The sequence below is a fragment of the Rana temporaria genome, chromosome 3 (genome assembly GCF_905171775.1).
Source record: "Rana temporaria chromosome 3, aRanTem1.1, whole genome shotgun sequence".
NCBI classification, from domain to species: Eukaryota; Metazoa; Chordata; class Amphibia; order Anura; family Ranidae; genus Rana; species Rana temporaria.
The window spans coordinates 478,110,783-478,182,871 of NC_053491.1; the positions used below are offsets into that span (position 1 = coordinate 478,110,783).

At 44.7% G+C, this 72,089-nt stretch overlaps 2 protein-coding genes across 6 annotated transcripts; both read right to left on the bottom strand.

Moving 5' to 3' along the window:
• Window positions 1-7,392: 7,392 nt before the first annotated feature.
• Window positions 7,393-8,226, bottom strand: LOC120931013 (olfactory receptor 11L1-like). The gene has a single exon (XM_040342139.1). The coding sequence runs from the start codon at window positions 8,165-8,167 to the stop codon at window positions 7,394-7,396; it is 774 nt and encodes a 257-aa protein (XP_040198073.1). The 5' UTR covers window positions 8,168-8,226; the 3' UTR covers window position 7,393.
• A 13,112-nt stretch (window positions 8,227-21,338) lies between these two features.
• On the bottom strand, window positions 21,339-59,738 carry LOC120933640 (alpha-2,8-sialyltransferase 8F-like). Of its 5 annotated transcripts, none has more exons than XM_040346955.1 (7): window positions 59,541-59,738; window positions 52,570-52,650; window positions 46,009-46,095; window positions 37,796-37,937; window positions 28,033-28,142; window positions 27,842-27,928; window positions 21,339-22,122 (listed from the first exon to the last, which is right to left on the bottom strand). In XM_040346955.1, exons 2-7 carry the CDS (start codon window positions 52,575-52,577, stop codon window positions 21,663-21,665), a joined length of 894 nt encoding a protein of 297 aa, XP_040202889.1. In that variant the 5' UTR covers window positions 52,578-52,650; window positions 59,541-59,738; the 3' UTR covers window positions 21,339-21,662. The 5 variants fall into 5 exon arrangements, with proteins under 5 accessions (XP_040202889.1, XP_040202888.1, XP_040202887.1 ...); XM_040346954.1 differs by lacking the exon at window positions 59,541-59,738 and adding an exon at window positions 58,595-58,691; XM_040346953.1 differs by lacking the exon at window positions 59,541-59,738 and adding an exon at window positions 57,649-57,775.
• Between the last annotated feature and the right edge of the window lie 12,351 nt (window positions 59,739-72,089).

Genomic DNA, 72,089 nt, shown 5'->3' on the forward strand with positions numbered 1-72,089 from the left:
AAGTACAGGACTTGTATAACAGCAATATGTGTAGCAGATCTTCTTTTTTTTTTTTTATTCTTTATTTTAATGTTTTTTTTCTTTCACAAAGATATTCAAACTACAACTTTACAGGTAAAACATCTTATTTAACAATTCTGCATAATTAGCTCTTAATGCTTTTATTTTACCTTTAACTTAATCACTCTTTACCAACCCAAAGCTCCAATTTTTAACTGCTCCTATCCCAAATTTCTCCTTTATCACCTTCAAAACTCTATTTTGTTTTGGACTATTCTTATACTCTATCTTTGTCCTTACTATCCACCTAAGACCCAACCTAGTTACCCCTGTCCCTGATAGAGGGAAGAAAAACGGTGCAGTTTTTGATCCTAAAACAATAAAGAAATAAGAAATACAGGAAAGAAGGAGAAAGAAGAAATAATAATAAAAAAATATATGATTTTGGCCAATTATGGCTCAGGGGGTTTAGTACACGCCCCACACTATAAAAGGCCGCCTGTAGGGTGGCCTTGTTTAGTGTGTTGCGGCAGTTAACAGAGAGAGACAGAGAGTGTCATTTTTTGCAGGTAGATAGAGCAGGCAGGCAGGCAGGCTAGTCAGTTAATGTTACAGTGTGTAGAGGATATATATACATCCCAGGTGTTGTACATATATTTATACACTGTATAGTTTAGCTAGATCAGTTCTTCCTAATTTACTGGCAGGCAGGTGATTGTGCTATTTAAAGACGTTATCACAGGCATACTGTAGACACCCAGCTATATTTTTTTAATTTAAGCATCATTAAAATCACTGCTCCTGATGCAGGAGCAGTGATTTTAATGATGCTTAAATAAAAATAAAAAATAAATGAAAAATTCATTTAAATATTGTACCTGCTGGGTGTCTATAGTATGCCTGTGAAAACTTCTTTGAGAACCCGGGTCTTGCCCGAGGAAGCATGTATCAATGGAAAAAAAGTTTTAAAAACTTTTTTTCCAATGATACATGTTCCCTGGGGCAAGACCCGGTTTCTCAAAGACATTTTCACAGGCATACTATAGACACCCAGCAGGTACAATATTTAAAGGAACTTTTTATTTTTTTATTTATTTAAGCATCATTAAAATCACTGCTCCTGAAAAACGACTGTTTTTAAAACTTTTTTTCCATTGATACATGTTCCCTGGGGCAAGACCCGGGTTCTCAAAGACGTTTTACAACAATAACTTGTATATTAGGCTTTAAAATGAGCACTTTTGAATTCGAACGTTCAAGTCCCATGGACATCAATGGGGTTCCAAATGTTCGTGTGAACGTTCGGTCCGTTCGAAGGTTCTGGTGCGAACCGAACGGGGGGGGGGTGTTCGGCTCATCCCTACTGTGGGTATATTCGATTCAATACTTCTGGGGTTCTATACCACCTACTCAAGAACTTATAACTACCTTCTTGATATCTGGTTGCTATTGATGCCTTGTGTGTAAACCTGAAGATTTTGTTTTTTTGTAATTCGGAGAAAGTAACCCCTAACTCCCTCTCCCATGCCTGTATAAAGCCTAGATTTTGTGGGGCTTTCAATTCGGTCACCATGGTATATAGCAACGATATTGAATGTCTCACTGACTCTCTTCTTTTGTTCGCTTGGAGAGCGATCTAAGAAATGCATGTAGCTGCATTCTCCTAAATGGATCCAAGATTTCACCGAACCCATGATCAATCTCTTCCCCAGACATCACCTGATTGTCTACCGTAAAATGTATGAGTCTACATTCACCTTGTCGTCTTAAATTCCTAAACTTTTTATCTCTTAAACCAGGTTCAAACGCTGGGTTACCCACAATTGGAGCCATCGGGCTCAAAAGGGTCGACATTTTAACTTTTTTAAAAGTGTGGCCCCCACCATTGGATGTTGCTTCGCTGCCTGTGGTATAACGGTGTTCGTGAGCCAGTCTAACCCCTCCAAGGGTATCTCTGATATTGCTTGTTCCACGTGTACCCATGGTTTGTCTTTTTAAAAGGTACACCAGTCCAACACCCTTGTTAAATGTATTGCCTCGTAATAGCCCTCCAGGTCTGGAAATCCCACTCCTCCTTTTTCTTTTGGTAAAACCAGAATGTCTCTACTGATTCTGGCAGATTTTTCAGCCCATATAAACTTTTCGAAGCTTGCTCTCATATCTCTCAAATATCTCAAAGGGATTTTAATAGGTAGGGTCTGTAATAGGTATAGTAGTGTTGGCATTACATTCATTTTTATGATGTTTATTCTGCCAAACCACGTAAACGCTTCCTTGTCCCATTTCTGTAGATCTAATTTAATCTGTCGTGCCAAGGGGATAAAATTAAGTTCCAGTATCCTATTTGGTCTACTTGATATTTTTGTATACAGATACCCTTTATGGGAGTCTGTCCATCTGAACGCAAAAAAGGTGGATAGCTGCTGTTGCAAAGCGGTATTCATCTCCACCCTTATTGCTTCTGATTTATTATAATTCACATTAAAGTTGGACAGTCTCCCATACTTGCCCATCTCAGATAGTAATGGCGGAAGGGATAGTGCTGGGAGGGTTATGAAGAACATAAGATCATCCGCAAATGCGGCCAGTTTGTGCTCCTTTCCATTTAACTCAATACCCTTAATATCTGAGTTACTCCTTATAGTCCATAGAAATGGTTCCAGAGTCAGGATAAAGACAATAGGTGACAGTGGGCATCACTGTCTTGTTCCATTAAAAATAGAAAAAGGCTCTGATAGCACCTCGTTTACCCTGACTCTAGCTTTTGGATAGGAGTACAGGCTCATGATCCAGTTCTGCATCCCCCTTCTCAGCCCTATATGTTGCATAGTCGCCTTCAAAAATGTCCAGTCTACCCTATGAAATGCTTTTTCTGCATCTGTAGATATTAACACTAAGGGTTTGTGATAGTGTTGAGCGTAGTGTATAGCGCTTATGACCCTTTGCGTATTTTTCCTGCCTTCCGATTCTGGTGTAAACCCCACCTGATCCGCATGTATTAGGGTAGTTATATGCGGCAATAATCTGGTTGAGAGTATTTTCGTAAGGATCTTTAAGTCCACATTTAGTAATGAAAATGGACGTTAGCTCGAACATTGGACCGGATCTTTCCCCTCCTTGGGTATAACTGCTATGTGAGCCATGAAAGTTTCTACTGGTATCGCCTGCCCTTCACGTATCGAATTGAAAGTCTCCACAAACCTTGGGGCTAGTTTTTCAGCAAAAGTTTTGTAGTATAACAGTGTAAACCCATCTGGGCCAGGGGCTTTACCCGGCTTTAATATTTTAAGAGCATCTAAGAATTCCTAAACGGTAATTGGGCCATCTATGTCTTCTGCTTCTTTATCCGTTAATCTAGGCATTTCCGAGTCTGCTATGTATTCCCTAATCTCCTTTTCTTTACATATCCTGGGAGGTTGCCCTTGGGCCCCCAGTTGATATAGGCCTGTATAATAGTCTCAGAAAGCCTTTGCAATCTCCTGTGAGGAATTTACCAAAACATCTCCCTGCGTTTTAACCCGTTCAATATAGTTTTGTGTCCTTGTTTCTTTAAGTGCATTAGCCAACATCCTACTTGGTTTATTTCCATATTTGTAAAAGGCTCATCTCCATCGGGTCATTGATGCTTTAGCTTTATCCGTTAGCAAACCGTTCAGTTCCTCTCGCCAGCGCAATATTTCTTCCTCAATCTGATATATCTGTGATTTTTTATGGAACATCTCTAGCCTCCTAATCTCCTTAATCAGGGATTCTAATCGAGCCCCCTGTTGACATTTTCTACGTGTTCCTACTGATATCAATATACCTTTGACATAACATTTATGTGTTTCCCATATGCATGTTGGGGATACTTCCCCTGGTTTATTTATTGAAAAAAACATTTCTAATTCCTGTGCTATCCGTTGTTCACACTCTGGTTCTGTCAACAAGGTTTCATTAATCCTCCACTGCCACTCTCGGATAGTGGGTTCCCCCCATTCTACAGTACACTTAGATGGTGCATGGTCCGATAACGTAAATGATCCTATAGATATCTCCATTGTGCACTGCAAGATACTTTGAGAAACAGAAATATAGTCTATCCTAGAGTATGTTTTATGTTGGGCCGAGTAAAAGGTATAATCTCTATCATGCGTATGGAGAGTTCTCCAACTGTCTCTTACTTGCAGCTCCTGAAGTAGTCCTTTTGCTTTTCGCAATTTAACATACGACAAGTGGGATGATCCCTTTGAAACGTCTAAGGTTGGTTCTAATGTCATATTTAAATCTGTCCCCATCAGCAAAATGCCCTCCTTATTTTGATGTATAATCTTTGCATATGTCTCAAAGGCTGATACTTGACGCTCATTAGGCAAATATATGTTCACCAAGGTACATTTTTGCTCATATATTAAACCCTTAACAATTAACAATCGTCCCTCCTCGTCAATAACTGTATTTATTTCTTTCCATGGTATCTGACTTGATAGCATAATCGCTACCCCCTTTGCATTTGATGTTTGTGATGGACTATGATACACAGTAGGATATCTGAAATTATCCAACTTTGGGATTTTTTTTTTTTTTTTAAAGTGTGTCTCTTGGAGAAATATAATATGGGATTTGAGTCTCCCCAGTTCCATATACAGCTTACTACGTTTTTCAGGTGTATTCAGGCCATTCACATTATAAGATATCAAATTTATTTTAGTCATCTTATCACAAGAATAAACCCCTCCCCCAAAAAAAATCCCCACTAGGCTCTTGATGTCTAGGGGTCCTGTCGCCTACCCATATATATTTACAAAGAGGATTCTCTGTAACAGTCTATACAGATCTACTCCAAGGCAAGAAGGGGGAGGGGTTAGGGGGGAAGATAAGGAAGGGAAAAAAAAAAGAAACACAACAACAATTTTTTATCTGTGGTCCGGTTTCCCCTGTGACCACCAAGAGAAAGTTTATCCCGACGCAAATGTGATTCCCCCCCACTTACACGTACGGAATAAAGGAAAATAAAAATAATGCCTCTTACTTCCCTCTCCTTGGAGGAGAGGCGTATTGATTGGGGGAAGTGGTAGTGTGCAAGTGGAGAGTAGCAGCCTCTGTCTCATTGCACCATATTCTTTCTTATAGCCCCCCTTTTTTCCCTTTTTTCTTTTCCTCCCTTCCAAGTTCCTTCCCTTCTTCTACCCGAGCCCCTCGAGGTTCTCCCTATAATATCATTGGTGGATTTTACCCTTATATACCTTCATACCTTAATTAAATTATAATCCTCCTATACCCTACTCCTCTCTATCATACCCTTTCTTAACACGATTAACTCAGAGTTAAGCATTTGGTAGACATGACTAGGAGATATAAACAGTGGGGGGAAGGAGGATATTGATAGGGGTGTGGGGGCCGGGAATATAATATGTTGATATTACGTTTTTCTTTATTTATAATTACTTTATTTAAAATGATGCATGTAAGAGCAGATCTTCTTAAGGCACTACAAGTAACACAATGGGGCTGATTAACCAAGCCTTTGCTCCATGATTCATGGAGAAAAGGCTGGATCAACAGCCGTTTTGAGATTTACTAAAGAAATGCGCTGGCAATGTAGCTCAATTCCTTATTTACTATAATGCCGAGTGCGCCCAGGAGGGGGCGCATGGTGCGCCTCTATGGACCTGGTGCACGGCATTTAGAAATGTAAAATGAAGGTGTTTGTGAGAGAGTTCATTAGGGGGTATGTGGGGTGATGTGGGGAAGTGTAGTGACGTGTTTGTTTAACATTTACGTGCCGAATTGAAAGTGAAAGTGATTTTTGTGAAAACGAGCGGCTACGCCGGCAAGTACGTTTAAACCTCTGGGAGGTTTATTTGTGTACTGCGCATGCGCGATAGGAAAATTCGGCCACTTACACACGCCGCTCCACTACGCCGGCAAAATATTTGTAAATATCAAGCGGCGTAGCTGCCTTTGCGTGGCTTGAAGCGGTGAATGTGAATGACCGAATCGTTTTCAGCTTACGCTGAACATGAAGGGGAACTCTGCGCCAAATAAAAAAAATGGCGTGGGTTCCCCTCCAGGAGCACATCAGGCCCTTAGGTTTGGTATGGACCCCCAAGATCCATACCAAACCCTTATTCGAGAACGCCGCCTGGCCAGACAGAAATGGGGGTGGGGACGAGAGCGCCCCCCCCTCCTGAGCCGTACCAAGCCGCATTGCCTCAACATGGGAGAGTGTGTGCTTTGGGGCAGGGTGGCACTGTGCCCCCCACCCCAAGGCACTCTTGTCCCCATGTCGATGGGGACACAGGTCTCTTCTCGACAACCCTGGCCGTTGGTTGTCGGGGTCTGCAGGCGGGGGCTTATCGGAATCTGGGAGCCCCCATTAATAGGGTGGCCCCCAGATGCCGGTCCCCCACCCTATGTGTATGAGTATGGGGTACCCCTACCCATTCACCTGGGGGAAAAATGGCAAGTTAAAAAACCACACTACACAGATTTTTGAAGTAATTTATTAGTCAGCTGGGGGGGTATTCTGACAGCCCCCCCTTTCTTCTTTAAGCTCTTTTACAAAGGGGGTGTAGGCCCGGTCTTCTCCGCTGTCTTCTGCAGGGGGGGCGGCAGTGTTCTTCTCTGTTACCTCTTCTGCCGGGCTTGGTTTTCTCTGCTGTCTTCTGCCGGGGGAGGCGGCGGTCTTCTCTGCTCCCTCTTCTGCCGGGCCCAGTCTTCGCCGTTGTCTTCTGTGGGGGGGGCGGCGGTCTTCTCTGTTCCCTCTTCTGCTGGGCCTGGTCTTCTCCGCTGTCTTCTGCGGGGGGGGGGGGCAGCGGTCTTCTCTGTTCCCTCTTCTGCCGGGCCCGGGCTTCTCCGCTGTCCTCTCTGTTCCCTTTCTGCTGGGCTCCACCGTGGAGGCAGGGTCTTCTCCGCTGTCTTGTTCCGTCTTCTCTTCCGGCGATGTTGACACGACAAGCTCTCCCGCTGTAATGCCGTCTGAGCGTTACGCAACCACTTATATAGCCATCATGCCCCGGGAATGTGATGTAACAAAGGGTGGGGCCGCCGGGTGGCATCACCCGGTGACCACGCCCCATGCCTATATAAGTCGTGATTGGCATCCTTGGTGGTCATGGGTGGGCATCCTTGGTGGGCATCCCTGGTGGGCATGGCTGGTCATCCTGGGGGGGAGCTGTACTGATAATCAAAGTGTGACAGCGATAAAAGCTGAAAATTGGCCTGAGCAGGAAAGGGGTAAAAGTACCCAGTATTGAGGTAGTTATTTGATTCCCATTGGTGCAAGTCCTCCATGGCATTGTCCAGCTATACATGTCTTTTGTTTGACAATTCCATGACAAATTAGACAGTATTTAAGCTTTATGATGGGTTCAATGAACAGCCTTTGAATCAAGAACCCAGACTGGTCCACTCATCCCCACCTAGTATTTGCTTTTTTGACGTTCACTAATTTGGACAAAGCTAATTTAATCTCTTGGTTCCTGAAGCTATAAATAATAGGGTTTAACAATGGTGTGATCACAGTGTATAGCAATGAAAGAAGTTTGCTGATGTTTGATGGATGATCTTTAGAGAAGAATAGATAGACAATAATTAGAGTGCCATAATAGATGGACACAACTGTCAAGTGGGAACTACAAGTGTAGAAGGCTTTCTGCCTGCAGTTGGTGGTAGGTATTTTGAGAATTTTAGCAAAGATAGAAATATATGTAGCAGTAATGTACATTAAAGGGATAAAGGTTAATGGAAGACCTGCCACAAAGTCCTGAACCTCCAGAATGGTTGTGTCTGAACATGATAGCTGCAGAATAGGAGCCAGGTCACAAAAGAAATGGTCAATAACGTTGGGACCACAGAAATCTAGTCTACCTATTTGAATAGCCAAAGTCAGCATGACAATGATTGGTAAAAACCAGGACCAAAAAACCAGCTGGATGCATCTTCGAAGATCCATGATCGAAGAGTACCGCAATGGGTTGCATATGGCCACATAACGGTCAAAAGACATAACTGCCAGAAGAAGACATTCTGTCGTCGCCAGAACTCCAAACAAAAAAAACTGGCCAATACATCCAGAAACAGAAATAGATTTTTTGGCTGTCAATAGGATGTCCATCATCAAAGGGGCTACCACCGAGCTCAGGAGAAGATCACAAGATGACAAGTGGCTCAGGAAAAAGTACATAGGAGAGCTAAGACTTTGACTTTCTGCCACCAGGGAGATGATCAGGAGGTTGCCCGACACGGTGACCACATAAAGAAGAAGAAATCCTAGGAAGAGGAAACCTTTGGCATTATGACAATCCTGAAATCCCAGGAGTATGAAACTGGTGACCCCTGTTTGGTTCATTACCTAGATCAGAAAAGAAAACATATGTATAGAGGCAAACAATTATAATTTGTGTTAAAAAATAACAATACACTGTGCATGACAAGCTTTTACAAGTACACTAATACTCTATCTCCATCAAACCAAAGTAGCATTGGGGAATAAGTTAAACCTGAACATATAAAAGAAAAAAAAATTGATGGTTCACAGTCTACTAGGGATTAGGGATGAGCCAAACACCCCTCTGTTCGGTTTGTACCAGAACCTGCAAACAGACCAAAAGTTTGTGTGAACTTTAGAACCCTATTAAAGTCTATGGGACTCGAACGTTTGAAATCTAAAGTGCTAATTTTAAAGGCTAATATGCAAGTTATTGTCCTAAAAAGTGTTTGGGGATCCAGGTCGACTGCTCCTGGGGACATGTATTAGGCAAAAAAAAAGTTTTAAAAATGGCAGTTTTTTCGGGAGCAGTGAATTGAAATGACCTTTATCCTTCAGAAATTACACTTTGTGCAGGGACAGTTATAAGCACGGGAAACATGCACTGCTTTACAGGCATACTATAGACCCCCCCCCCCCCCCAGGTACGAAATTTAAAGGAATATTTTACTTTTATTGTTTCACTTTAAGCATTATTAAAATCACTGCTCCTGAAAAAACTGCATTTTTTTAAAACTTTTTTTGCATTGATACATGTCCCCTGGGGTAGGACCCAGGTCCCCAAACACTTTTTATGACAATAACTTGCATATTAGCCTTTAAAATTAGCACTTTCGATTTCTCCCATAGACTTTTCCAGGGTGTTCTGCGGCTTTTCGTACTTGCCGCGAACACCCAAAATAGTTCGCTGTTCGGCGAACAGGCAATGTTCGAGTCGAACATGAGTTCGACTCAATCTCGAAGCTCATCTCTACTAAGGATAAATGTTTTCTGCTTTTCTGGGAAAGCAAGGTAAGTCCTCCTAGGTTTCCCTTGTCTTGTGCCTGGTAGAAGAGCCTAGAAATATTGGATAAACCCTCTGCACACTGCTATATACACTTTTTAGCAAACATTTTTATTTTTTGCTAAACAAACTAAAAATGATTGCTCACAGCTGATCACGTGGTAAGAAGCCTCTGACAGAGGCTTCTTACCATGATCAAAGATGCGGGGTGTCAGACTGACATGCCGCACTCGCACTCACCGCGCTGCGCACCCCCGCCGGCATGATGCAGTTGGCCAGCTTAAATATGTATTGCAATATAGGTGAACTAAAAATCACAATTGTTTTATTGCTAAAAAGGGTTTATAGCAGTGTACAGAGGGCTTATCCAGTATTTCTAGTGTTAACATGTGGCCACATCCCTTTAGCACCTGATAGATTATTTACAGTACAAGCTATTGGGATCTAAGCACAGGTACTGTATATCTTGTTTCTTTGGTAGAAGATACTGACACGATGAGGAAGGCCTCTCTTACACCTCTGACTTGGGGCTCCTGATAGAGATGACAGGTGGCAGAGAAGTACAGAGTGACACGAGTGCCAGTTGGTCATACTAGCAGCAGGCAGTGGCGGCTGGTGCTCAATATTTTGGGGTTGGGGGAGCGCAAACAACCTGAAAAAAAAACATCACTTGCAACTACTGTGTCATCAAACGCAGCTAATGTGCCCATCAATTGCTGCCACTGTTCCCATCAAAAGCAGCCACTGTGCCCATCAAACGCAGCCACTGTGCCCATCAAATGCTGCCACTGTGCCAAATGCTGCCACTGTGCCAAATGCAGCCACTGTGCCCATCAAACACAGCCAGTCTACCCATAAATTGCTGACACCATGCCTATCAATTTCTGCCAGTGTGCCTATCAATTGCCGTTACTGTGCCCCATCAAATTATGCCAGTGTGCCCATCAATTGCCACTACTGTGCCCCATCAAATGCTGCCAGTGTTCCCCATCAGATGCTGCCAGTGTGCCCATCAATTGCCGCTACTGTGCCCCATCAGATGCTGCCAGTGTGCCCCATCAGATGCTGCCCATGTGCACCATCATTTGCTGCCAGTGTGCCCATCAATTGCCGCTACCGTGCCCCATCAGATGCTTCTGTGTGTGCCCCATCAGATGCTGCCAGTGTGCTCCATCAGATGCTTCCATGTGTGCCCCATCAGATGCTGTTACTGTGCCCCATCAAATGCTGCCAGTGTGCCCATCAATTGCCGCTAATGTGCCCCATCAGATGCTTCCGTGTGTGCCCCATCAGATGCTGTTACTGTGCCCCATCAAATGCTGCCAGTGTGCCCAGCAATTGCCGCTACTGTGCCCCATCAGATGCTGCCTGCACCTACCTGTCTCGGAGCAGGTCAGCAGCGGCCTCCTGCATGTATTGAATCCACGTCGGCCCTAATCAGGCGATTCCAAAAAACACCCCCGCTAGAGTATTTCAGGTGCCCGACACCGGAATAGGGGGGTCAGCAGTGACTATAGATAGATTCATGAATCTATCTATGGTAATAGAGCGGTGCAGGAGAGAGGCGGCAGCACTCCTGCGCCCTTTATGGATGCACCGCCGCTGGCAGCAGGGTTAGATGGACTCTCTGGATCAAGCAGGGCAAGACCTTCAGTAGACCACAGCAAAGCAGGAGTGCTGAATGTACACCAATGAGCAGGTGACATGACTAGTGTAGATCAGATAGCCCAACCTTTTCATGACCCCCTTTTACCCCTTCCATTACAAACCCCCCTTTTCTTTTTCCCATTAACGAGAGAAGTTGGAGTAAAATGGCCACAACAGCCTTTTTTATTTAAAACTCAAAAATTTAATATTTAAATACATTTTAATAATTCCAAATAATTCCAAAACTTTATTCATTAAATTTTAACCAAACAACTTTATTAAACACCAGTCTAATTGGTCTTTAACAGCAACCCCACATTAACCTTTCTTTCTTTCCACCACCACACTGCGGTACCATTACCATACCCGGCCTCCAGCTGACTTCAGCTCGGAGACACCCCTTTTACCCCGCAGTGCACCATAACCGTATCCCAGCGGACACCGTTCCACTGGAATAACCCCAGAAGGGGCCCATCCCACCGATGAGCCCCCACCATTTCCATTCCATCTGTTAACTGTCACCATCAAAGACCAAAGGACACTGTCTCAGCTGTCATAACAACCCCTTCCGCTGAACCTGAAAGAAAGAAAATAAACGCACAACACCAAACACACAACAAAGACCGGGAGGGTGGGTGGGAAAACCTGCCTCCCTGCGTTCAGTCTTTCCCCGCACTGTGGCCATGTGCAACCCAACCCCCTATATATAGGTCTCTTCCCCCCCGCCAAACATCTTCCTATGGTCACTCCCTGAACCGCCTCCTACCCCCAAGTTAACTGCTTGTTTCCCATCCTCCACTACTGCCTGCAACGAGCCTCTACCTATATTTCTCTGGCACCTGCTAACCACCTGTCTTCTACCAGCCTGAAACTGTCTGCTGTCACCAGTGCCAGCCTGCTCCAGCCCGGCCCTGCGTTATTCTTCCTTTTTGTCCTGTCACTCCGGGCCTCACTGGAGCAGGCTGGCACTGGTGACAGCAGACAGTTTCAGGCTGGTAGCAGACAGGTGGTTAGCAGGTGCCAGAGAAATATAGGTAGAGGCTTGTTGCAGGCAGTCCAGCAGCGATGGGGGCAGAGGCAAAGTCAGACGAACCGGGTCATACACAGGCAGATGGACCAGGTGCAGATGCGTAAGCAGGAGAAAAGTCAGGATACAGGCCGAGTCAGTGAAAGAACACTGGAGCAGCAGCAAGGGACACAGGCAGGCCGGGGTCAGAGTGCAGGTGGAGTTTAGGAGTAATCAGGAAAAGCTGGGTCAGTAACAGTAGGCAGATGCAGAGCAACAGGCTGTGGGTATGCACGGAAATGCTGTAGACAAGACAGCACTAAACATTATGCCTTTTCAACAGACCAAACTGGGACAGGGGCTTTTGGAGGAGACTGCACGGTAAGTGAGTGAGTAAGTGAGAAACTTGTATAACGCAACACATGCAAACTGAATCGCCTCTGGGCGCTTAGTATCCATTTCCTACGTATAATTAGCCTTCAGAATAGATGGGTTTTGAGTTTTTTCCTGAAGGCCTGGTGATCCACTTCCATGCGGATACACGGTAGCCTTTTGCATACTGGCTATGGGCCCTGGCTTTTGAGGGGGCCCTATTCTTTGGGGAGTGTGTGCCTGGGGCACCGTTGGAGTGTTTTTGTTTCAGATTCGGGTCCATGTCATCCATGTCTCCCCGAAAACACACAGACTCTGGGTACCTAGCCCTGGATACAGATTTGGGGTCTCTGTGTCCAAACCAGCATTGATTGCTGCAATCTGCTGCAACCTACCCCCCTCAACTCAGAGACTCCAAGCAGAAGAAAATATTCAGCTTCAAACTACCTAATGCTGATGTTTCCTGCTGGTATATGTAATTTGTTTATTAAGGTGTCTTTCTCTAATTGTGTGCCTTCTAGGTGTGGATTTCCATTGTTAATTGAGTCACCTATTGTTTCTGTCTGTCTGTTAGTGTTGTGGCCACTTCACCTTGTTATTAAATTATTGTGGGATGTTTATGTGTTTATGTTTATGTTCATTAGATGTACTGATGATATTACTGTTTACAGTTTGCATTGCTTATGCCGCGTACACACGGTCGTTTTTCGGCATAAAAAAAAACGACGTTTTTCAGCATGTCCAAAAAACAAAGTTTTTCCAACTTCATCATTAAAAACGATGTTGCCCACACACCATCGTTTTTGAAAAATGATGAACAAAGCGCGGTGACGTACAACACGTACGACGGCACTCTGAAGAGGAAGTTCTATTCGTCTTTGGGCTGCTTTTAGCTTATTCCTTGTTAGTAAAAGACGATTCACGCTTTTTTGATTGTTACAGCGTGATGAATGTGCTTACTCCATTATGAACGGTAGTTTTACCAGAACGAGCGCTCCCGCCTCATAACTCGCTTTTGGGCATGCGCGGGTTTAAACGACATTTAAAAAAACAACGTTAAAAAATGCAGCATGTTCAATTTTTTTTTGTCGTTTTTCAGAAGCCGAAAAACGATGTGAAGCCCACACACGATCATTTTAAATGACGTTTTTAAAAACGTTGTTTTTTTTCATGCCGAAAAACGACAATAGGATAATGTAATCAAGCTCTTATCTGATTTTGTGTGCTATATATTCTGTGTGAGTTTACAATAAAGTCAGTTCCAGTTTGCACCTAAGCTAGTGTCATCTAAATCTTGGGTGACTGGTTTCTGGTCCCAGAGTGAAGGAAGCTGTATCTTGATGAAGGCAACCAGGTTGGATGGCAGGCAGTCCGTCACAGCCTTTAAAATCATTTTAACACCACTGACACCAGTGCTGAAAGTTACTATTATTCCCAGTGACACCAATCCAGTTAAGCCATATGCCGTGAAGAGACACCCCCATTAGGGTGACCAAGTGTCCCGATTGCCTGGGACAGTCCTGCATTTTGCAGGTCTGTCACTGGCACCTTAATACCAGCACAATACAGTGTCCCAGAATAAAACTGACACAGCCACCCCCCAGAGGTGATCTGATGCCACCAAAAAGGCCACCACATTGCCGCTTTACTCACTGACAGTACTTTTCCTGGCCGGGAAAGCCTGGACACCCTGCTTGTGATTGGAGAAATCTAAAATCCCGCCTCTTGTGTCTAATCACTGTAGAACCACCCTTAGAACAAGGTAAAACGGGCCTTGGCTGGCCCAGAAAAGTACTGTCAGTGAGTAAAGTGGCGATGCCGTGTCCTTTTTTTGGGGGGGGGCCTGATCAGTGCTTCTGGGTAAAGCGTGCACCCGCTGCCCCATCTGTGCTTTGATTCGTTACAGCACAAGCTGATTTTTTAGGAAGGGGGGGTGTCCCTGAATGGCAGTTTCAAATGTGGTCACCCTAACCCCCATTGTTTGACTATGCATACTTTTGCCAACTACATACTCTCCTTGCCTTTGACATAAGCTACGGGAGTGTATTTATAGCTAACTGGCCAACGGTCGGTAAACAGGTTAAAGTGACCTGTACAGCTGCCCGGTCGTTTCCACAGACCCCTGGTAGTGTGCCTTCCCCACATGACCCATCCCTCCCCCCAATTGTAGGTGCTGCTGGGTAGAGGAGAGGTATACCAGCTCTCTGATCTCCACTACAGTGAATGAACACAGAAGCAATGAGCATTATACCCCTTTAGGTTTGTTTTTCCCAGCCGCTGTGAATTTTTTTGTGCTTGATAAACCATCGCAGTGTGACGTGAAAATTTGGAACCACCATCCTTTAATTCTTCAGGGTCTCTGGTTTTAAAAATATATTTTTTTTTTATTATGTTACAGGGGTTTTAACCAATCTGTTAAAAAAACACAGCTTTACTTTGCTTTACAATTGAGCATTTTTAAGCAATGGGCTCAATGGATCATAACATCATAACAAGCGTTCAGGCATGACCTGTATTCTTTCCAACTATCTCTTTTATTAAAGGAGATAAGTAAGCTGAAGACCTGAAAATCATAAATTATTTATATATATTATATAGAATATATCATATAAATGACCACTACATAAAGTATTTTTAAGTATTTTGCATCTCCCCCCTCCCCCCTGCTCTGTGGTCACTTACCTGCAACAGTGGAACCTCCTAGAAGTTTTTAATTGTTTGCTAGAAATCTTTTGAAAAATTCAGCAAATGCACAGAGCACATTTCACACCTCACAGCCGATTATAGAATAAAGAGCTGCTGATTTACTGTAGGATAATAATTTATAGGTTTTATTCATTGTTACGTCATGAAAGTGGAGTCCTACAGGGAGCTGAGCCACCAGAGCTTTGACTATCGCTTTGAGCCAATTACATTTATTAAAATGAGTTTTCAGAACAAAATAACAATTCGTATTTTCGAAAACATCAGATAAAACTTTTTTTTTACAGTTAACTATACAGTTATGCATTTTTGCATTAAAGCAGCATAAAGTAACCCATTAACACCAATACAGATGCATAGTCTAATAAAAGGTATAACCTAACTAACTTTGGATGCAATATTTAGATTTACTCCAGATATTTCCCCCATTTTACTTGGCACTCTGCCACTAGATGTTGTCAGTCTGATAGCCGTCATTACTCTACTCACTTCCTCTGAGCCCAGGTCATTTTGACCCCATCCACCCCCCCCCCCCATCCTGACTGTAATTAGGCAGTAGAATGAGAAGCAGAAATAGGATTAGCTCATCATTTAGTCATGCTGCTTTTTCTTCCTATCAACATGCTCCTAATCAGCACATGAACTGACTGGCTTCTTGAGTTACTTCTTCCTTTTCTTGTTTACCGTATTTGCCGGCGTATAAGACGACCCCCACATTTTCCAGCTAAAATGTTGGTTTTGGGATATACTCGCCGTATAAGACGACCCCCTTCATACTAGTCTGTCTGGAAGCTGAGGGGTAGCCAGAACAACCGCTGACAGGAACAACCGCTGACATAAACAGTTTTTTTTTAGATCTCACTGTGCCATTACATTACATGCCTCACTGGGCCATTACATGCCTCATGGTGCCATTGCCTACCTCACGGTGCCATTATACATGCCTCACTGTGCCATTAGGAACATGCCTCACTGTGCCATTAGCAACATGCCTCACTGTGCTATTAGGAACATGCCTCACTGTGCCATTAGCAACATGCCTCACTGTGCCATTAGGAACATGCCTCACTGTGCCATTAGGAACATACCTCACTGTGCTGCCTGTCTCCACCAGATTTTTGGGGGTACTCCACCGGAGACAGCCCGGCGAATGACGCAGCTTGAGCCAGTGACAGCTCTTATATAGGTGAGGCGGGGTGACCCGTCACGTGACCCCGCCCCCCTCTGACGCACCCTCTGACTACGTCACTGGGGAAGCCCAGGCTCTTCCTTTGCGTCAGAGGGGGCGGGGTCACGTGATGGGTGGCCCCGCCTCACCTATATAAGAGCTGTCACTGGCTCAACCGCATCATTCGCCGGGCTGTCTCCGGTGGAGTTCCCCCAAAAACCCGGTGGAGACAGGCGGCCGGAAATGCGTGCGCTCTGGATCCTGGACCTGGATGAAGAGATCTTCTCATCGCTGGACCGCGGCGGAGAGGAGATCACCCGTCGCAGGATACCGACAACGTTGGAGCGGGGTTTGAGAGTGGATTACCACCGCTGAAATTATTATTATTTTTTTTAATAAAGGACTTTTTCCACGGTGTGTGTGTGTTTTATTTTTACAATTCTTTACACTTTCTTAGTGAAATGGTAGGGGTAAAATTAGCACTTTAGATTTCTCCTATAGACTTTACCAGGGTGTTCCGCCGCAGATTTTTCGAATTTGCCGCAAACACCCCAAATTGTTCACTGTTCGCCGTACATGCGAACAGGCATGTGCGGGCATCCGAATGACACTATTTATAGCTGCGTCGACTACCGATGGCTCGTACGGCGGAATTATATGATCCCTCTCCATCTGACAGGTACAGCGGAAGCTTTTTCCTTGGCAGGCTCTTTGTGGTGATATTGGGTTATTTATCCCCATACGCACATTCATTTTATGCTGTTTTTCTTCCCTAGGCATAGATTGCGTATGTATCATTTTGTTCTATTTAAAGTAATGTATAGAAGGTAGGGCTCGAAAGTGCTCCAAGACCAGGGGTCCCCACCACCCTAAGTCCCGCCCTGCGTGTGGTCATGTCACGGGTGTCCTTGTCTTATTTCAGCACATTTTTTTATGAGACAGAGAAAAGGGAGGGGCTGTAGAGAGCTAAAATCACACACACAAGATGTAGAACTAAAGGTTACAGCATTCACACACATACACAAATATCTCTCTAAAATCGCTTACATTTTTTTCGACTATTGTACACAACCCATGCTTATCATTCTCTCAAGCCTCGTACACACGCACGGTTTTATCAGGCAGAAACAGCAAGAAAACTGCTGGCAGAGCTTTCTTGCCGAGTACACCGAGCGTGTGTACGAGGCTTTGAGGTTTCTCGTCGAGAAAACTGCCCAGAATCTCAACGAGAAAAATAGAGAACCTGCTCTTTATTTTCTCGTTGTGATTCTCGGCAGTGTTTTCCTGCCAGGAAACCCGAGCGTGTGTATACTTACCTGTCTCCATGGAAACCGCGCACGCTCGAAATGACTTGAGCGGTAGCTTCCAAGGCATAGGTAGGGTGAAGCAAGATGGCGGCGACGGCATTGAATGTGACGAGCGCATTCTCGTCGAAGTCGATGATGTCACCGCGTTCGCGCCATTCAAAAGAACATGTGTACACACGGCCGGCAAGAAAATCTTGCCAGGAATCTCATCAGGAAAAATTACGTTTTTTTCCTGACAAGAATCCCGGCCGTGTGTACAGGGCTTTACTCTCTTTACTATTTCCCACCCTAAATCCTGCTTTCCTTATTTTGTTCTGATATCCCTTGCATCCCACGTATTGTAATCGCATACTTCACATTCTCTAGCTTCTCTGATCAGACGGGCAGCCATAATGCTCATCCCATCTTCCCTCTCTGACAACATATAAAGGGCTAGATTCACGTAGTAGTAAATTTAAGCGTATTCTGGAAACCAGCTTTTTAAATGACAATTGCGCGGTCGTGCTACACTGTACCCAAACAACAATTTTTATCATTTTGTTCCCACAAATAGAGCTTTATTTTTGTGGTATTTGATTACCTCTGCGTTTTTTATTTTTTGCTAAACAATTTTTTTAAAAAAAATTGTTGTTTCTGTTATAACTTTTTGTAAATAAGTATGTTTTCTTCTTCACTAATGGGCACTGATAAAGCGGCACTGATGAGATGGCACTGATGGGCACTAATAGGCAGCACTGATATTAAGCACTGATGGGCATTGATAGGCGGCACTGATGGGCACTGATAGGCAACACTGATGGGCACTGAACGGCTGCACTGATGGGTACTTATGGGTGGCACTGATAGGCAGCACTGGCGGGCACTGAAAGGCGGCACTGATGACTTACACTGATGGCTTGCACTGATAGATTGCACTGATAGGCAACACTGATGGGCACTGAACAGCTGCATTGATGGGTATTTATGGGTGGCTACTGATAGGCTGCACTGCTGGGCACCGATGGCTTGCACTGATAGATTGCACTGATAGGCATCACTGGTGGCACTGGCACTAGCAGGCATTTTTCATGGGCACTAAGTGTCAGCTGCCTGGGCACTGATTGGCATTACACCTGTGTTCTAGGGTGGCATACTTGGTGGTCCTGTGTGGTGGCCATCCCTGGTGGTCCTGGTGGTGTTGTGTGGGCATCCACGGGAGGGGCTGTGCTAATAAACAATCAGCGCAGACCCCCCCATCAGGAGAGCCGCCGATAGGCTCTCCTCTACTCGCGTCTATGAGATGCGAGTGAGGAAAAGACAATAAACGCCTCTTCCTGTTTACATCGTGATCAGCCGTGATTTGACACGGCTGATCACTTGGTAAAGAGCCTTGGTCAGAGGCTTTTTACCGAGAACGGTGTAGCGGTGTGTCAGACTGACACACCGCACCACTGATCGCCGCACTGCGCGCCCCCGCGGGGGCACAAAGGCAGTTATTCTGCTGGACATCATATGACGCCCAGTCAGGATAACTGAACCACCGCTCGACCGTCATTCTGCTATAGGCCGGGCAGGAAGAGGTTAATCTGCATAATTCTTAGTCCATGTGGTCTTTGACAATCATTGTGGATCACTGTCCACTCTAATCATTTATCTAGGGGCTCAGTATAGGCGGAACTGCACCTTTGGTTAATATATTTTATAACGCTCCTCTTGCGCTGGGCATTTTTGAGGATCTCTTACCCTTCATTCCCTTACTTAATTTATTGTCCATAATGACTGGCCGGTCTTTTTCTCTTCTCTACTTGTGCCTATACCCTCTTGCCTCTAAATGACGTTATCTAGCAGATGCGTACTACATATACCTGTGAACATCACTATTCTTGCTTTTCTTTTCTATAACACTTTGATGGACAGCAGACAGTGGGGTAAAATAGGTACCCTTTTGTAATGGTCAGGGGTTAACACCGTTTACGATATTCCATTCCACAAACCCAAGACAGCTTATCCGACACTCCACAATCCAGCAGACACGATCCATATGGATTTTCCCAGAATAACAAGACACACACAGCTCTGTCTCTGGTTCCAAAACAAATGAATACTTTAATGGTAAACTCTCAGGTTTTTACACAGTTAGAATAGAATAACTCGAATATCGCGGCCAAAATTCGCTATTATTAATATTCGCATTTTTTTTAATTTATTTTTAAAACAGATCACATCCTAGTGATCTCCATCGACGTCTAAAAGCATTGCTGGTATGATTAGAGACCCTGGGCCGAGTAGCTAAGCTGAGGCGATCCTTTTATGTTGACGAATATTCGCTATCGCGAATATTCGTATTACGATTATTCGCGAATACTTTCTCCGCCCTTCTTTTGCATCAGAGCCAATCAGAGTTCTCCTACCACAGTTGTCATAGGAGAGAGTGGAGTGTTTCTGTGCATTTTTCCAGTGTATCACATCTTCAAAGAATTTTCCATCTTTTGTCCCGTGTCATCATTTGCATTTCACCTCTTTAATGAGAATAATAACTGTTTAACATAAAGACATTTAATAGATGTCAACGTAAACGGTTTACTTGGCTTTTTTTTAACTCAACAGAATCAGGGGCCCCAGTGTGCGTTTGATCTTTACCTAACTCAATACAGGTCAGTCTAGAGGAGAGATCTGTATTTTCCAAATCTATGGTTATTCAATATTTATTAAACTAATCAATATACAAATTGGCCAAAGTAAACCCTCAAATCTATATAATAATGTATTTATTTTATTAATACCTTGTTGTTAGTTGCAGGGTCCATTACTTAAAACCACACTTTTTCCAAAGGGCAGGTGAAATTTTTCCAAAGGGCAGGTGAAATTGAATGTTTCCGAATTTCGCAATCAATTTCGCATTCGCATTAGCGAAATTTCGCAAATTTTTTTTTTTGATAAAATATCACGAATATTCGATTTTAGCGAATATTTCACGAATATTCGTCTATATATTCGTGATATATCGCAAAATCGAATATGGCGTATTCCGCTCAACACTAGTGCTCAATACACATTCCGTTAGATAATGACATTCAGATAAGCTAATTACTAATCATTACCCAGACGTTCTGACTCTGCGATAAGTTATTCTCACCTGTTACATAAAACACATTCCTTTAGTAAACATAATTGACATGCTAATCCACTACACCAGACATCTGACCTTTCAGACTGCCAACACATATCTATCATCAATAGAACTTTCACACAATACAGTGTCATTAGCATCACACAATTAGAGGTCGTTCAGAAGCCAGACTTAATTAGCACAATAGACAATGAACTATCTTAGGAGCCAGGTAGACTTAATAAGCACCTCAACAGTCTATGTGTCCCCACATTAATGAATACTGTCCTATTGATCTGTTGGGGTCAGAATAAACCACTTGTAATATTTCAAGATATCCTGCAATACATGAATTATTATTACTGTCCCACCTCATGTAATTCATGATATCATTTCTTAGTCATCCTATTTCCCTATTGGACATAGGATGACCCTAGACCCAAGAGTCATTGGTGAAGCTGGCACAGGAGTACCCCGCATCCTTCAAAAGTCTCTGGGTATCACGGGCCATTCCGTTACTCCTTTGTCCTGAAAAATGCCTTACCGATCAAGGAAGTCTGATAACTCAAATGTAAGCAAAGGCTTAACTCAGTTGGCTGATTGTGAGAAATTCCGGAATCGTCTCAAGCTCCTTGTTTCGGATTCTCAGGGTCACCAGTAAATCCCCTCCTAGGCAAAGCTCGCCATCTGACATGGAATTTTATAGATAGGCAACTCCTATCCTCATATTGATTAGTAGTTCCAAATTAATAACTACTGCAGTAGGGAACAAACACAAAAAATACACTTCACATCGTTCAAATTACTTTTCTGCTTTATTATGACGCAGTTGAAGGTATTTATACACATGAATGATTACGTAGGCTTCACATTATTATTGCAATTGTACTTTTATGGTAACAAAGGGCGTAACAGGCAGGCTAATTCTAATCGGGACTCAAAAGAACGTAAACATGTAATGAAAACATTATTAGTGCCGCGTGCACAATGAGTGCAGTGTGCAATACATACAAAATAGAATACAATTATATACAGAACTTACAAATTTCCTTTACAAACCCAAATCTCTTCCTTAATTAATCAGTTTTTCCACTTTATAACAAAAAAAAATAAAAAATTAGCATTGCCCCAGTTTCAGACGCAGAGACCCTTGAGCATGCATTTGTAAGTACCAATAAAATTCATCAGACATTGAGTGAAATCCAGGTTTCGGAATAACATTGTCATAATAGTGATGGGAGATCCAAACTCCGTCCAGGTCCTCAGAGAAGGGCCAGAATCCATAAAGTGTCACCGTTTCACAAACTTCAGCCGCCACGCTCACCATCATGAGGCCAGAAGACAATCGCTGAAACTTAAGTCCCAAACTTTTAAAGTAGGCGCCCAAATTCCGGAGGTAGTCCGGGTTGAAGAAGACAACTCTGCTTTTCAAGTCAAAGTCTTTGATGGTATAGAGTGCCCGAAAGGAGACCTCAGTGTTCATTGAATATGAGAACGCTGGTAGTAGGATCATAGAGGAGCCATATTCCTTCACCATGGTGATAAATGGTTCCTTCTCCTTCCTGAGGCCCCTGAATCTATCGAAGGAGAAATAAACAACTCCACTTAAAAGGAATATTAACCTTTACCATACATTTTTAACTAGCTCAAATAGTTTGTCTAAATACTTTCCAGGTAGAAAAAAAATGTTATAGGAAACATCTAGAAGTTAAAGAACAGGGGGATCCCTCTAGAACAGGGACCTTGAATTAAAATTTATGGAGGTCCATTTACTAAAATATTTTTTGGGCAGAGGTCCAAATCTAATTTTTGGACTAAATCAGTGTCTTTAGCCAACCCTTCACACTGTAGCCCCCTTTACAATAAAAAAAAACCTTTAACATCAGTATCCTCAGTTCCCCTTCTCCTTACAGCCCCCCTTAACACTGGAATACCCCATTATTTGGTAGTGCCCTTCACATCACAGTGCCCTTTTACATCATAGTGTCCCTTTATAACACAGTGACCCTTATGCCACATTGCTCCTCCACATCAGAGTGCCCCTTATGCCACATTGCTCCTCCACATCAGAGTGCCCCTTATGCCACATTGCTCCTCCACATCAGAGTGCCCCTTTCAATGCAATCTCCTCTGCACTGTTCTACCTTTGGCAGGGTAGAGGCACTAATCAGATGTGGGTCCTCTCCCAAATCTCCTGCCCGGCCACCGCTGTCATCCTTACAGCAGGGTAAGGGGTGGGAGGAGCTACAGGTCTGGATGGAGGGCGGAAGCTGCAAAACTTACTATGTTAACAATCAGGTGGTTACCTGCTTATTAATTTGAAAAGACTCCCACTCTTAGTCCCGATCTGCAGCACCTCACGCCCCACTTGCTGTGAGGATGACAGTGGCGGCCGGGCAGGAGACTCGGGAAAGCTCACACATTTTACCATGTTTCGTTTTAGCAGGTTTTGATTATGTAGCAACAATGTACATTTTGCCCTAAAGAGGGGCAGTTGCTGAGGAATAGGGATGAGCTCAATTTTTAGTCTGAACACAAATTTTGATCAAACTTTGGCTGTTCATGTGTTCAAACCTGTTTGGTGTGAACTGAACATCATGTGTTATAGCAGTATTACTTCCTTAGTACTTACTAACACGGTCAGAATTTCCGACAACAAATGTTCGATGGGAGCTTTTTGTCGGAAAATACGACCGTGTGTAGGCTCCATCGTACATTTGCTGTCGGAATTTCTGACAACAAAAATTTGAGAGCTGGTTCTCAATTTTTCTGATAACAAAATCTGTTCTTGTAAATCCCGATCGTGTGTGGACAATTCCGATGAACAAAATTCCACGCATGCTTTGAATCAAGTACGAGATTGAAGCACTCGGTCTGGTAAAACTAGCGTTCATAAGGGGGATAGCACATTTGTCACGCTGTAACGGACTGAAAAGCATGAGGCTGAAAAGCGCGAATCGTCTCTCACCAAACTTCTACTATCACGACTGGTATTAAACTTCCCTTTAATAGTGCCGTCGTATGTCTTGTACATCACCGCGTTCTTGGCGTTCGGAATTTCCAACAACATTTGTGCGACCGTGTGTATACAAGACAAGTTTGAGCCAACATTCTTCGGAAAAAAAAACTGGTTTTGTTGTCGGAATTTCTGATCATCTGTACGCAGCATTACTTAGTTGTTAAATTATAGCTAAAGGCAAAACTTATTTTTTGGTCTTGGATAGAGTGGAGAGAGATTAGATCCCCCGTCAGGTTATTATTGCTGTATGTGCCCCCATTGGGAAAATTCCCCCTCTCTATTTGTCATGTTTACTGTTATCATTGAAAGTGAAAGCAAAAGAAAAGGAATAAATGGGGGAAACCTTCCAATGGAGACAACCAGGGATTCCCTCTCAATGATTACATTCAACAAAGCTGCGCTAGTTGGAAATGTGATATAAACAATCCAATAACCATTAATCCAATGGTGAAGTAATTACTGTAGTAAAAATATCAAAGTGTAGAAAGTCTAAGTGAAGCAAAATAGTGAAAAAGATCATCATCAGCAAAAATTATCTTTAAAGTTCTGACACCAACATAAATGGTAGCTCCTAAAGTGACACACATCAACCTCAGTTAACAGGGGTGCCTACCAGACCATATGGACCTTCTATTGCTAGTGTCATGATCACTTAGTGCCCCTGTTCCTCATTCCAGCACCCGGGTGTTGGCTGTTGCTTTTCCTCCCTGTCTGTGTTCATCTGTTGGCTGACTGATCTGGTCACTTGTGATAGAGACAGAGATCTGCATTGTTCTGATCAAGCCTTCCGTTCATCTGCACTACTTTTCTGTTAGATTTCCCTGTGTATGACCCAGATCGGATATCGGACCACTTCAGAACTCTGCCTGCCTTATTACCTAGACCATCTTAGAACCACACTATCTGCTAAATGCAAGTAATCTGTTGTTTTCTCTGTTCCCATCTGGTCGGCTGGCCAGACACTATAGCATTTTGTATAAGTTCTGGGGGCAACCAAGTACTGGTAGGCCTGCTTGCCTTAAGGGGAAGGGGGCTGCTATAGGTGTTTTGTATGCTGTATAGACTCTGACCAGGTTTCTTGGGCCGGAGCACGCCTCCCCCTCCTCATTACCTCTTATTAGTGGCCACCAGTGCATAGGAGGAACCCCTTAAGTTCTCCCACATAGAGGAGTTTGTCTCTCATGGTTGAGACACAGGTTCTTTCATTCAATTACTAGGGTAGAACCCACTTTGTCGCAGTAAGTGGGTTTAGCACTATATGACCATATAGTGTGACCAAACCCTGCATTTTGGAATATGTTCAGGTGTTTTTAACTAGCCTTGCAGGATAAATGTATTTTTTTTTGCATGTGTGCACTGTAATCTGTTTTGTCTTTGGTCTTATAGCAGCACCATCTTAGATGTAAAGCATTTTAGGGTGTGCCCCCAAAGCATGTTTTTGTATGCTATAGGTGAAGCACACAGTAGCCAGCTGCGTTGTGACCACCTGCGTTGGGCTACATGTGTCATCCGTGACAGCTAGAAAGGTCAAGTAACCCTTGATGGGAAGCTGTAAACAGAAATGCCCTCCTATGGGTTTAGACACTTACCTCCAGGCCAGCCATATTCACTCTCAATGTCCTATGGGATAGGAAGTAAAGAGAAGACCCTTCAATTGAGCACAGAGGGCAAAAAAGCCTGGCAGTGGTTATATTCATATTCACTTACATGGTAAGGAATCCATAGAAATGTAAGCAAAAGGGCTGGATAGTATAACACATGGCATGGGATTCCCCCCAATTCACAATTTCACACTAAGCCTTTTAGGTCTGGTATCCATTTCAAGAGGAACCCCATGCAAAAAACAAAATATGGTCTCCTGATTTTAAAGACACCTAATCTGAGCATGCAGGAGGTAGGTAAACAATACCATGTGGCATAAACAATTGCAATGATTGCCATTTTATCCCCTAGGGTTTTGTGGTATAATATATGTATATATATATATATATATATATATATATATATATATATATATATATATATATATATATATATATATATATATATATATATATATATATATATATATATATATTACGAGCAGCATAATCCGTTCCAGGAGAATGCTCGTAATCCAAAGTGTTCGCATATAAAAGCGAGTTTCCCCATTGGAGTAAAAAATAATTTGTTCCACATTGACTTCTATGGCATGCAATAGTCGGGGGGGTGCCAGAGAGCCTCGAAAACAGCCGGAAAGGCCCAAGGACAGTTCGGCTGACCTCGGCAAACCTCAGAAAGACTCAGTTTTCAAGCCTTTCCAAGGTTTGGCGAGGTCAGCCGAGCTGTCCTCATGCCTTTCCGTGCATTTAAAAAAAGGGGCAGAGCAGCTGCGATCGGCAGTGTTCGGCTCCGGCGCCCCCCACCCCAGGCCAAACGCGGTACTGCACACCACTTTGGCCTGAATCCTGCTCGTTTTGCGAGACAACACTCGCAAACTGAGTTCGAATTTTTAGAAATACAGTGCTCGTATTGAAAAACGCTCGTTAACTGCGTTACTCGCAATCCAAGGTTCCACTGTAACACTTTTGGGGGCAAGCTACTTATTTATTTACGATCCCTGAGGAAGTCACATGACTAGTGACGCAACGTGTCGAGTGGAGCCTTGTGACGTCAGTTCCGGTGGTGTTTTAACAGAAGTACGGTGAGGAGGCCTGTGTGTCACTACTTCCATTGCTTGGGTCATTGTTGGAGGTGAGCGGCCAATTCATAAATTTAACAGTCGATGTTTGGATTGGTGGGTTATCTGTTTTTTTCTTCTTTCAAGTTATCTCTATGAGATTTTTGCCTTTATATGAACTGACTCCTAGCATTGGGCCTTAGTTGGACTTTATTCACATTTATTTATTTATTTGTATGTTTGGATACTCATCATATTCCTTCTTTGAGTATATTACCTTATGGCACATTATTGAATGAGCGCACCATTCTCATCTTTTTATTTTATATTTATTTATTATTACTTTCCACTCAAAAACCATTTCCGAACCACATTTCTTCTTTTAACCACTTCATTCTTTTAACCACTTCAATATGATGTCCTCAGATGGGAGCTACCATCCTGGGTGGACATCATATGACGTCCTGGGCTTTGTGTGGGGATATCTGAATGATGCCTGCAGCTAGAGGCATCATTCAGATATCCTTCTCTTCTGCCGGCGATTCTGCTCATGATAAGAATGATCATAGCGGCAATTCTGCCGCTTGATCATTCTTATAGGCAGCCGGAGGGGACATCCCCCCTCCCGCTGCCATCCGGTGCTTCTCCGGGCTCTCCCGTGCCCTCGGGGGCCCAGAGAAAGAATCGTCCCGCGCCGGTGTCTTCTCACATGATGAGCATAGAGATGACTGGTGACCATATGGTCACCAGTCATCTCTATGACGGTCGGAGGCCCGGGCGGGATGTGATGACGTCACGCCCGGGTTCCCAGAAGTAAACAAAGCTGCGATTGCGGCTAGTAAGCATGAGATCGATGATTTTTTTCACGATCTCATGCTTTCCAGCCTGGAGGAGAGATGTGGGGTCTTATTGACCCCGCATCTCTCCATAAAGAGGACCCGTCACACACCATTCATATTACAAGGGATGTTTACATTCCTTGTAATAGGAATAAAAGTGATCAAAAAATAAATAAAAAATAAGTGTAAAAAAATAAATAAAATAATAATAAAAAAAAATTAAAACGCCCCTGTCCCCCGTAGCTCGCACTCAGAAGCAAACGCACACATAAGTCCTGCCCACATGTGTATAGCCGTTCTAACCACATATCTGAGGTATAGCCGTGCGTTTGAGCGAGAGCAACAATTCTAGCCCTAGACCTCCTCTGTAACTCTAAACTGGTAACCTGTAAAAAATTCAAAGCGTCGCCTATGGAGATTTTTAAGTTTGGCGCCATTACATGAGTGTGCGCAATTTTAAAGCGTGACATGTTAGGTATCTATTTACTCGGCGTAAAATCATCTTTCATATTTTACAAAAAAAATTTGCTAACTTTACTGTTTTGTTATTTTTAAATTCATGAAACCATTTTTTTACCTTCATTCTAATACATGAACAGGGTATATATACCCCTCCACTACAAATTAACAATTTCCTAGCACTAAGTTTATTAATTTGGCATCTTTTTTGCCTAAAATTATACTCATTTTAGAAACAGGAGCACATTTCCGCATGCTGGTAAGTCCCACCATTGTCTATACTTCAATGTGTTTCATATTAGGAAGACATTGGTGCATACTTATTAAGCAGGATGCTCGGGTTTGCGGTGACAAGATCGGTCTTTGTCCCCACATCATTCGTCCAATTCAGTGGAGGTAAATTTAACCTAAAAATAAAAAAAAAGGAAAGAGATAAGGACTGATTTGGGGAAGCAGTAAATCACTCAACTAGTAACAGTGTCTCTCGTTTTTTCCGCAACTATAGTCTTACCTGAACACAAAGTCAGCCCGGTCAATCTCATTGCCGCAAAAGCTGTTGTTTAAAATTCCACCATTACCCACCACCGCACAGCTTCTGATTTCTTTCTGGAAAGGAGACTTCTGCAATGAGAGAGACATTGTAATGTAATAGGAGCCATGTGCTGGGCTGCTTATCCTTCAGAGCTAACCATGTGGTGGGGGAGCACATGCACTCTGTATGTGGGGAGGTGCCGTGTGGTGCGGCGGCAGTAAACACACGAGTTCCGGTTGCAGAGAACAGAACTTGTAACAATGCAGAATCCAGTAATTCATAACAACCATGTGGGAAGGCCCGACCGGGAACACTTACAGCATATAACCGCGGTGCACAGCAGAGAAGGTCCCAGATGTGCCGACAGCATCTATTTTAAGGGGCGGACTGTGTCCAAATGGGGAGGTTTCCAGGAGGATCGTCTGGAACCTCGCCTTGCCACTAATCACTGTCCCTATCAGACAGGTGACCTGTCTCTATACTACCCACACATTAAATGCACGCCAAGCCTGGAAACCAGGGCCTTAAATAGGCTCTACCTGACCCAAAATGGCTGCTAGAGTCACATGGGGTACCAGCGTCCAATAAGACATCTGTCTCCTGTCATTGCAGGAAGTCATAGAGAACTAAGTTTCTCAAAACGTCCTTCCCCTTCTACACAAAACAAAAACCGTGCTAATGTCTCCCCACCCCTGACCCTAGGCAGCAGCTGGCGTGTGAATCACAAGGAAATATAAACAAAGAAAAAGCCGCGCCACAACAGACAGTCTATTAGTGTACACAATCTGTGAGAGTGTAGTAAGTCCGTATTAGATGGAATGATGCTTGTATAATGATAAAAAGGTCCGGATCAGTCCTGACTATGATGGCTCCTCCAATCCGCAACCCAGTGATGCTATACACAAAGTGACGATCCCTCGGAAAAGAAAAGGAAAGCCGCTTACCAGAAGGCAAGCAGTTAGGGCGGATGGCTATAACCCAGCCTAGGCCTTTAATCCTTGAGGTTTGCACCAGGAAGCCCTCCGTCCTCTGAGTATGTTGTTCTCAGCTCCACCGTATTTAAATGCAAACAAAAAAGAGAGCACACATAGCGTGATACTGGGACAAAAATCCTAGCAATAGTGCCTAAGGTCCACACCACCTAGTGACAACTTCGCATAAGTGACCCTCCACCAATTACAGAGGCCGCTTACCAGAAGGCAAACGGTTAAGGCGAAATGGCTATGACCCAGCCCAGGCCTTTCTCCTTGTAGTAGGGGGTCCTTCTTCCCCTCTGCGTGATGTCCTGGAAATGGTTAATACATGCAGTCCACACCACCCAGTGAACCTAATAATGAAGTGACCCTCCACCAACCAGAGAGGCCGCTTACCAGAAAAAGACCGTTTCAGGCAGATGGCTATGACCCAGCCTAGGTCTTTGGCTCCTTGCGGTGGGAAGTCCTCCGTCCCCTAAGCGTAAGGTTTTCAACTCCCCCGTTTGAGATGTTTAAATGAAGAGAAAAACGCACATAGCGTAACTCTGAGACAGTACTTTTAATTAAAAAAGGTAAAAGGTACTCACAATATGAGCGGATAAAACAGGTGTAACAAAATAATTGCCGGCCGGCATAACAGGAGCCCTACTCCTTGGCGTGGTGACGTCACTGCGTGATCCTACCAGACGCGTTTCGTCGCTATTGGACGTTGTCAAATGGGGGTAGGGCCATGCAGTAATTCACCTTCTATAAATAGACCAGCCGCCTATTGTGAACGGCTGGTATTGAGTCCAGGTACGCCATCTTTGATGTGGTAAACCCTGCCCATAATTGAACAGTAAAAAAACCCCTAGGAGGGACATTACATCTTGGATCCTAATCGTGACCTGGATGTTGCCCACCTCCATAGCGGGACTACGAAACCTCTTAAAGAAGACCGGTGACGGGGGGAGCTCATGGGAAAATCAGCGGGGAGGAAGTTATGTCTGGCACCGGACATTCCCTCCACTAATACTCCACGTGAGCTCACCACCTCCATCTAGTGTCCATTAATGAGATAACCCCATCTCATGCAAAGCATGAAAGTAAATTAAACAGCACCAAATATTCAAACGGACTTCATCCACCCCCTTATGGAGTCATTAGAAGCCTGTATTGTGTAGAATCTGGTTATCTGGAATAAATAACATAAAAAATACACTACTCACTAGCGTGAACCTACTCCAAAAAAAGGTGAGAGGACATATTATAGTCCTCAGAACTGTAATTTAAACAGTGTAATACTCAAAACTATATTAAGAAAAGAAACCCCATATTGTGGGACAATACAAATACATTTATTCCCTCTCGCTTCTATCCACTGTCGCCAGTGCAAATCTTACTCGTGACTTCATGTGAATCAAACTAATTAATTAATTAAATAAATATTTAGGTGTGTAAAGGGGCAAGGCCCACTATTATAAAAATTCAAAGTGACTAGACCTGTGATCTGTCCAGTGTTAATTAACCCCCAAAAAACTTTTATATTTTCTTTTTTTTAAAAAACCCAGAATGTAACTAGGTGAATAGCTCTATAAAATAACCAAAAAAGTCATAAATCCAGACTTGATGGCAGGGCTTCACTGAAGCCCTAAACTGCAGCAAAACATATTAGAAAAAAATGTTACTCCTGCCCTCATACAGCCGATCACATTAGGCTTAACATCAGGCATTGTTGATAAAAGCATTAAAATCTGTTTCTATGTTCAGGCCGAAGGGTGTATAAGTTTTAAGGCGAAAAATCCATCCCATTTCCATCTGTGAAATTTCACGTACCAAATTCCCTCCTCTCCAATGGGGTTTGTATTTATCAATCCCTAAGAACAGCGTGCTGGAGGGATCTTTTTTTATGTTTGAGTCTATAGTGGTTTGAAACGGAATGGTGCCTAAACCCAGACAATATGTTCGTGATATGCTCATTAACGTGTATTTGGAATGCCCGTTTGGTGCGGCCCACGTACTGGAGACCGCATGGACATTGTACCAAATAGACCACGCCTACAGAGGCACAGGTCACACATGGTTTGATTTTAAACTCCTTCCCCGTTGCCGTGGAGGTCTATTTGGTACAATGTCCATGCGGTCTCCAGTACGTGGGCCGCACCAAACGGGCATTCCAAATACACGTTAATGAGCATATCACGAACATATTGTCTGGGTTTAGGCACCATTCCGTTTCAAACCACTATAGACTCAAACATAAAAAAGATCCCTCCAGCACGCTGTTCTTAGGGATTGATAAATACAAACCCCATTGGAGAGGAGGGAATTTGGTACGTGAAATTTCACAGATGGAAATGGGATGGATTTTTCGCCTTAAAACTTATACACCCTTCGGCCTGAACATAGAAACAGATGTTAATGCTTTTATCAACAATGCCTGATGTTAAGCCTAATGTGATCGGCTGTATGAGGGCAGGAGTAACATTTTTTTCTAATATGTTTTGCTGCAGTTTAGGGCTTCAGTGAAGCCCTGCCATCAAGTCTGGATTTATGACTTTTTTGATAATTTTATAGAGCTATTCACCTAGTTACATTCTGGGTTTTTAAAAAAAAAGAAAATATAAAAGTTTTTTGGGGGTTAATTAACACTGGACAGATCACAGGTCTAGTCACTTTGAATTTTTATAATAGTGGGCCTTGCCCCTTTACACACCTAAATATTTATTTAATTAATTAATTAGTTTGATTCACATGAAGTCACGAGTAAGATTTGCACTGGCGACAGTGGATAGAAGCGAGAGGGAATAAATTTATTTGTATTGTCCCACAATATGGGGTTTCTTTTCTTAATATAGTTTTGAGTATTACACTGTTTAAATTACAGTTCTGAGGACTATAATATGTCCTCTCACCTTTTTTTGGAGTAGGTTCACGCTAGTGAGTAGTGTATTTTTTATGTTATTTATTCCAGATAACCAGATTCTACACAATACAGGCTTCTAATGACTCCATAAGGGGGTGGATGAAGTCCGTTTGAATATTTGGTGCTGTTTAATTTACTTTCATGCTTTGCATGAGATGGGGTTATCTCATTAATGGACACTAGATGGAGGTGGTGAGCTCACGTGGAGGGAATGTCCGGTGCCAGACATAACTTCCTCCCCGCTGATTTTCCCATGAGCTCCCCCCGTCACCGGTCTTCTTTAAGAGGTTTCGTAGTCCCGCTATGGAGGTGGGCAATATCCAGGTCACGATTAGGATCCAAGATGTAATGTCCCTCCTAGGGTTTTTTTACTGTTCAATTATGGGCAGGGTTTACCACATCAAAGATGGCGTACCTGGACTCAATACCAGCCGTTCACAATAGGTGGCTGGTCTATTTATAGAAGGTGAATTACTGCATGGCCCTACCCCCATTTGACAATGTCCAATAGCGACGAAACGCGTCTGGGAGGATCACGCAGTGACGTCACCACGCCAAGGAGTAGGGCTCCTGTTATGCCGGCTGGCAATTATTTTGTTACACCTGTTTTATCCGCTCATATTGTGAGTACCTTTTACCTTTTTTAATTAAAAGTACTGTCTCAGAGTTACGCTATGTGCGTTTTTCTCTTCATTTAAACATCTCAAACGGGGGAGTTGAAAACCTTACGCTTAGGGGACGGAGGACTTCCCACCGCAAGGAGCCAAAGACCTAGGCTGGGTCATAGCCATCTGCCTGAAACGGTCTTTTTCTGGTAAGCGGCCTCTCTGGTTGGTGGAGGCACACTTCATTATTAGGTTCACTGGGTGGTGTGGACTGCATGTATTAACCATTTCCAGGACATCACGCAGAGGGGAAGAAGGACCCCCTACTACAAGGAGAAAGGCCTGGGCTGGGTCATAGCCATTTCGCCTTAACCGTTTGCCTTCTGGTAAGCGGCCTCTGTAATTGGTGGAGGGTCACTTATGCGAAGTTGTCACTAGGTGGTGTGGACCTTAGGCACTATTGCTAGGATTTTTGTCCCAGTATCACGCTATTTGTGCTCTCTTTTTTGTTTGCATTTAAATACGGTGGAGCTGAGAACAACATACTCAGAGGACGGAGGGCTTCCTGGTGCAAACCTCAAGGATTAAAGGCCTAGGCTGGGTTATAGCCATCCGCCCTAACTGCTTGCCTTCTGGTAAGCGTCCTTCCCCTTCTGCATTGCCGCCTCAGTCGTGTGCCACCTACAGACTGCACTTAGTGACCCAGAAAACCATAGATTAACCACGTTTCTCTTGACCTCCTCTCTCCTTGCAATGCCGCTGTGGTTGAGTGCCCTCTGCAGTTTACCTTCTGGAAATTGTTATTAATGTATGCTGTCAGATGTCCCCCAGTGTCGGTTTTGCTGTAATGCGCTCATCAGAGCGTATTTTCACATACAGACGTTGGTGTAAAACCATGACCGTCGGGCACTAATGATCACTTGTGCCACAGTTATAACCAGAATCTGTGTGTGTAATCCCGGTTCTATTAGGGGAGAAATGACTGACCGTGTGTTCATACAATGTATGAACAGTGATCTGTCATTTTTGCTAGTAAGTCCAATCCCCCCTTCAGTTAGGACACACATTAGGGAACACATTTAACCCCTTGATCACCCCCTAGTGTTAACCCCTTCCCTGTCAGTGACATTTATACAGTAATCAGTGCATTTTTATAGCACTGATCGCTGTATAAATGACAATGGTCCCAAAAATGTGTCTGATGTGTCCGCCATAATATTGCAGTCCCGATAAAAATCGCAGATCGCCGCCATTACTACTAAAAAAAAAAATATTTTGTAGACGCTATAACTGTTGCGCAAACCAATCAATATACGCTTATTGCGATTTTTTTTTACCAAAAATATGTAGAAGAATACGTATCAGCCTAAACTGAGGAAAACATTTGTTTTTTTTAAAAAAAAAATGGGATATTTATTATAGCAAAAAGTAAAAGATATTGGGCCGGATTCAGAGAGACTTACGACGGCGTATAAGTAGATACGCCGTCGTAATATTCTGGAAACCAGATACGCCTGAATTTGGCCAAGATAAGACCGTCGTAAGTCTCCTACGCCGTAATATCTTCGCTGCCTATTTACGCTGGTCGCTAGGGGCGTGTACGTTGATTTACGTATGTAAATGAGCAAGATACGCCGATTCACGAACGTACGTACGCCCGTCGCAGTAAGCTACGCCGTTTACGTAAGACATACGTAAAGATAAAACACCTCTCTAGGTGGCGCAGCCCATGCAAGGTATGGACGACGGAACAGCCGTCGTATTTTACGTAGTTCGCGTAAGCGTACGTGAATGGGGCTGGGCGTAGGTTACGTTAACGTTGAAAGCATTGAGCCGACGTCGTTACGTAGGGAGTATTTGCAACGTGATTCTGAGCATGCGCGCGCATACACCGTACGAACGGCCCTCATTACATGGGGTCACGGTTAATTTAAATGTAGCCCGCCTATTACATGCCTACTTTGAATTAGGAGGGGTTACGCCGGCCCATTTGCCCTACGCCAACGTAACTTACGGAGCAAGTGCTTTATGAATACTGTACTTGCCTCACTATGTTACGTCGGCGTAGTGCAAATGGGATGCGCTACGCCGGCCAAAAGATACGCCATTGTATCTGAATCTGGCCCATTGTGTTTTTTTTTTTCAAAATTGTCGCTGTTCTTTTGTTTATAGCGCAAAAAATACCACGAAGGTGATCAAATACCACCAAAAGAAAGCTCTATTTGTGGGGAGGAAAAAGGATGCCAATTTTATTTGGGTGCAGCGTCGCACAACCGCGCAATTGTTAGTTAAAGCAACGCAGTGCCAATTTGTAAAAAGTGCTCTGCTCAGGAAGAGGGGTAAAAACCTTCCGGGGCTGAAGAGGTTAATAAATCCATGCAGTTTTACACTATGAGGCTTTTTCTTCTCTTATCTATATGATTTCCTGAAATTTGAAGTTCCTTTACATTGTTATGGATATAAAGATCTGGGGCCGGATTCAGAAAGATGAGCGCATCTTTCTGCGGGCGTAACGTTACGCAGAGGTAACTTTGGGCGCAAGTTCCGTATTCAGAAAGAACTTGCGCCCTTAGTTACGGCGGCGTAACGTATGTGTTGCGGCGTAAGCCCGCCTAATTCAAATGGAGATGTTGGGGGCATGTTTTATTTAAATTTGACTTGACCCCACGTATTTGACGTTTTTTTCTGAACGGCGCATTTGCCGTTCGTGAAAAAATCCCAGTGCGCATGCTCGAAATTACGCCGCAAAGCCCCATTGGTATCGATGTGAAAGTAACTTACGCAAAGCCCTATTCGCGAACGACTTACGCAAACGATGTACAATTTTCAAAACTCGGCGCGGGAACGACGCCCATACTTAACATTAGCTACGCCTCATATAGCAGGGGTAACTTTACGCCGAAAAAAGCCTAACGTAAACTACGTAAAAAAATGCGCCGGCGGGACGTACGTTTCTGAATCGGCGTAAATACCTATTTAGCATATTCCTTGCGTAACTATACGCAAGCGCCACCTAGCGGCCAGCGTGATAATGCAGCCTAAGATACGACGGTGTAAGACACTTACAACAGTCGGATCTTAGGGATATCTATGCGTAACTGATTCTCTGAATCAGGCGCATAGATACGACGGCCGGCACTATCTGAATCCGTCCCCCGGTATCTATACATCAGAGAAGCCCGGGGTGAGACACAGGCTAGGCGAGGGCTGGCATGACAGGGCAGCAGGGATGAAGCCGGCAAGGATAGGGGTTAAACCCAGGGGAGGATGGCTGACCAGGGTAGGGGGTGGCCTGTTTTGTCACTTCCTGGTGGTAGGAGGGGCCAGGGTCCGGTGGTCAGTCTCTTGTCACCGGACTATGGAACAGCTCCCACCCTCCCTCCCTATTTTGGTTATGTATATGCGTATTGTGCAATTTGGGGTTGGGGGTAGTGGTTGGGGATCTTCGGAGGCAGTACAAATTAAGATCATTATGGCTTAAGTGGGGACCCATCACGGTATGGGATCCTCGGTGGATGCTGTTAATCGAGGTTTAACTGGCATTGGGAGATGGGTATCAGTGTTGGAAGGTAGTCCTCGAAGTCGGCGTGCTGCGACCTGGTTTGGCCACGCTGACACGATAGAGAAAGTTTGGTCAGTGCCTTCGATGATCCTCAACATTAGTAGTGATGTATCTGGGTTAACCACTTAAGGACCTCCTACCGACGATATACTTCGGCAGAATGGCATGGCTGGGCACAGGTACGTCGTCTTTAAGAGCCCAGCCGTGGGTCACGCTCGTGCCGCCGGCGCGTGCACACGACCCAGTCCGATGCTCCGTGACCGCGCCCACGGGACCCGATTGCTGCCTGTGTCCCGCGATTGGTCACAGGAGCTGAAGAACGAGGAGAGGTGAGTGTAAACAAACCTCCCCCAATCTTCTGTGTGGCAGTGACACTGATCGTCTGTTACCTGATATAGGGAACGATGATCAGTAATGTCACGCCTACAGCCACGCCCCCCTACAGTAATAATCACTCCATTAGGGCACACTTAACCCCTCAGCGGCCCCTAGTGGTTAACCCCTTCACTGCCATTGTAATTTCCACAGTAATCAGTGCATTTTTATAGCACTTTTCACTGTGAAAATGACAATGGTCCCAAAAATGTGTCTAACGTGTCCGATGTGTCCACCATAATGTCGCAGTCACGAAAAAAATTGCAGATCGCCGCCATTACTAGAAAACAAACGTGTAAACGCTATAACTTTTGCGAAAACCAATCAATAAATGCTTACTGCGATTTTTTTTTTTTTACCAAAAATATGTAGAAGAATACGTATCGGCCTAAACTGAGGAAAACAAATGTTTTTTTATATATAGTATAGTATAGTATAGTATAGTATATCACAGCGCTGGAGATAATAAGGCCATAGATGGGGACAACGCCAGGAGATAAGGCTACAGATGGGGACAACACGGGCACAACGGCAGACGCCGATCAGGTACTTGAGAGTGAGGCTGAGGCATGCAGATGGACACAGTGAGGGAGGCTGAGGCATGCAGATGGACACAGTGAGGGAGGCTGAGGCATGCAGATGAACACAGTAAGAGAGCCTGAGGCATGCAGATGGACACAGTGAGGGAAGCTGAGGCATGCAGATGGACACAGTAAGGGAGGCTGAGGCATGCAGATGGACACAGTAAGGGAGGCTGAGGCATGCAGATGGACACAGTAAGGGAGCCTGAGGCATGCAGATGGACACAGTAAGGGAGGCTGAGGCATGCAGATGGACACAGTAAGGGAGGCTGAGGCATGCAGATGGACACAGTAAGGGAAGCTGAGGCATGCAGATGGACACAGTGACGGAGGCTGAGGCATGCAGATGGACACCGTGAGGCTGCAAATGGGCATTGTTGACCCTCTTTTCCACTTACAGTAGCTGTTGATTTCTCACCCTAGGCTTATACTCGAGTCAATACGTTTTCCCAGTTTTTTTGTGGTAAAATTAGGTGCCTCGGCTTATACTCAGGTCGGCTTATACTCGAGTATATATGGTAGTTGTGTCAAGCTGTTGGCATCTGCGTGAGATAAGCTGGACGCCCATGAAAGCAATCCAATTCCTTGGTCTTTGAATCACTTGAGTTCAAGTCTGGGAGTTGCATGGAAGCAAGACAACCAAGTGGAAGATATCCAGACAGGGGAATATACTCCTACAGCGAGTTTGATCTCTGTGTAAAATCAAATATACATTTATGAAATTTCCCTCCCACACTCACCTTTGGAAAGAGATTGTAAAGTTCCTCAGTGACATTTTTGGTTCGTTTTTCTACCTCGTATTGAATGGTTTGACCCATCTCAGTGTTCTCCTGTGTCACAATCATTGAGTAGGAGGTATTGCAACACGTCTGGAAGTTTCTCCTAAACAGAAAGTGAAAATAAGGTAATAAATCCTGGGAGATACAGTCATCAAACTTATAGGTTCCGCTCTCTCTTTTGTGAGTGTATATTTAAAAGTGAAGTTGTTGAAGCAGCCCAATGAGAGCGACCATATGTGTTCTGTCTCAAGGACATTCAGCTAAACCTTCTTATCCCATAAACTTCAGATACCATATTTCTTTGATCTCAGTTTATTAGAACAAGCTAGGTGAAACTACAAAATAATAGAAATAAACCTCAATAAGTACACTATTGCATACAATACAGCATACATAGCAGAAACAATGATATACAATACAAGATGTGATAGTAAAAACATGGGGCCAGATTCTCATAGAATCGGCGTTGGCGTAGTGTAAGCCATTTAAACCACGCCACCGCAACTTACTGGAGCAAGTGGCGTATTCTCCAAGCACTTGCTCCGTAATTTGCGGCGGCGTAGTGTAAATGGCCCGGCGTATGGCCGCGTAATTCAAAGGGGGCGGCTTGTATTCAAATTAGGCGCGCCCCCGCGCCGATCGAACTGCGCATGTGCCAGGCGGAAAAATAGCCCAGTGCGCATGCTCCAGCTCACGACGGAAAACGTCAATGACACTGACGTGAGCGTCATTGACGTAAAGTCGTATTCGCGAACGACTTAGTAAAACTACGTAACCGACGGAAAAAGACGACACTGACCCGACGCCATACTTAACATGGCATACGGCAGACTGGCGTAAGGTTACCCCTCATATAGCAGGGGTAACCTTATGCTTACGGAAACTATGTAAATGATGACGACGCGGCGCAAATTCGTTCGGGAATCGGCGTATCAGGCTCATTTGCATAGTCAAATGAGAACTGAACGTAAACGCCACCTAGCGGCCAGCGTTGCATTACATCTAAGATCCGACGGTGTAAGTGACTTACACCTGTCGGATCTACGCCGTATCTATGCGAAAATTATTCTAGGAATCACTCGCATAGATACCCGGGGCCAAAAACAGAGATACGACGGTGTTTCCTGAGATACACCGTCGTAACTCTTCTGAGAATCTGGCCCATACTTTTTAAATTCTCTAAGGGGTGATGGTGATAGGTTGAGCAAGACATGTCCTTCTCCCTGCAGTGTCTTCTCAAAGCATAGTGGTTGTTTTTCACTTCCTGTGATGATTCTACCCAGAATTCCCTGCTTACTAACAACTTTCTTAACTAAACACATACAGTAATTAACCACTTCCATACAGGGCACGTATACACCTTCCCGCCCAAGCCAATTTTCAGCACTGTCGCACTTTGAATGGCAATTGCGCGGTCATGCTACACTGTACCCAAACAAAACTGGCGTCCTTTTTTCCCCACAAATAGAGCTTTCTTTTGGTGGTATTTGATCACCTCTGCGATTTTTTTTTTGTGCGCAACAACTAAAAAAAGACTGAAAATTTTGAAAAAAAATATGTTTTTATTTTTTTCTGTTAATTTTTTTGTAAATAAGTACGTTTTCTTTCAATTACGGGCACTGATATGGCGGCACTGATGGGCACCGATGAGATGGCACTGATGGGCATCGATGAGGTAGTACTGACGGGCACAGATGAGGTGGCACTGATTGGCGGCGCTTGTATGCGGCACTGATGGGCACACATAGGCGGCACTGATGGGCACACATAGGCGGCACTGATGGGCACACATAGGCGGCACTGATGGGCACACATAGGCGGCACTGATGGGCACTCATGGGCGGCACTGATGGGCACTGATGGGCAGCACTGGGCACTCATAGGCGGCACAGATGGGCACTCATGGGTGGCACTTATGGGTGGCACTGATGGCTACTTATGGGTGGCACAGATGGGCACTGATAGCAGATCGGCTCTCCTCTACTCGCGTCTGTCAGACGCGAGTGAGGAAGAGCCGACAACGGCTTTTCCTGTTTACATCGTGAACAGCCGTGATTCGACACGGCTGATCACGTGGTAAAGAGTCTCCGTGAGAGACTCTTTACCGAGATCGGTGTTGCGGGGCGCAGCGGCTCAGAATCCTGAGGACGTCATATGACGTCCGGTCAGGATCAGACAACCACTTTGCCGCCGTCAATATGTCATTGGCGGGCGGCAAGTGGTTAAATAACAGTACTTAACCACTCAAGAGCCGGACCTTTAGGCAGCTAAAGGACCTGGCCAGTTTTTGCGATTCGGCACTGCGTCTCTTTAACTGACAATTGCGCGGTCGTGCGACGTGGCTCCCAAACAAAATTGGCGTCTTTTTTCCCCACAAATAGAGCTTTCTTTTGGTGGTATTGTTTTTATTTTTTGCGCTATATACAAAAATAGAGTGACAATTTTGAAAAAAATGCAATATTTTTTACTTTTTTCTATAATAAATATCCCCCAAAAATATATAAAAACATATGTTTTTCCTCAGTTTAGGCCGATACGTATTCTTCTACCTATTTTTGGTAAAAAAATCGCAATAAGCGTTTATCGATTGGTTTGCGCAAAATGTATAGCGTTTACAAAATAGGGGATAGTTTTATTGCATTTTTATTAAGATTTTTTTTTTTACTACTAATGGCGGCGATCAGTGATTTTTTTCGTGACTGCGACATTATGGCGGACACTTCGGACAATTTTGACACATTTTTGGGACCATTGTCATTTTCACAGCAAAAAATGCATTAAAAATGCACTGATTACTGTGAAAATGACAATTGCAGTTTGGGAGTTAACAACAAGGGGGCGCTGAAAGGGGTTATGTGTGACCTAATTTGTGTTTCTAACTGTAGGGGGGTGTGGCTGTAGGTGTGACGTCATCGATTGTGTTTCCCTATAAAAGGGAACACACGATCGATGACAGCGCCACAGTGAAGAACGGGGACCAATCGCGGGACTCCATTGGCGATCGGGTCCACGGGTCCCGCGCCCGCGGTCACGGAGCTTCGGACCGGGTCCCGTGCACACGCCCGCGACCCCACGGCTTGGCTTAAAGGGCAACGTACAGGTACGTTGATGTGCCCAGCCGTGCCATTCTGCCGACGTATATCGGCGTGAAGGGGTCCTTAAGTGGTTAAGCAATACCAAAAAAGAACACTAGACGGAGCCTGCACTCCACATATGATTGTCTTATGTAAATTACAAACTTTAAATGTTATTTCAACAACTCAGATACAGGTATTCAGAATATAAGTCTGATGGACAAAACAATATGCGCTGAGATGTTTTTCAAGAGAACAAGCTTCAGGATTGAAAATTTGAAGAAAAGCACTCCTATGGCCACATCCGTATGAAGAGAGGGCAAGGATAACCCAAGGTCGGACTTTAAGGGCAAAAATGAGCAGTGGTGAATATACAAACTTATCAGAATAATATTTATTAGATACAGTACATGGTACAAAAAGCATGGGGAGAGTTAAACTAGCACATATTAAACAAATACATGATAGGAAGTAAGCCCCTGTACATCAACTCGTTTCGCCATTAAGCTTCGTCAGGACACATTCAGGGATCGTTGGAAAAGGAAACAGGTCTCACATCAAAAGATGATGAGCATGTGTCTTCTCCCAGGGGGTTATACCATATGTTTCTGTTGAACACAATGGCCCAGATTCAAGAAGCACTTGCGCCCGCGCAACCATAGGTTACGCAGCGCAAGTGCTTACTTGCTCCGGTGTAACGAGTGCTCCTGATTCAGGAACCTCGTTACACCGACTGCAGGCTAAAATCTGCGCGGCATATGACCATATTTTAAAGCAATACTGCTTTGTTTGCTAGGAGCATACATGCTTTGCCTGCCCGGACAGGCCCATAAGACTTTAGCCAGCATTGTATAGTATTCATGTATTGTATTGGACATCCTGTTAGAGGGATGCCCTTAAATGGACATTTCCTGTGTGAAGGGGACATCCTGTGATGACCACTTCCATGGGGGAGGTGATTAGCTGATGCAGCCATCACTTCCTGTTTGTGAGATCTTTGGTGATAATAAAAACAGCCTGTGAGGGTGTCGGCGGGCAGTGATTGCTGGGATGCTGACCTGAGAATTTACAGAATGGTGATGTCTCTTGACTCGAATGAATGGGAATCGAATGAATGGTGAGTGAATTTTAGCTTAAAGCGGGAGTTCACCCATAAAAAATTTTTTACCCTTAGATTGATGCTCATTTTGTCTAGGGGAATCGGCTAGTTGTTTTAAAATCGAAGCTGTACTTACCGTTGTAGAGATACATCTTCTCCACCGCTTCCGGGTATGGGTCTTCGGGACTGGGCGTTCCAATTTTGATTGACAGTCTTCCGACAGGCTTCCGACGGTCACATCCATCGCGTCACGAGTAGCCGAAAGAAGCAGAACGTCGGTGCGGCTCTATACTGCGCCTGCGCACCGACGTTCGGCTACTTTCGGAAAATCGTGACGCGATGGATGCAACCGTCGGAAGACTGTCAATCAAAATAGAAACGCCCAGTCCCGCAGCCCATACCCGGAAGCGGCGGAGAAGATCGCTCTCTACAATGGTAAGTACAGCTTCGATTTTAAAACAACTAGCCGATTCCCCTAGACAAAATGAGCAGGAATCTAAGGGGAAAAAACGTTATTTCTGGGTGAACCTCCACTTTAAGAAGCATTAGTGCATTAACCACTTAAGGACCGCCTAACGCCAAGTTACGTCGGCAGAATGGCACGGCTGGACACAATCACGTATGGGTACGTCCTCTTTAAGTGGCCAGCCGTGGGTTGCGCGCGCCGCCAATGCTCCGTGACCGCGCCCGCGGGACCCGATCGCTGCCGGTGTCCCGCCAACCGTCCCAGGAGCTGAAGAACGGGGAGAGGTGTGTGTAAGGTGTGACAGTCCCCACCTGTTTACGTGGGGGCACTCAATGAAGCAGAGCAGCCAGGAGCACCAGTGGGGGGCCCCAGAAGAGGAGGATCGGGGCCACTCTGTGCAAAACCCTTGCACAGAGCAAGTAAGTATAACATGTTTGCTATTTTTAGGGGGAAAATAAACCTTTACAATCATTTTAAGGCTTACTGTTAATGAAAACCCAAAGTTCAGTATCTCAGAAAATTTGAATATTACAAAAGACCAGTAAAATAAAGGGTTTTTAATACACAAATGTTGGCTTACTGAAAAGTATGTCCATGTGCAGTATAGTATGCACTCAATACTTGGTCAGGGCTCCTTTGCATGTTACGTGGCATCGAGGCGATCAGCCTGTGGCACTGCTGAGGTGTTATGGAAACCCAGGTTGCTTTAATAGCGGCCTTCAGCTTGTCTGCATTGTTGGGTCTGGTGTTTCTCACCTTCCTCTTGACAATACCCCACAGATTCTCTATGGGGTTTAGGTCAGGCGAGTTTGCTGTCCAATCAAGCACAGTGATCCCATGATCATTAAACCAGGGATTGGTACTTTTGGCAATGTGGCAGGAGCCTGCTGGAAAATGAAATCGGCATCTTCATAAATCTGGTCAGCAGAGGGAAGCATGACGTGCTGTACATTTGCCTGGCAGAGGGCTGAGATGACTTTGGACTTCATAAAACAGTGGACCAACACCAGCAGATGACATGGCTCCCCAAATCATCACTTACTGTGGAAAATGCATTTAATTTGGAAATCAAGGTCCCAGAGTCTGGAGGAAGAGCGGGGCCATCTTAATGCAAGGGCACTTCTGGGCACTGCCCAGAGGCCCCAGGTACATGGGGGGGGGGCACAATAATCTTGCATTACATCATACTTGCCAACTGTCCCGGATTTGCTGGAACAGTCATGCTTTTTACTAAACTGTCCCGATAGGGTCTTGTCCCAGGAAGCACACCAGAATCTATACTGTGCCCTCCTGATCCTAGTGTTGTGCCCTCCAGACCCCTCACCCCATACTGTGTCATTCTGCATCCCCCATGTACTGTGCCCTTTGTGTTGACCAGTACTAATGAATAGATGTTTAATTCTATCAACTATTTATACTTTATTTCTTGAAAGTTGGTGTGGAAATTGGGGAAAGCTGGTAGAAGCCCCAGTGCATTACTTTGCCCAGAGGTCCATGACGTTATTAAAGCGGATGTGCCACTAAACAAATATATTAAAAGCCAGCAGCTACAGATACTGCAGCTGCTGACTTTTAATATAAGGACACTTACCTGTCCTGGAGTCCAGCGGTGATCGCAGCAGATGACGAGCCGATCGCTCGTCACCCTGCTGCTCCCCCCTCCATCCACGGTGAGGGAACCAGGAAGTGAAGCGCTCCGGCTTCACTGCCCGGTTCCCTACGGCGCATGCGCGAGTCGCGCTGCGCCCGCCGATTGGCTCCCGCTGTGTGCTGGGAGCCGAGTGTTCCCAGCACACAACGGGGGACGGACGGGAAGGGGAAAAAAAACCCGTCCTTTGCCCGTATCGTAGGGCCGGAAGTGGGTGCAGATACCTGTCTGTAGACAGGTGTCTGCACCCCCCTCCCCCCTGAAAGGTGTCAAATGTGACACCGGAGGGGGGGAGGGTGCCGATCAGCGGGACTCCACTTTAGAGTGGAGATCCGCTTTAAGACGGCCCTGAGGAAGAGCCGAGAGTGACAGAATACAAGTTGCATGAGGTCCAGTGTGACATTTCCAGGGGGGGTTGTCCCTTCCCGCCACCTGTAAAAACAATCAAGCTGCTGAACTGCCACTATCATTGTTTTTTACGGTGCAGGGAATTTCCGGCAGAAAAGAAAAGATATTTGTAACGGAACGTACCACACGCCTCTTGAGTGCTTCCGTCATACACCGCTTCCTATCAGTCTGGATATAGATATCAGATATTCCAGCTGCTTACAAGCACACAACGAGAGGAGACTTGTTTGTCTGCTGAACATGGAGGGCCAGATTCACGTACAGTGGCGTATCTTTGAGCGGGCGTAGCGCATCTCATATGCGCTACGCCGACGTAACATAGAGAGGCAAGACCATTATTCACAAAGCACATGCTCCCTAAGTTACGGCGGCGTAGCGTAAATGGGCCGGCGTAAGCCCGCCTAATTCAAATTAGGAAGGTAGTGGGTGTGTTGTATTAAAATTAACCGTGACCCCATGTAAATGAATGGCCGAACGAACGGCGCATGCTCAGTGTTACCTACGCCCAGCCCCATTCACGTATGACTTACGTAAACAACGTAAAATACGATGGCTGTTCCGACGTCCATATCCTAACATGACTTACCCCTGCTTTAGGTGGGATAACTTTACGCCGGACGTACGCCTTACGTAAACGGCGTTGCTTACTGCGACGGGCGCAAGTACATTCGTGATTTGGCGTATATAGGTCATTTACATATTTGACGCGTAAATCAATGGAAGCGCCCCTAACGGCCAGCGTAAATATGCACCCAAGATACGACGGCGTAGGAGACTTACGTCGGTCAAATCAAGCCAAAATTCAGGCGTATATTGTTTCAAGAATAAGGCGCATCCTAGAACTTACGCGGCGTACCAGAAGATACGCTGGCGTAAGTCGTACGTGAATCTGGGTCGGAGTGTTTAATAGAACTAAAAATACAATCTTATATACAGTTAAAGAGGAGGTAACCAGAACATAAATTAACATGAGCTAATTAACTAATCATTTTCTAGGTGACTCATAGATATGACCTTTCAGGGCAGACGTCACGTCTCCTCGCTCACCTACTATACAATACACATTATCATAAGTGTAAACACGCGACATCTTCACACAATAGCTGGGTCGATTAGCACAGAGAACAGACAGATGGCTGGAGGTGAGGGCATTAGCATCTCCTTACACTGTCCCAACAGTATGACTCAGTCACTCTAATATGGCATACAGAGGGGCCCCAGGCATACAGCTCACAAAGAGCACCGTTCCCCCAAATGCCAGGGCCCATGATCGCAAGGCAAGAGTCTAGCATTCAGTCCCCTCCAAAAGCCTCTGTCCCGGGTGAGTCTGTCACAATATCTGAATGATGTCTGTAGCTGCACCCATTATTCAGATATCTCCACTGAAAGCCCAGGACATCATATGGCGTTCAGCGGTAAGGAAGTGCTGCTTTTATTGATGTCTTAGGAGAACATGGTATCTGCGTCACACATACTTACTGCAGCAGCTTGTGCTCCTCTGGGTTCTCGATCCATGGACATCTTTGTAGCATCTTAACCACCTTAAAAAATTCTTCTTTTTTTAATCTACAGAAAATAAAAATATTGTAACAGTGCTGTGGTAAGTCGTGATATCAACTATCTATATTACTATTTGTCCAGAGATGAGAATAGAAGTTAGGAAACAGTAAGTAAACCTAATAATGAATGGAAGTGATTAATGCGCAACAGAAAGAAAAGGTAAAGCAGCTACACTAGTATGTGACAAAGATTCAAGGACAAGTGGAATTGTAGCGCGAAAATTATATACCAATGAAGTATACAGTGAAATATATAAAAAACACTAACAATATGAACCCAATAGGGTAGAAAAAACAGTGGTAAGACACCAAAATAATGGTGAATAAATATAAAAAAAATAAGTCCACAAATTAAATATATAAGGTAGCAGTGTTCATCACAAATGGATGAAGAATCTCATGGTGAAGATATCCAACATACAGCTAAAAAGTGATCACTATTAGATAAAAGCAATGTGGGGAGCGGTGTACCTGGCTCGACGCATTTCGTCCTACTAGGACGCTCCCCATATTGCTTTAATTTAGGGTTGTGGAAATTAAAGATTAATTCCTTGATTAATCGTAAATTTTTTTGATCGATCAAAATTCTTTTGATCGGTGCTAGTGGTGCAACGGATCGTAAATGATCCGTGGTCCGAACGGGTCACCATATGCGGATCGGCACACCACGTGATCCACTGCTGCCTCGGCTATAGGAAAGGCCACGGCTTTGGCCTAGCTCCCGTGGCGGTGGCCATCTTGGTGAGCCTAGAGCAGCACGCTGACGTCATCACCCCTCCTCAACTGCTCGTGTTTGGCCGGCTTCTCTGGTAAGACTAAGCAAGCACTAATCTTCTAATACAGTGAGGAGATGTCTGTGGATATTACAGTGGGGGAGATGTCTGTGGATATTACAGTGGGGGAGATGTCTGTGAATATTACAGTGGGGGGAGATGTCTGTGGATATTACAGTGGGGGAGATGTCTGTGGATATTACAGTGGGGAGATGTCTGTGGATATTACAGTGGGGGAGATGTCTGTGGATATTACAGTGAGGGAGATGTCTGTGGATATTACAGTGGGGAGATGTCTGTGAATATTACAGTGGGGAGATGTCTGTGAATATTACAGTGGGGAGATGTCTGTGGATATTACACTGGGGGAGATGTCTGTGGATATTACAGTGGGGAGATGTCTGTGGATATTACACTGGGGGAGATGTCTGTGGATATTAAAGTTGGGGAGATGTCTGTTGATATTTCAGTGGGGGGAGATGTCTGTGGATATTACAGTGGGGAAGATGTCTGTGGATATTACAGTGGGGAGATGTCTGTGAAAAATTACAGTGGGGGAGATGTCTGTGGATATTACAGTGGGGGAGATGTCTGTGGATATTACAGTGGGGGAGATGTCTGTGGATATTACAGTGGGGAGATGTCTGTGGATATTACAGTGGGGGAGATGTCTTTGGATATTACAGTGGGGAGATGTCTGTGGATATTACAGTGGGGAGATGTCTGTGAATATTACAGTGGGGAGATGTCTGTGAATATTACAGTGGGGAGATGTCTGTGGATATTACACTGGGGGAGATGTTTGTGGATATTACAGTGGGGAGATGTCTGTGGATATTACACTGGGGGAGATGTCTGTGGATATTAAAGTGGGGGAGATGTCTGTGGATATTACAGTGGGGGGAGATGTCTGTGGATATTACAGTGGGGGAGATGTCTGTGGATATTACAGTGGGGAGATGTCTGTGGATATTACAGTGGGGGGAGATGTCTGTGGATATTACAGTGGGGGGAGATGTCTGTGGATATTACAGTGGGGGAGATGTCTGTGGATATTACAGTGGGGAGATGTCTGTGAATATTACAGTGGGGAGATGTCTGTGGATATTACAGTGGGGAGAGATGTCTGTGGATTACAGTGGGAGAGATGTCTGTTGATATTACAGTGGGAGATGTCTGTGGATATTACAGTGGGGAGATGTCTGTGGATATTACAGTGTAGGAAGATGTCTGTGGATATTACAGTGGGGACTATATATGGTGGTGATCCGAGAAATGTATGTGCGTTATAATTAATCAAAATTAATCGAATAATTGATTAAAAACAATATTACAGTGGGGGGAGATGTCTGTGGATATTACAGTGGGGGGGATGTCTGTGGATATTACAGTGTTAGTGATGAACACTGCTACTATATATATTTAATTTGTGGACTTCGTTTTTCATATTTATTCGCCATTATTTTGGTGTCTTACCACTGTTTTTTCTACCCCATTGGGTTCATATTGTTATGCCTCGTACACACGACCGGTTTTCCCGAGTAAAAAACTGCCATTTTTTAGATTGGTCGGGAAAACGGGTCGTGTGTATGCTCCAACGAGAAAACTGCCCGTAAAAAAAATTCGAACCTGCTCTATTTTTTTTCCTGCCTTGTTTTTCCCGTAATGCCGCGTACACACGACCATTTTTCATGACTAGAAAAATGCCATTTTTTAAATTGTGTGTAGGCTCCAGAGCATTTTTCTTGACGAGAAAAATGGGCATTAAAAATTTAGAACCTGCTCTATTTTTTCTCGTTGCTTTTCTCGTCTTGAAAAACGGTTGTGTGTACCCTTAACCACTAGTCCACCGGACCTATTGTGGCACTTCTCCCCTTCATGTAAAGATCTAAATTGTTTTGCTAGAAAATTACTCAGGACCCCCAAACATTATATATATATTTTTTAGCAGACACCCTAGGGAATAAAATGGCGGTCATTGCAACTTTTATTCTCGCACGGTATTGGCACAATAATTTTTCAAACGCCTTTGAAATAACAAAACAGTAAAGTTACCTCAATTTTTTTGTATAATGTGAAAGATGATGTTACGCCGAGTAAATAGATACCTAACATGTCACGCTTTAAAATTGCGCACACTCATGGAATGGTGCCAAACTTTGGTACTTAAAAATCTCCATAGGTGACGCTTTAACATTTTTTACAGGTTACTATTTTCGGGTTACAGAGGAGGTCTAGTTCTAGAATTGTTGCACACGCTCTAACGCACGCGACGATACCTCACATGTGGGGTTTGAACGATGTTTACATATGTGGGCGGCACTTGCATGCGTGTTCGCTTCTGCGCGCGAGATAACGGGGACAGGAGCGTTTTGAAAAAAATGTATATTTTATTTCTATTTTACTTATTTTTTTTTATTTTTACACTTTTTTTTTATTTTTATTTTTTGATCACTTTTATTCCTATTACAAGGAATGTAAACATCTCTTGTAATAGGAATCAGTGTGACAGGTCCTCTTTATGGAGAGATGTGGGGTGGTCAATAAGACCCCACATCTCTCCTCCAGGCTTACAAGCATGAAATCGGTGAAAAAAAAATCACTGATCACATGCCGACAGCCACGATTGCGGCTTTGTTTACTTCCGGGTACCGGGCGCGACGTCATAACGTCGCGCCCGGGCTTCCGATGGTCATAGAGATGACTGGTGACCATCTGGTCACCAGTCATCTCTATGCTTTCCAGGCAGCACCGACCGATTCCCTCTCCTGGCCCCCGATGGCACGGGAGAGCCTGGAGAAGCACCGGATGGCGGCGGGAGGGGGGGGACGTCCCCTCCCGCTGGCTAAAGGAACGATCAAGCGTCGGAACCGCCACTTTGATCATTCTTATCGTGCACAGAATCGGCGGCTGAAGATGGCGATATCTGAATGATGCCTGTAGCTGCAGGCATCATTCAGATATTACTGCACAAAGTGGAGGACGTCATATGACGTCCTCCCGTGGACAAGTGGTTAACGAGGGGGGGGGGGAAGCGTGCATGCTCAGAAGCAAGTTATGAGACGGTAAATTAGCATAATCAGCCCAAAGGGTGGCGCCATTCGAATGGAACTTCCCCTTTATAGTGCCGTCTTACGTGTTGTACGTCACCGCGCTTTGGTCGAGCGGTTTTTTTGACTGAAGGTGTGTATGCAAGGCAGGCTTGAGAGGAATCACGTTTGGGGAAAACGTTGGGTTTTGGCATGTCAGGAAAACCGGTGTGTACAGGGCATAAGTGTTTTTTTATATATTTCGCTGTATACTCCATTGGTATATAATTTTAGCGCTACATTTCCACCCCCAACCTAATAATGAACTTCTCTTATTTGCTCCCTTTCGATCTGTTAGCCACTTCCAGCCCAGGCAAATCCTGGCACTCCTCTCCTACATGTAAAAAGCATCATTTTGTGTGCTAGAAAATTACTCAGAACCCCCCCCCCCCCCAAAAAAAAAAAGTTACAGTATATATTATATATATATTTTTTTTAGCAGAGACCCTAAAAAATCAAATGTTGCAATGTGTTATATCAAACGGTATTTTTCAAACGCACACTTAAATTCATTTTAACCACTTGCCTACCGGCACTTGAACCCCCTTCCTGCCCAGGCCATTTTCCAGCTTTCAGCGCTCTCACTCTTTGCATGACAATTGCGCGGTCATACAACATTGTACCCATATGACTAGAGTTGAGCGAACCCGAACTGTAAAGATATGGACTTTGGGTTTTTCCCGAATCCGGACCCGGAAAATTGCTGAAAGTTCGGGCCTGGGTTCGGAGTTCGGGAAAAAAAATGCGCGGAGGTCCCCCCAAATTCAATAACCAGACCCTTTAGGTCTGGTATGGATATTAAGGGGAACCCCGCCGTCAATTGTAAAAAAAAAAATGACGTGGGGTTCCCCCTAAATATCCATAACCAGACCCGTTATCCGAGCACGTTGACCTGGCCGGCCAAAGAAAAGAGGGGGGGACAGAGTGCGCCCCCCCTCTCCTGAACCACACCAGGCCACATGCCCTCAACATTGGGAGGGTGCTTTGGGGTGCCCCCCAAAGCACCTTGTCCCCATGTTGATGGGGACAAGGGTCTCATCCCCACAACCCTTGCCCGGTGGTTGTGGGGGTCTGTGGGTGGGGGGCTTATCAGAATCTGGAAGACCCCTTTAACAAAGGGGACCCCCAGATCCTGCCCCCCCCATTTGAATTGGTAATGGGGTACACTGTACCCCTACCATTTCACGGAGGAAGTGTAAATTCTTGTAAAAAAAAAAACACACAGACACCGTAGAAAAAAGTCCTTTATTATTAAAAAAAAGGAAAGAAACTCCAGCGGTGATAATCCACTCGTTCCCTGATCCAGCGACGGGTGTGGGTGATCTCCAGCGATGAGAAGATCCAGCGACGGGTGCGGGTGATCCAGCGACCGGTGCGGGTGATCTCCAGCGATGAGAAGATCCATCCATCCAGAGCGCAGCATCGCCGACCTCCTCTCACCGCTGGACACAGCCCAGCGAATGATGCGCTGAATCTGTGTGACATTTCTTATATAGGGGAGGCAGGGCCACCCGTCACGTGACCCCGCACCCTCTGATGCACCCTCTGCTACGTCACTGGGGAAGCCCAGGAAGGGGGAAGACTTATCACCGCTGGAGTTTTTTTCTTTTCTTTTATTAAATAAAGGACTTTATTCTACGGTGTGTGTGTGTGTTTTTTTTACAAGAATTTACACTTCCTTCGTGAAATGGTAGGGGTACAGTACAGTACCCCATTACCAATTCACATAGGGGGGGGCAGGATCTGCGGGTCCCCTTGTTAAAGTGGTCTTCCAGATTCTGATAAGCCCCCCCGCCCGCAGACCCCCACAACCACCGGGCAAGGGTTGTGGGGATGAGACCCTTGGGCATCCCAAAGCACCCTCCCAATGTTGAGGGCATGTGGCCTGGTGCGGTTCAGGAGAGGGGGGGCCGCACTCTGTCCCCCCCTCTTTTCTGCGGCCGGCCAGGTCAACGTGCTCGGATAACGGGTCTGGTGTGGATTTTAGGGGGAACTCCACGCCATTTTTTATTTTTATTTGGGGTGGAGTTCCCCTTAAAATCCACACCAGACCTGAAGAGTCTGGTTATGGATATTTAGGGGGAACCCCGCCGTAATTTTTTAAAACATTTTTTACGGCGGGGTTCCCCTTAATATCCATACCAGACCTAAAGGGTCTGGTTATTGAATTTGGGGGGACCTCCGCGCATTTTTTTTACTAAAAGTCCTTGTCCCATTGAATTAAAAAAAAACGAACATCCAGGTGTCCGCTCAACTCTACATATGACATATGTTGATTTTCATTGTTTATGGCTCTATCTATGCATTTGTAAGGCATGGTGCGATGTTGTTATCAGGAAGTCTGTGCTGAGCAATGATGAAGAGAGCGAGAGGCTGAAACAAGCCGGAGGAGGGGACAAAATCACAGATACAGGAAAAATATTCTAGGCAATATCCCCACCATTGTGCAAATGGAAAGACTATTACTTATAGAAAGGAGGTCCATCTCTACAGACACCAAATTTCCCACAAGTTCAGGCAATTCAAACTGCAAATCACACAGCAATACAGAGCGTAACTACGACCCCCTCCACCGACAATGTCCTCACCCCTTCATCATTTATATCACCTACAACTCACATCTTCATTGTAGAATGTAATAGAATGATGTTTACAAGGGAACATCCATCAGCTGATAGTGCCGCTCCTCCATTCCTGGACCTGAAGAAAACAACTGGATATTAGAATAGCCCATATTCTACCTCTACTCTCTTCTACCCAACCCTCCCCTCCCCTCCTCTCCTTTCATCTGCTCTCCTCTCCCCAACCCGACCCTCCCCTTCTCTACTCTCATCTGCTCTCCTCTCATCTTCTCTTCTCTCCTTTCTTCTCCTCTCTCCTTTCTTCTCCTCTCACCTTTCCTTTCCTCTCCTCCCCTCCTTTTCCCTCCCCTCCACTCTCCTGTTCCCTCAACTTCTCTTCTCTTCTCTTCTCGCCTCTCCTCGCCTCTCCTCGCCTCTCTTCCTTTCCCTTCCCTCCTCTCCCCTTTTCAGTTTCTTATCCTCTTCTCTCCTCTCCTCTCCTTTCCTCTTCTCTTCTCTCCTCTCATCTCCTGTCCTATCTCTCCTTTCCTTCCTCTCTTCTCTTATCCTCTGTTCTCTCCTTTCCTCTCCTCTGCCCTCCCCTTTTCCCTCCCTCCCCTCCTCTCTCCTTCCCTCTCTCATTTCCTTCCTCTCCGCCTCTCCTTCCCTCTCCTCTACTCTCTTTTCACCTTTTCCTCTCCTATCTGCTCCCCTGCTCTTTCATTCATTCTCTCCTTTCCTCTACTCTCTTCTCTTCCCCTCTCTCCTTTCATCTTCTCTCTTCTTCTCTCCTCTCTCCTTTCATCTCCTCTCTCTTTTCCTCTCCTCCCCCTTTCCTCTCCCCTTTCCTCTCTTCTCCTATTCTCTCCCCTTTCCCCTATTCTCCTCTGCTCTCTCCTTTCCTTTCTTTCCCTCTCCCCCTCTCCTCTCTTCTCCTCTCCTCGGTCCTCCCCTCTTATCTCCTTTTCTGTCCTATTCTTTCCTCTCTCCTTTTGTCTCCTATACCCTCTCTCCTCCCCTCTCCTCCCCTCTCCTCTCTTCTCCTCCCATCTCTCCTCTCCTTTCCTCTCCTATTCCCCCCTCTCTCTTTTTTCTCCTCCTCCCTTTGCTCTCCTCTTTCCCTTTTCCTTTCTTCTGCTCTCCCCTTTCCTCTATTCTGCCCTCCCCTTTCCTCTCCTCTGCCCTCCTCACTCCTCTCTTTTGCTCTCCCCTTTTCTCTCCTCTGCCCTCCTTTCTTCTTTCCTCAGCCCAGTCCCCCCTCCACTCTCCTCTTCTCTTCTGAACCCTCCCCTTTTCTCCTCTCCTCTGCCCTCCCCTTTCCTCACCTCTCCTCTCCTCTCTTCTCTCCCCACCCCTCCCTTTTCCTTTCCTCTTCTCTGCTCCCCCCTTTCCTTTCCTCTTCTCTGCTCTCCCCTTTTCTCTCCTCTCCCCTTCTCTGCTCTCCCCTTTCCTCTGCCCAGTCCTCTTCTTTCCTCTGCCCAGCCCTCCCCTCTCCTCTTCTCTTCTGAACCCTCCCCTCTTTATTTCTCCTCTCCTCTCACCTTTAATCTCCTCTTCTTCTCCTATCCCCTCTCTCCGTTCCTTCCTTTCCTCCTACCTCTCCTCTCTTCTCCTCTCCCCTGTCTCCTTTCCTTCCTGTCCTCCTACATCTCCTCTCTTCTCCTCTCCCCTCTTTCTTCTATCCTCTCCTCACCTCTCCTCTTTCCTCTCTCCTCTCCCCTTTCCTCTCTCCTTTCCTTTCCTCTCCGTTCCTCTACTCTCCCCTTTCCTCTCTCCTCTTCTCTCCTCTACCCTTTCCCTCCCCTTTTCACTCATCTCCCCTTTCTCCTTTCCTTTACCCTCTCCTTTCCCCTCCTCTCCCCTTTCCTCACCTCTCCTCTCCTCCCTCTCCTCTCTCCCCACCCTCCCCTTTCCTCTCCTCTGCCCTCCCCTCTCCTCTCCGCTTCTCTGCTCTCCCCTTTCCTTTCCTCTGTCCTCCCCTCTCCTCTTCTTTCTTCAGCCCAGCCCCCCCTCCTCTTCTCTTCTGACCCCTCCCCTCTTCTTTTCTCCTCTCCCTCCTCTCCCCTTTCCTTCCTTTCCTCCTACCTCTCCTCTCCCCTCTTTATTCTCTCCTCTCCTCTATCCTTCTTTTTCTCTCTCCTCGCTCCTCTCCCCTTTCCTCTCTCCTTTCCTTTCCTCTCCGCTCCTCTCCTTTACTCCCCCCTTTCCTCTCCTCTTCTCTCCTCTAGCCTTTCCCCTCTCCTTTTCACTCATCTCCCCTTTCCCTTCTCCTTTCCCCTCTCATTTCCGCTCCCCTTTCCTCTCCTCTCCCCTTTCCTCTCTTCTTCCCTTTCCTCTGTCCTCTACTCCTCCCTCTCCTCGCATGAAAATATTTTTGGGATTTTTTTTTTTAGTGTAATGTAATTAAAAAAAAATATATATACAGACCTATATGGAGGGTAGTATCCCATATGAGAACAATACCAACATCCCTAAAATAATATCTACACATTTATCTTGAATGGGACTTTAGCAGTACCAGAACACACATTTCCTCATAAAAGCATTTTTTTTTTAATTAGTTCCATACACAAATTGTTCCAATTATAATCAAACACAGCTGGTGTACATACATATTAGAAGCCCAACATTCACACAATACAACCCTCATGCTGCGTACACACGATCACATTTTCCATCGGAAAAACCTTGGATGTTTTTTCTGACGGAATTCCGCTCAAGCTTGGTTTGCATACACACAGTCACAAAAAAAGTTCTTTCGGCCGTCAAGAACGCGGTGATGTACAACCCTACGGTGAGCTGAGAAAATTAAGTTCAATGCTTACGAGCATGCGTCAAATTGTTTCCAAGCATGTGTCTGAATTTTGTGCGTCAGAATTGCTACAGACGATCGGATTTTCCGATAGGAATTTTTTCCATCTGAAAATTTGAAAACCAGCTCTCAATCTTTTGTTGGCAGAAATTCCGACAGCAAAAGTCCAATGGAGCCTATACACGGTCGGAATTTCCATTTAAAAGCTCACATCGGACTTTTCTTGTTGGAATTTCCGATCGTGTGTACGGGGCATTAATCTGTTTTCCTAGATGAAAATATTCCACAACCATATCTTTCCATGATAATCATAATACCGTAAACAGATATCTGCTCATGGCGTTTCGTGGTCTCCATATATCACTTCTTCTGGAGATAATGGAGGGTATGCAGGTTACGTTGTACCATCAAAGCAAATCAGCCTAAATTAAAGCAGAAACTGGACCATGCCTAGAAGGGATATGTGCCCATGGTGTTTCACCCCGTTTGCTAGACCATTATCACCAAAAAATCTCTGCATCTGGCTTGGTGCAGAGCTGGGTACACAAGATGTTTAATTGCCATTAAGGGGGCAATTCCATTAAGGGAAGTAAAAATCTAACATGGTCCTACTCACATGTCTGGGAAGTATATGTACCCATGGTGCTTCGACCCATTTAGTAGACCATTTTACACATAAACTTCTATTCCTGGCTTGGCGAAGAGCTAGACACGCAAGATGTTGCCTTGCCAGCGAGGGAGCAATTCCATTAAGGTAAGTGAAAACCCAACATGGTCCTTACTTCTTCTCTAATATCTCCCTGCCCTTCTCTCTATTCCTACACGTTTATACAAAGATTGGAGTCCAGCACACTTCAGTATTATCTAACCTCAAAGACTTACCGGTGGTATCCAGGTCCCGTATGGCTCTGCAGACTCTGGTAGAAGAGGTAACATACCAACCCAGTACTCAGGATCAGGAGGATCTTCCAAAGTCTCATCATTTTATGGTATAGCACAATGGTAATAGAGCAGATCGCGATGTCTCTGGATGTGAGTAATTACACTCTGGGCACGTAGAAGTGACCGTGGAAAGGTATGTCTTTATTACCATAGATAATAATGCAAAACATTATGTAAACTTCAAAAGATAATTCCATAGACTTTCTACCATGCTTATCACACATAAATCTCTATTCTGGAATGTTGACGAGTTGAACATGCAAAATGTTGCCTTGCCTTTTGTGGTGTTCCCAATCAGTGAAGGAGCAGTTCCATGAAGGAAAGTGAAAACAAGACATGGTCCTTACTCCTTCTCTAATGTCTTTCTTCCCCTCTCTCTACTCCTACACTCACATACTAAGGATGGAGACCGCCACACCTCTGCAGTATTATCAAATCTCAAAGACTTACTGGTGGTGTCCAGGTCCTGGCTGGCTCTACAGACGCTGGTAGAAGATGTAACATGCCAACCCAGTACTCTGGATCATGAGGACCTTCCAACACCTCACCATTATATGGTATAGCACAATGGTAATAGAGCAGATCGGGATATCTCAGGATGTGCAGTGAGTAATTACACTCTGGGCCGGTAGAAGTGACCATGGAAAGGTGTGTCATGAAAAATGTCACCTTGCCTTTGGTGGTGTTCCCAATCAGTCAATCAGTGAAGGAGCAGTTTCATGAAGGTAAGTGAAAACAAGACATGGTCCTTACTCCTTCTCTAATGTCTCTCTTCCCCTCTCTCTACCCCTACACTCACATACGAAGAATGGAGTCCACCACATTTCTGCAGTATTATCAAATCTCAAAGACTTACCGGTGGTGTCCAGGTCCTGGTTGACTCTGCAGACTCTGGTAGAAGAGGTAACATGCCAACCCAGTACTCAGGATCAGGAGGACCTTCCAACACCTCACCATTATATGGTATAGCACAATGGTAATAGAGCAGATTGGGATGTCTCGGGATGTGCCGTGAGTAATTACACTCTGGGCCGGTAGAAGTGACCATGGAAAGGTGTGTCTTTATTACCATAGATAATAATTCAACACCTTATGTAAACTTTAAAAGATACTTAAAAGATAATTCCATAGACTCTCTGTCATGCTTATCACACATAAATCTCTATTCCTGGCATGTTGCAGAGCTGGACATGCAAAATGTTGCTTTGCCTTTGGTGGCGTTCCCAATCAGTGAAGAAGCAGTTCCATGAAGGTAAGTGAAAACAAGACATGGTCCTTACTCCTTCTCTAATGTCTCTCTTCCCCTCTCTCTACCCCTACACTCACATACTAAGGATGGGGTCCACCACACCTCTGCAGTATTATCAAATCTCAAAGACTTACCAGTGGTGTCCAGGTCCCGGCTGGCTCTGCAGACTCTGGTAGAAGAGGTAACATGCCAACCCAGTACTCAGGATCAGGAGGATATTCCAACATCTTATCATTATATGGTATAGCACAATGGTAATAGAGCAGATCGTGATGTCTCGGGATGTGCAGTGAGTAATTGCACTCTGGTCACCATGGAAAGGTGTGTCTTTATTACCACAGATAATAATGCAAAACCTTATGTAAACTTTAATGCCGCGTACACACCATCACTTTATGTGATGAAAAAAAATGACGTTTTTAAAAACGTCACTTTAATTGACTGTGTGTGGGGGAAAACGTTGTTTTATGTCTTGTAAAAAACGACCAAAAAAAATTGAAGCATGCTTCAATTTTATGTGTCGTTTTTCAAAAGTGCACTTTTTACTTTACAGAAATTGACCGTGTGTAGCAAAAAACGTCGTTTTCTAAGACGTTTTTTCATCCACGCATGCCCAGAAGCTACTTATGAAGCAAGCTTCAATGGTAAAACGTGGTGGAACGTAACCTCACTTTGCAAGAACATTGTGAGAAAAACGATGGTGTGTAGGCAACTTCGTCTTTGAAAATTGAAGTTTCAAAAACGTCATTTTTTACTTCACAGAAAGTGTCGTTTTTTTTCATCACATAAAGTGATGGTGTGTATGCGGAATTAAAGATAATTCCATAGACTCTCTGTCATGCTTATCACGCATAAATCTCTATTCCTGGCATGTTGCAGAGCTGGACATGCAAAATGTTGACTTGCCTTTGGAGGTGTTCCCAATCAGTGAAGAAGCAGTTCCATGAAGGTAAGTGAAAACAAGACATGGTCCTTACTCCTTCTCTAATGTCTCTCTTCCCCTCTCTCTACCCCTACACTCACATACTAAGGATGGGGTCCACCACACCTCTGCAGTATTATCAAATCTCAAAGACTTACCGGTGGTGTCCAGGTCCCGACTGGCTCTACAGACGCTGGTAGAAGAGGTAACATGACAACCCAGTACTCAGGATCAGGAGGACATTCCAACATCTTATCATTATATGGTATAGCACAATGGTAATAGAGCAGATCGGGATGTCTCGGGATGTGCAGTGAGTAATTGCACTCTGGTCACCATGGAAAGGTGTGTCTTTATTACCACAGATAATAATGCAAAACCTTATGTAAACTTTAATGCCGCGTACACACCATCACTTTATGTGATGAAAAAAAATGACGTTTTTAAAAACGTCTCTTTAATTGACTGTGTGTGGGGGAAAACGTCGTTTTATGTCTTGTAAAAAACGACCAAAAAAAATTGAAGCATGCTTCAATTTTATGTGTCGTTTTTCAAAAGTGCACTTTTTACTTTACAGAAATTGACCGTGTGTAGCAAAAAACGTAGTTTTCTAAGACGTTTTTTCATCCACGCATGCCCAGAAGCTACTTATGAAGCAAGCTTCAATGGTAAAACGTGGTGGAACGTAACCTCACTTTGCAAGAACATTGTGAGAAAAACGATGGTGTGTAGGCAACTTCGTCTTTGAAAATTGAAGTTTCAAAAACGTCATTTTTTACTTCACAGAAAGTGTCGTTTTTTTTCATCACATAAAGTGATGGTGTGTATGCGGCATTAAAGATAATTCCATAGACTCTCTGTCATGCTTATCACGCATAAATCTCTATTCCTGGCATGTTGCAGAGCTGGACATGCAAAATGTTGACTTGCCTTTGGAGGTGTTCCCAATCAGTGAAGAAGCAGTTCCATGAAGGTAAGTGAAAACAAGACATGGTCCTTACTCCTTCTCTAATGTCTCTCTTGCCCTCTCTCTACCCCTACACTCACATACCAAGGATGGGGTCCACCACACCTCTGCAGTATTATCAAATCTCAAAGACTTACCGGTGGTGTCCAGGTCCCGGGTGGCTCTGCAGACTCTGGTAGAAGAGCTAATATGCCAACCCAGTACTCAGGATCAGGAGGACCTTCCAACGTCTCACCATTACAGTATATGGTATAACACAAAAGTGATAAAGCAGATCGGGATGTCTCAGGATGTGGAGTGAGTAATTACACTCTTGTCAGGTGGTAGTGCCCATGGAAAAGTGTGTCTTTATTAGCATAGATAATAATGCCTTATGTAAACTTTATAAGAACATTAAATAGAATCTCTACCATAAACCTTTTTTCCTGGCTTGGTGCACAGCGGCACATGCAAAACGTTGCCTTGCCTTTGGTGGTGTGCAACACCCTAAGTAAACTTTATAAGAAAATTCCACAGAATCTCGGCCATGCTGGCAAGTTTAAAGACTGACTTATCAAACGCCATGATTTCCCTACACTGCACTGATGATGGCAAAATAGCCTGAAACAGCTGTGTGTACTTTGGTATAAATGGTTCTATAATATTGGGCTATGTTTGCACTATACACCAGTGGTTCTGGATGTACAGCTGCCTAATGAGGCATAAAGCAATGATTTGAATGGCTCTACCCACTGTCCTGAAATGAGGAATACTCCTCTAATTTTGGGGATTTGTGATAAGGCACACAATCAGACTTTTTGACATCAAACCTCTGACGGACCTGTTTTTGCAGACAATCCGACCATCGGAGAAATGTTTTTGCTTTTTCATCAGGCAAATGTTCACTGTGAGAACAGACAAATTACATTTCTAAAGGAAAAAAAGTAATTTACAACTAATCGCGGCTGAGCCTGTAATGAATTGTCGGGTCCCGGGAATATAGATAAAAGTCATAAAAAAAAAAGCATGGGTTCCTTCCCCAGTCCATTACCAGGCCCTTTGGGTCTGGTATGAATATTAAGGGGAAGCCCGAACTAAAATTTAAAAAAAAAAATGTGTGAGGGTCCCCCCCAAATTCCATACCAGGCCCTTCAGGTCTGGTATGGACATTAAGGGGAACCCCGCACCATTTTTTTAAATGGCATAGGGTTCCCCCTCAAAATCCATACCAGACCCTTAAGGTCTGGTATGAATTTTAAGGGGAGCTTTGTGCCAAAATAAAAATAAAAGAGAATAGGGGTCCCCCCAAAAATCCATACCAGACCCTTATCCGAGCAAGCTACCTGGCAGGCTGAAGGAAAAGAGGGGGGACGAGAGAGTGCCCCTCCCCATCCTGAACCGTACCAGGCCACATGCTCTCAACATGGGGAGGATGCCGAAAAGCAGAGGTTCACTTTTTGTGTGGACCTCCGCTTTAATCCCATTGAGAACTTGTGGTCAATCCTCAAGAGGTGGGTGAACAAAAAAAAAACCTCACAAATTCTGACAAACTCCAAGCATCGATTATGCAAGAATGGGCTGCCGTCAGTCAGGATGTGGCCCAGAAGTTGATTGATAGCATACCGGGGTGAACTACAGAGGTCTTGAAAAAGAACGGTCAACACTGCAAATATTGACTCTTTGCATAAACTTAATGTAATCGTCAGTAAAAGCCTTTGATACTTATGAAATGATTGTAATTATACTTCAGTACCCCTTTTTGCGATTCGGCACTGCGTTGCTTTAACTGACAATTGCGCAGTCGTGCGACGTGGCTCCCAAACAAAATTGGCGTCCTTTTTTTCCCCACAAGTAGAGCTTTCTTTTGGTTGTATTTTATCACGTCTGCGGTTTTTATTTTTTGCGCTATAAACAAAAATAGAGCGACAATTTAAAAAAAAAATATATATTTTTTACTTTTTGCTATAATAAATATCCCCCAAAAATATATATAAAACTACGTATTCTTCTACATATTTTTCGTAAAAAAAAATCGCAATAAACGTTTATTGATTGGTTTCCGCAAATGTTATAGCGTCTACAAAATAGGGGATAGTTTTATGGCATTTTTATTAATATTTTTTTTTACTAGTAACGGCGGAGATCAGCGATTTTTCTCGGTACTGCGACCTTATGGCGGACACTTCGGACACTTTTGACAATTTTTTGGGACCATTGGCATTTTTATAGCGATCAGTGCTATAAAATGCATTGATTACTGTAAAAATGTCACTGGCAGGGAAGAGTGAACACTAGGGGGCGAGGAAGGGGTTAAAAATGTTCCCTCATTGTGTTCGAACTGAAGGGGGGGTGGGACTGACTAGGGGAAACGACAGATCTCTGTTCATACATTAAACGAAAAGAAAAAAGCTGCGCTAGTGAAAAAATTATTAATGAATAAAGTGCACTAATAAATATAAATGAAAAATTAGCGTCAATAGACTTATAAAAAAGGTACAGAATTAAATCAATCCTAATGTATGTGTATAATAATAAAGTCCATAAATAAATTCAGACTATGAATCTCCAAAGGGAAAAAATGATAATCCACAGCATCCCGTGACCATGTCCCTATTGAGACGAAATGTTGGGTAAGCGACGTTCTGACGTCACCGCGTCACTAGCCAGACCCCAAAGATACGGCAGTTAGATCGAGGAGCCGGCCGGCTCGATTGTGTTTATGCCTTCATCGTTTTGCCTGATGTCAGTGCGCATTTTATGTGATTTAATAAATATACCAATGATTTTATGCTATGTGAGTTTTTTATGGTACGTCTTGCAATTGGCATATTGGATGAGGCAACTATTCCAGTAACGCTTTTCCTGGTGGAGATCTGTGTGGAGAGCACTAGTACATACATGCGTTTTTGATCTCCTGTAATTAAGAGATCATGCACAGCTGGTAAGCGGCAGTGCAGCTTTTTTTTTCTTCGTTTATCTTGTCCAGTGTTGTATAACATTTTTAGTTGCTGCTTGATGCCATTTGAATGAGCGCAGTATTTTTTCCATTATTGTCTGTTCATACATTGTATGAACATGCGATCATTACTCCCCCTGAAAGGACCGGGAGCTGTGTGTTTACACACACAGCTCCCGGTTCTCGCTCTGTCACAAGCGATCGCGGGTGGCCGGCGGTGGTCATGCCCGCCGGGGCACTCGCATCGGCACCAGGGGAGAGCAGGGGGCATGTCCCTAGTGGCCGCAATGCAAAAAAAAACATTTATAAATAAAAAAAAAATTAAAAAGGGGGGTTGCCATCCAAGCCCTGGGGACAGTTGTGCTGCCTGTACCCCCCTGATGGCGGCCCTGACCACGTGAATTTCAGTCCCACTATTAGTCACTGATAGCCGCCATTACAAGTAAAAAATATATAAAAATTCCATAAAAATATCCAATATTTTGTAGACGCTATAAATATTGCGCAAACCAATCAATATACTCTTATTGGGATTTTTTTTTCCAAAAACATGTAACAGAAAATATATTGGCCTAATTTGATGAAGAAATAACGGGCCAGATCCTCAAAAGAGATACTCCGACTTAACTGCTGTTCAGTCTGTGTGTAACTTTGGAAACAATCCTCAAAAGGCTTTTTCCAAAGTTAGACAGAAGATCCGGCATGTGTAATTGAATTACACTGCCGAATCTTAGGATGCAGTACCGCATCCGCCGCTGGGGGCATTTCGAGTCGAAATGCCGTTGCTAGTATGCAAATTAGCACTTAAGGCGATCCACAAAGCTTTCTAGCTTCGTTTTTGCGCCGTAAGTGTTATTTTGCAAGTGTAAAATTAGGGCTGGTTCTACAAAGTGTAAACTAGTCACACCTTGTAAAAGCCCATTCCAGCGACGGCATTTGGTATGCTTTCCCGAGGGAGAACTCCACGGCAATTTGTAAAAAACAAAACCGGCATGGGTTCCCCCCCAGGAGCATACCAGGCCCTTAGGTCTGGTATGGGTTGTAAGGGGACCCCCCCTACGCCGAAAAATCGACGTAGGGGTCCCCCTACAATCCATACCAGACCCGTATCCAAAGCACGCTACCCGGCCGGCCAGGAATGGGAGTGGGGACGAGCGAGCGCCCCCCCCCTCCTGAGCCGTGCCAGGCCGCATGCCCTCATCATGGGGGGGTTGGGTGCTCTGCGGCAGGGGGGCGCACTGCGGGCCCCCCCACCCCAGAGCACCCTGTCCCCATGTTGATGAGGACAGGACCTCTTCCCGACAACCCTTGCCATTGGTTGTCGGGGTCTGCGGGCTGAGGCTTATCGGAATCTGGGAGTCCCCTTTAATAAGGGGGCCCCCAGATACCGGCCCCCCCACCCTAAGTGAATGGATATGGGGTACATCGTACCCCTATCCATTCACCTGGAGGCAAAAAGTAAAAGTTAATAAACACACAACACAAGGCTTTTTAAAATATTTTATTATTCTGCTCCGGACGCCCCCCCTGTCTTCGTTATTAGCTCAATTACCAGGGGGGGCTTCTTCTTCCGCTCTCCGGGGGTCTTCTCCGCTCTCCGGGGGGGGTTTCTTCTTCCGCTCTCCGGGGGGGGGCTTCTCCGGACTCCGGGGGGCTTCTTCCATCTTCTCCCCTCTTCCGCTCTTGACTCGGCGAACCCCGGTTCTTCTGCAGCTCTCCGGTGCCTTCTTCTTCAGCGCTGGCTGCCTGCTATGTTTGTGTGTTAGCTCGATTTCAAACAGGCAGCCAGCGCGGTCTTCTGTGGCGTCAGGGTCTTCTCTTCCTTTCTTCCGATGTTGCCTCGTCGCCTGTTGTCGCTGTAATGATGGAAGCGCGCCTTGCATCCCATTTATATAGGCATCACCGTCCCATCATGCTCCGGCAGGTACCCACGTGGTGGGTGCCTACCCACGTGCACCCACCACGTGGGTACCTACCGGAGCATGATGGGACGGTGATGCCTATATAAATGGGATGCAAGGCGCGCTTCCATCATTACAGCGACAACAGGCGACGAGGCAACATCGGAAGAAAGGAAGAGAAGACCCTGACGCCACAGAAGACCGCGCCGGCTGCCTGTTAGAAATCGAGCTAACACACAAACATAGCAGGCAGCCAGCGCTGAAGAAGAAGGCACCGGACAGCTGGAGAAGAACCGGGGTTCGCCGAGTCAAGAGCGGAAGAGGGGAGAAGATGGAAGAAGCCCCCCGGAGTCCGGAGAAGCCCCCCCCCGGAGAGCGGAAGAAGAAACCCCCCCCGGAGAGCGGAGAAGACCCCCGGAGAGCGGAAGAAGAAGCCCCCCCTGGTAATTGAGCTAATAACGAAGACAGGGGGGGCGTCCGGAGCAGAATAATAAAATATTTTAAAAAGCCTTGTGTTGTGTGTTTATTAACTTTTACTTTTTGCCTCCAGGTGAATGGATAGGGGTACGATGTACCCCATATCCATTCACTTAGGGTGGGGGGCCGGTATCTGGGGGCCCCCTTATTAAAGGGGACTCCCAGATTCCGATAAGCCTCCGCCCGCAGACCCCGACAACCAATGGCAAGGGTTGTCGGGAAGAGGTCCTGTCCTCATCAACATGGGGACAGGGTGCTCTGGGGTGGGGGGGCCCGCAGTGCGCCCCCCTGCCGCAGAGCACCCAACCCCCCCATGTTGAGGGCATGCGGCCTGGCACGGCTCAGGAGGGGGGGGGGCGCTCGCTCGTCCCCACTCCCATTCCTGGCCGGCCGGGTAGCGTGCTTTGGATACGGGTCTGGTATGGATTGTAGGGGGACCCCTACGTCGATTTTTCGGCGTAGGGGGGGTCCCCTTACAACCCATACCAGACCTAAGGGCCTGGTATGCTCCTGGGGGGGAACCCATGCCGGTTTTTTCTTTGAAAATTGGCATGGAGTTCTCCCTCAGGAATGCATGCCGCTGTCATTTTTTTTTTTTCCCCGACGCAACTTTTTTAAGCCGTCGCGATCCTCAAAACTCGGCGTAACGTAACTTCGCGCATGCGCAGTACGGCCGGCGCGGGAGCGCGCCTCATTTAAATGGGACTCGCCCCATTTGAATAGGAACGCCTTGCGCCGGCGGAATTTTAGTTACACAGCCTGAAATTTCTAGATAAGTGCTTTGTGGATCAGGCACTTAGGGCCATATTCTGAGTAAATCTCCGCCAGCTTCGCTTAGGGCACTTACACTCCGCTGTCCCAACTTACTGGAGCAGGTGTTGTATTCCCCAACCACTTGCTCCATAAGTTGGGACAGCGGAGTGTAAGTGTCCCGGCGTAGCCTGGCGGATCTCCAAGGGGGCGGCTTCTATTCAAATGAAGCGCGCCCCCGATACAAAAGAACTGGGCATGCGCCGGGCTGCAAAAAGCCCAGTGCGCATGCTCCAGTTCTCGGCGGAAAACGTCAATGACGCCGACGTGTGCGTCATTGACGTAAAGTCGTATTCAAGAACGACTTACGTAAACGACGTATCCGACGAAAAAACACGACGGGGACCCGACGCCATCCGTAACATGGCCTACGCGAGACTTGCGGAAACTTACCCCTCATATAGCAGGGGTAAGTTTCCGCTTACGCAAACGACGTTAGCGACGGTTACGCGACGCGAACTCGTTTGTGAATCGGCGTAGAAGGATCATTTGCATACGCAAATGACTCCTTCACTTAAATGCCATCTAGCGGCGGCCGGCGTCATTGCATTTAAGATCCGCCAGTGTAAGTGACTTACAGATGGCGGATCTTAAGTGTATCTATGCAAAACTGATTCTGAGAATCAGGAGCATAGATACACGGGTCAAAAAAGGGAGTTACGATGGAGTATCCTGAGTTACTCCATCGTAACTTTACTCAGAATATGGCCCTCAGGTAGAAACTTTAAGGCAGTGTAACTTAAATTGGATTTTTTAAGTTACGTCAGGTTTTTGTGGATCTGTCCCAACATTTTTTACATTTTTTTATGTAAGTAAAAACATATTTTTTTTTTTTTTTAAATTCTCGCTCTTTTTTGTTTATAGAGCAAAAAATCCAAACTGCAGAGGTGATCAAATACCACCAAAATAAAGCTCTATTTGGGAAAAAAGGACGTAAATTTTATTGGTGTACAGCATCATGAGACCGTGTAATTGTCAGGTAAATCAACACTGGCCTGGTCAAGAAGGGGGGTAAACATTCTGGAGGCAGATCTCAATCCAGTAATGTGCACGAGAGTAACCAGTAACAACTCTCTCCCTTCTCATAGGCTCAGTGACAGCAGCAGGAGCCTCTGTCAATCACAGCCAGTGAGGAGGAAGCAGGGAGTGAGGCTGAGCCACGCTGTGTGTGTGAGCCAGCATGAGGCACTTGGTGGGGAGGAGGAGCCAGAGGACCCCAGAAGAGAAGAAGCGGGGACAATTTGTGGAAAACCATTGCATGTGCATGTAAGTATAACATATTTGTTATTTAAAGAAAAAAAAATATTTACAATGTAAATTTTATTTGTTTTTTTTCTAAGTTTTATTTTTTATTTTAACTTTTTAAATCAAATGTTTTGCATCTGTTTTTTTTTAAAGATTTATATATTGTTTTTAAATAAGCGTATAGATTTATTAAAGAGTGTAACTATTACACAATATTCACAGATTACTATGGGACTTGTAAAGAGAAAGTAGAGCAGGGTATGTTTCCTTTCAGTCCCTCTCTCTCTCTGATTGAAACACATTACAGAGGAGCCAGGAGCACCAGCAAGGAGGGGGGACCCCAGAAGAGAAGGATTGGGGCCGTTCTGTGCAATGGTTTTGTAGGACAGTATAACATGTTTGTTAATAATAAAAAAAAAACATTTAAAATCACTTTAACTTTTACATAATTACATAGTTACAGTAGGTGAGGTTGAAAAAAGACACAAGTCAATCAAGTCCAACCTATGTGTGTGATTATATGTCAGTATTACATTGTATATCCCTGTATGTTGTGGTCATTCAGGTGCTTATCTAATAGTTTTTTTTTTTAAACTATCAATGCTTCCCATTGAGACCACCGCCTGTGGAAGGGAATTCCACATTCTTGCCGCTCTTACAGTAAAGAACCCTCTATGCAGTTTAAGGTTTAACTTCTGTTCTTCTAATTTGAATGAGTGGCCATGTGTCTTGTTAAACTCCCTTCTGCAAAAAAAGTTTTATCCCTATTGTGGGGTCACCAGTAAGGATGGGCCGAACACCCCCCGGTTTGCACCAGAACTTGTGTTCGAACATGCAAACACTGTTAAAGTCTATGGGACACGAACAAAATTGAAATTGATTTTAATAATGCTTAAAAGTGAAACAATAAAAGTGAAATATTCCTTTAAAATTTGTACCTGGGGGGGTGTCTATAGTATGCCTGTAAAGTAGCACCTTTTTCCTGTGTTTAGAACAGTCCGTGCAGCAAAATGTAATTTCTAAAGAAAAAAGTAATTTAAAACTACTCGCGGCTATAATGAATTGTGGGGTCCCGGCAATACAGATAAAACTCATTGAAAAAGACTACATTCAACGGCATTGAAAAAAACGTGCCTTTGGGTCTGGTATGAATATTAAGGGAAACCCTGAACCAAAATGTAAAAAAAATTGCTTGGGGGTCCCCCAAATTCCATACCAGGCCCTTCAGGTCTGGTCTGGATATTAAGGGGAACCCTGCGACAATAAAAAAAAAAATATGAAGTAGAGGTCCCCCTCAAAATCCATACAAGACCCTGGTAAATGTCGCTACTGATGCGGGAAGCCACAGGAAATCCCTGTGGCGTCAGAGGGGGGTGAGGTCACATGTGACGCTGCGGAAAAACTGCAGGAAACTACTGTGGTGTCAGATGGGGCAGGGTCACCCATGTACATCATGGGTGGCCCCACCCTCAGCTATTTAAGAGCTGTCACGGCGGGAGTAGCGTAATTGGACGGGAACCTCCTATGAGGCATCAGTAGCAGCATTTTTTTTTGTATCCTCGGGTCGAGATAGATGTACATTACTGGATTTTTTTTTCTTTTTCAATAAAGGACTTGTCCCAAGCTGTATCTTGTGTTTTTGACACTTTTTTTGTGAAATGCTAGGGGTACAATGTACCTTGTTACCAATTCACATGGGGGTGGGATCTAGGGTCCCTTTTGTTAAAGGGGGCTTCCAGATTCCGATAAGCCCCTGCCTGCAGACCCCCACAACCAAGGCCCAATATGAGGCCCTTGTGCACATCAACGTGGGGACATGAAAATGGGGAGGGTAGTGCTGCGCTAATCAGTGGTGAATGGATAAGTGAATAAACAGGTGGGGGAGGGGAATGAAAGTAGGTGTAATTGAAATGAGGAGCAATATAGCCCAAATGGCATCAGCATAAAAATAAATATAAATGATCAGTGAACAATAACAGTAATGGTGCAAATCATATAACTACACAGGTTCCTCTTAATGTGATGAAATACACTATAAGTAATGGTGCAAAGAAATTCCAGGTAACTGTGCTAAGTGACACTCCTATACTGGTGATAAACAGTCCATCAACAGAGTTTGAAAAATATTAGCAAAAAATATAAGTAAAATTTCAAAAGTCCAAGAAAGCAAAAGTGCAAGTGTAGGTCCGCAATATGGAGTGAGAGGAAAATGGGTATCCAGTGATCCTTTTAGGGTAAGTAAGGATGTCCCCTTACCTTACTGCTGTAAGGTAACAGCATATAGATCCAACCACATTAGATGGTTCACTCGATGGGCTCTGATCCAACAACGGCAGGTCCTCCTTGGAGTTCTCGTCCCAGATTGGTCAGTTTCTCGCCCCAAAGAAATAAAGCATCGATGGTGTGATACCGTTTTAAAAATTTTAATTCTCAAAGAAAATAGACAGGGATACTCACATAATCCAAAATACAATTGAGCATGTAAAAAAGAGGGGCAATCTGTCGCCAACGTCACCTCCGATACCTCTCAGTGGACTCATGCGCATTCGTCACTATCATGTGACTTCCTCAGGAGTAGTGAGAGGCATAAATGGGATCCTTTTTATAAGGTGACTTGTTTAGTAGGCTGTAAGTAAACGTGGGGACATGGTGCTTTGGACCCAAAAGCATCATCCCCATGTTGAGGGCATGTGGCCTGGTATGGTTCAGGAGGGGGGGGGGGCTCTCTCACCCCCTCTTTATCTGTGGCCTGCCAGGTTGCATGCTTGGATAAGGGTCGGGTATAGATTTTTGAGGGGACCCCATGCTATTTTCTTTTATTATTTTGGCGCAGGGTCCCCCTTAAAATCTTACCAGACCTGAAGGTTTTGGTATGGATTTTGAGGGGGACCCCTACGCCATTTTTTTTATTTGCCGCAGGGTTTCCCTTAATATCCATACCACACCTGAAGGGTCTGGTATGGAATTTGGGGGGACCCCCACGCAATTTGTTTAAATTTGGGTTCGGGGTTCTCTTTAATATTCCATACCCTAAAGGGCCTGGTAATGGACTGGGGGGGAAGCCATGCCATTTGTTTTAATGACTTTTATCTGTATTGCCAGCACCCGACAATTTATTATAGCCACGAGTAGTTTTAAATAACTTTTTTCCTTTAGAAATGTAATTCTGCTGCAGGGACAGTTCTAAACACAGAAAAAATGTGCCACTTGACAGGCATACTATACACACCCCCCAGGTATGAAATTTAAAGGAATATTTCACTTTTATTGTTTCACTTTAAGCATTATTAAAATCACTGCTCCCGAAAAAATTACAGTTTTTAAAACTTTTTTTGCATTGATACATGTCCCCTGGGGCAGGACTCAGGGTCCCCAAACACTATTTATGACAATAACTTGCATATAAGCCTTTAAAATTAGCACTTTTGATTTTTCATATTAGTGTCCCATAGACTTTAATGGGGTTCCGCGGCTTTTGAATTTTCCCCAAACTCAGCATATTGTTCGGTGTTTACCAGAACACCCAAACCAACGTTCAGCCCGAACTTATGCTCGGGCCGAACCATTCGCCCATCCCTAGTCACCAGTATGGTATTTGTAAATTGAAATCATATCCCCTCTCAAGCGTCTCTTCTCCAGAGAGAATATGTTCAGTACTCGCAACCTTTCCTCATAAGCAATATCCTCCAGACCCTTTGTTAGCTTTGTTGCTCTTTTTTGTACTTTCTCCATTTCCAGCAGGGATGAGCTTCGTATTTGAGTCGAACTCATGTTCGACTCGAACATCGTATGTTCGATCGTTCGTTGAATTACGAAAGTTTTGGGACGTTCGCGCCAAATTCGAGTTGCGTTTCACAGCCCGTAATTCACTGCAGCATTGCAGGTCGGCCTTGTGTAGTGTGTTGCGTGGTTAAAAGAGAGAAGACAGAGAGAGAGACAGAGTGTAATTTTTAGTAGGTAGATAGAGCAGGCAGGCAGGCTAGTCAGTTAAAGAAGGCCAATAGAAGGAGCAGTGGCTCAGAGCGCTTAGCCCAATCAGCCTTTGTTCTCCCTGTCTGATCCTCCTCCCGAGAGTGTTCCTCGGAAGTAATCACATGACCTGTCACGTGACCCGTGAGGCTGGAACAGGCCTCATCCTGATGGCCACAGGACAAGCCTGAAGACTCCACACATTCTGCTTTCTTCACTTCTAAGCAGCCCATGGATCCGGGACGAGGACTACAGGATGTTACAGATGAGCCTTTTTTCCTTACCTTCTTGTAGGTGTGTTTTGTACAATGTGTCATTAAAAGAACCTCTTTAATACTGCACTTAGGTGGTGCTTCCTTTCTCTACCCCTCTTTAGTTAAAGTTACAGGGCCAGATCCACAGAAGAATTACGCCGGCGTATCTAGTGATACGCCGTGTAATTTCAAAGTTCCCGCGTCGTATCTTTGTTTTGTATCTACAAAACAAGATACGACTGCATCTGGGCTCGATCCGACTGGCGTACGTCTTAGTACGTCGTCAGATCGTAGGTGCATTTTTCCGCCGGCCGCTAGGTGGCGTTTCTGTCGAAATCCGCGTTGAGGATGCAAATTAGCTAGATACGGCGATCCACGAACGTACGCCCGGCCGGCGCATTTGTTTACGTCGTTTGCGTTCGACTTTTTCCGGCGTATAGTTACCCCTGCTATATGAGGCGTACTCAATGTTAAGTATGGCTGTCGTTCCTGCTTCGAATTTTGAATTTTTTACGTTGTTTGCGTAAGTCGTTTGCGAATAGGGATTTGCGTAGAATGACGTCACCGCCGTAAACATTGGCTTGTTACGGTTTAATTTCGAGCATGCGCACTGGGATACCCCACGGACGGCGCATGCGCAGTTGAAAAAAATAATTCATTTACGTCGGGTCAAGACGTATTTACATAAAACACGCCCCCATCACATCCACTATGCAGCCGTAACTTACGGCGCGCTTTATTTGAGGATACACCAAAAAAAAAGTAAGTTGCGGCGCCGTAGTGTATGAGTTTTAAATTACTTTTTTCTTATAGTAATCTCATTTTGTGCAGGGACAGTTCTAAACACGTGCCACCTCACAGGCATACTATAGACACCCAGCAGGTATGATATTTAAAGGAATTTTTCATTTTTTTCACTTTAAGCATCATTAAAACCACTGCTCCAGAAAAAAAACGACCGTTTTTAAAAAAAATTTCCATTGATACATGTTCCCTGGGGCAAGACCCGGGTTCTCAAAGACTTTTTCCGACAATAACTTGCATATTAGGCTTTAAAATGAGCACTTTTGAATTCGAACGTTCGAGTCCCATAGA

Excerpts from the sequence above, each read along its gene's own strand:
- LOC120933640 (XM_040346953.1), bottom strand. The coding sequence starts at position 57,749 with ATGATAAGATGTTGGAATATCCTCCTGATCCTGAGTACTGGGTTGGCA. Across the intron at positions 52,651-57,648 it reads CCGGGACCTGGACACCACTG|GTCCAGGAATGGAGGAGCGG; the intron begins GTAAGTCTTTGA and ends TGTTTTCTTCAG. Across the intron at positions 46,096-52,569 it reads TTACATTCTACAATGAAGAT|ATTAAAAAAAGAAGAATTTT; the intron begins GTGAGTTGTAGG and ends TATTTTCTGTAG.
- LOC120931013 (XM_040342139.1), bottom strand. The coding sequence starts at position 8,167 with ATGTACTTTTTCCTGAGCCACTTGTCATCTTGTGATCTTCTCCTGAGC.